General features: G+C 23.0%; 1 protein-coding gene across 3 annotated transcripts; it reads right to left on the bottom strand.

Moving 5' to 3' along the window:
• Positions 1-43,447: 43,447 nt before the first annotated feature.
• Positions 43,448-51,424, bottom strand: LOC111295803 (N-terminal acetyltransferase A complex auxiliary subunit NAA15-like). Of its 3 annotated transcripts, XM_089757636.1 has the most exons (9): positions 51,206-51,424; positions 50,091-50,169; positions 49,348-49,430; positions 49,112-49,258; positions 47,428-47,543; positions 46,592-46,697; positions 45,553-45,624; positions 45,336-45,451; positions 43,448-43,620 (listed from the first exon to the last, which is right to left on the bottom strand). In XM_089757636.1, the coding sequence occupies exons 1-6, from the start codon at positions 51,254-51,256 to the stop codon at positions 46,592-46,594; spliced, it is 582 nt and encodes a 193-aa protein (XP_089613762.1). In that variant the 5' UTR covers positions 51,257-51,424; the 3' UTR covers positions 43,448-43,620; positions 45,336-45,451; positions 45,553-45,624. The 3 variants fall into 3 exon arrangements, with proteins under 3 accessions (XP_089613762.1, XP_089613761.1, XP_089613763.1); XM_089757635.1 differs by having other exon boundaries at positions 43,448-45,451; XM_089757637.1 differs by lacking the exons at positions 43,448-43,620; positions 45,336-45,451; positions 45,553-45,624 and having other exon boundaries at positions 46,620-46,734.
• Positions 51,425-72,089: the final 20,665 nt, after the last annotated feature.

Genomic DNA, 72,089 nt, shown 5'->3' with positions numbered 1-72,089 from the left:
AGCACCAATAGTGATTTCACCAATGACATCCAAATATCAATAGTATCCCACAAATTCCCTAGAGCACCTACGAATTCTCATATAAATGCATCTAAAGCAAATATGAATAAAAAATTAAAACCGTGCAAATGGTTTTTATATCACAATTTGAAATTGCGCAGATGGTTTTTATGCCATAATTGTTCAGAAACGAAAATTTGATATTTTCACCTCCAAAATCCTTCATGACTATTTACACTGTCAAGAATTAAAAACAATGCAGTTATTATGTTTCTGTGTTTGAGCAAGTTTAAAACTATTCATTTCCACTTAAAAACTCGCCAAAACAACATTTCATACTTTTAAAGCTCAACTCAAGCAGAGATGGTTTTCAAAGCAAAACGTCGAGCTTTGAGTTTGTGCGTATTGTATAAAAACAAGTTAGCACACAGTTAATCGTATCAAGCGTCAATAACGATTTCACAAATGACATCCAAATATCAACAGCTTCCCACAAATTCTCTGGAGCCCCCATGAATTCTCCTAAAAATGCATCTAAAGAAAATAAGCATGAAAAATTAAAACCGTGCAAATTGTTTTTATATCACAATTTGAAATTGTGCAAATAATTTTTATGCCGATAATTGTTCAGAAATGAAATTTTGATATTTTCAGCACCAAAATCCTTCATGACATGCACCTAACACTGAAAAATTAAAACCAATGCAAGTTATCATTTTTCTGTGTTTGAGCAAGTTTAAAACTACTATTTCCATTTAAAAACTTGCTAAAACAACATTCCATACTTTTAAAGCTCGACTCCAACAGAAATGGTTTCCAAAGCAAAACATAAAAGCTTCAAAAGCGTTGAGCTTTGAGTTTGAGCGTAATGTATAAAAACATGTTGGCAGACAGTTAATCGCCTGGAACGCCAATAATGATTTCACAAATAATATCCAAATATCAACACTATCCCACAAAGTCCTTGGAGCACCCATGAATTCTCCTAAAAATGCATCTAAAGCAAAAAAGAATGAAAAATTAAAACTGTGCAAATGGTTTTTATATCAGAATTTGAAATTGTGCAGATGGTTTTTATGAACGTAATTGTTCAGAAACGAAATTTTGAAAAAGCTTCAAAAGTGTCGAGCTTTGAGTTTGTGCGTAATGTGTAAAATCAAGTTAGCACACAGTTAATCGCACCAAGTCACAAGAATGATTTCACAAATGACATCCAAATATCAACAGCATCCCACAAATACCCTGGAGAACCCATGACTTTCTGCAAAAATATGCATCTAAAGCAAAAAAGAATGAAAAATAAAAACCGTGCAAATGGTTTTTATATCATAATTCGAAATTATGTAGATGGTTTTTATGCCCATAATTCTTCAGAAACGAAATTTTGATATTTTCATCTACAAAATACTTCGTAACTTACACTAAACACCGTGAAAAATTAAAACCAATGCAGGTTATCATGTTTCTGTGATTGAGTGAGTTTAAAACTATTCATTTCCATTTAAAAACTTTCTAAAACAACATTTCATACTTTTAGAGCTCGACTACAGCACAAATGGTTTCCAAAACAAAACGTAAAAGCTTCAAAAGCGTCGAGCTTTGAGTTTGTGCGTAATGTATAAAAACAAGTTAGCACACAGTTAATCACAGCAAACTCCAATAACGATTTCACAAATGACATCCAAATATCAACAGCATCCCACAAATTCCCGGGAGCACCCATGAATTCTCCTAAAAAGGCAGCTCAAGCAAATAAGCGTGAAAAATTAAAACCATGCAAAAGGTTTTTATATCACAATTTGAAATTGTGCAGATGGTTTTTACGCCCATAATTGTTTAAAAATGAAATTTTGATATTTTGAGTTGGAAAAACCTTCATGACTTTGCACCTAACACTTCATTTTTTTGTGTTTGAGTGAGTTTGAAACTATTCATTTCAATTTAAAAACTTTCTAAAACAACATTTCATAATTTTTGAAGCTCAACTACAGCATAAATGGTTTGTGTGTAATGCACAAAAACAAGTTAGCACACAGTTAATTGACTTAAGCACCAATAACATCCAAATATCAACAGCATCCCACAAATTCCCTTGAGCACAAATTGAATTCTCCTAAAAATTCATCTAAAGCAAATAAGTATGAAAAATTAAAACCGTGCAAATTGTTTTCATATCACAATTTGAAATTGTGCTGATGCTTTTTATGCCCATAACTGCTCAGAAACGAAATTATGATATTTTTAGCTCCAAAATCCTTCATGACTTGCACTTAACACCGTGAAAAGTCAAAACCAATGCAGGTTATCATGTTTCTGTGTTTGAGCGAGTTTAAAACTATTCATTTCCGTTTAAAAACTTCCTAAAACAACATTTCATACTCTTAAAGGTCGACTCCAGCAGAAATAGTTTCCAAAACAAAGCATAAAAACTTCAATAGCATCGAGCTTTGAGTTTGTGGGTAATGTATGAACCAAAAGTTAGCACATAGTTAATTGCATCAAGCGCCAATAACGATTTCACAAATGGCACCCAAATATCAACAGCATTACACAAATTTCTTGGAGTGCCATGAATTCTCCTAAAAATGCATCTAAAGCAAATAAGCATGGAAAATTAAAACAGTGCAAATGGTTTTTATATCACAATTTGAAATTGTGCAGATGGTTCTTATGTCCATAATTGTTTAGAAACGAAATTTTGATATTTTCATCTCGAAAATCCTTCATGACTTACACTTAACACAATGAAACATTAAAAATAATGCAGGTTATCATGTTTCTGTGATTGAGCGGGTTTAAAACTATTCATTTCCATTTAAAAACTTGCTAAAACAACATTTCATACTTTTAAAGCCTGACTCCAGGAGAAATAGTTTTCAAAGCAAAACGTCAAGCTTGGAGCACCCATGAATTCTCCTAAAAAGGCAGTCGAAGCAAATAAGCATGAAATATTAAAACCGTGCAAATGGTTTTTATATCCCAATTTGAGATTGTGCAGATTGTTTTTATGCCCATAATTATTCGAAAATGAAATTCTGATATTTTTAACTTGGAAATCCATCATAACTTGCACCTAACACCGGTAAAAATTAAAACCAATGCAGGTTAAACCATAAAACTTGAAAAGTGTCAAGCTTTGACTTTGTGCGTAATTTATAAAAACAAGTTAGCACACAGTTAATCGCATCAAGCGCCAATAACGATTTCACAAATGACATCCAAATATCAACAGTATCCCACAAATTCCCTGGAGCACCAATGAATTCTCCTAAAAAAGCATGTAAAGCAAATAAGCATAAAAAATTAAAACCATGTGAATGGTTTTAATATCACAATTTGAAATTCTGCAGGTGGTTTTTATGCCCATAATTGTTAAGAAGTGAAATTTTGATATTTTCAACTCCAAAATCCTTCATGATATGCACCTAACACCATGAAAAATTAAAACCAATGCAGGTTATCATTTTTTTTTGTGTTTGAGCGAGTTTAAAACTATTCATTTCGATTTAAAAACTTACTAAAACAACGTTTCATACTTTTAAAGCCCAACTCCAGCAGATATGGCTTCCAAAGCAAAACCTAAAAGCTTTAAAAGTGTCGAGCTTTGAGTTTGTGTGTAATGAATAAAAACAAGAACACAGTTAATCACATCAAAGCGCCAATAACAATTTCACAAATGATATCTAAATATCAACAGCATCCAGCAAATTCCCTGAGGCACCCATGAATTCTCCTGAAAAAGCATCTAAAGCAAATAAGCATGAAAAATTAAAATCGTGCAAATGGTTTTTATATCACAATTTGAAATTGTGCAGATGGTTTTTATACCCATAATTGTTCAGAAATGAAAATTTGATTTTTTTTAACTCCGAAACACTCCATGACTTCCACCTAGCACTGTGAAAAATTAAAACCAACGCAGCTTATCACGTTTCTGTGATTCAATGAGTTTAAAATATTCATTTCCGTTTAAAAACTTTTTAAAACAACATTTCATACTTTTAAAGCTCGACTACAGCATAAATGGTTTCCAAAGCAAAACGTAAAAGCTGCAAAAGCGTCGAGCTATGAGTTTGTACGTAATGTATAAAACCAAGTTAGCACACAATTAATCGCATCAAGTGCCAATAATGATTTCACAAATGACATCCAAATATCAACAGCAACCCACAAATTCCTTGGAGCTCCAATGAATTCTCCTAAAAATTCGGCTGAAGCAAATAAGCGAGAAAAATTAAAACCGCACAAATGGTTTTTATATCACAATATATGATTGTGCAGATGGTTTTTATGCCCATAATTGTTCCAAAATGAATTTTTGATATTTTTAGCTCCAAAATCCTTCATGACATGCACCTAACACCGTGAAAAATTAAAACCAATGTAACTTATCATTTTTCTGTGATTGGGCGAGTTTAAAACTATTCATTTCCATTTAAAAACTCGCTAAAACGACATTTCATACCTTTAAAGCTTGACTCCAGCAGAGATGGTTTCCAAACCAAAACATAAAAGCTTCAAATGACATCCAAATATCAACAACATCCCACAAATTACCTGAAGCACCAATGAATTCTCCTAAAAATGCATCAAAAGCAAATAAGTATGAAAAATTAAAACCGTGTAAATGGTTTTTATATCGAAATTTAAAATTGTGCAGATGGTTTTTATGCCCATAATTGTTAAAAAAAACGAAATTTTGATATTTTTAGCTCCAAAATCTTTCATTACTTACACTTAACACAATGAAAAATTAAAACCAATGCAAGTTATCATGTTTCTATGGTTGAATGAGTTCAACGCGACCCATTTCCATTTAAAAACTTGCTAAAAAAACATGTCATACTTTTCAAGCTTCACTCTAGCAGAAATGGCTTTCAATGCAAAACTTCGAGTTTTGAGTCTGTGCGTAATGTATAAAAACAAGTTAGCACACAGTTAATCGCATCAAGTGCCAATAATGATTTCACAAATCATATCCAAATATCAACAGCATCCCACAAATTCCCTAGAGCACCCATGAATTCTCCTAAAAATGCATCTAAAGCAAATATGCATGACAAATTAAAACCTTGCAAACGACTTTTATATCACAATTCGAGATTGTGCAGATAGTTTTTACACCCATAATTGTTCAGAAATGAAAATTTGATTTTTTTGACTCCAAAATACTTCATGATTTGCACCTAACACCGAGAAAAATTATACCAACGCAGCTTATCATGTTGCTGTGATTCAGCAAGTTTAAAACTATTCATTTCCTTTTAAAAACTTTCTAAAACAACATTTCATACTTTTAAAGCTCAACTACAGTATAAATGGCTTCCAAAGCAAAACGTAAAAGCTTCAAAAGTATCGAGCTTTGACTTTGTGCGTAATGTATAAAAACAAGTTAGCACACAGTTAATCGCATCAAGCTCCAATAAGGATTTCACAAATGACATCCAAATATCAACAGCATCCCACAAATTCCCTGGAGCACCCACGAATTCTCCTAAAAATTCAGCTGAAGCAAATAAGCCTGAAAAATTAAAACCGTGCAGATTGTTTTTATATCACAATTTGAGATTGTCCATATGGTTTTTGTGCCCATAATTGTTCAGAGTAAAAAACTTGATAACTTTCAACTAACACTGTGAAAACTTAAAACCAAAGCAGGTTATCATTTTTCTGTGTTTGAGTGAGTTTAAAACTATTTATTTCCATTTAAAAACTTTCTAAAACAATATTTCATACTTTTAAAACTCGACCACATCATAAATGATTTCCAAAGCAAAACGTAAAAGCTTCAAAGGCGTTGAGCTTTTAGTTTGTGCGTAACATATAAAAAGAATTAGCACACAGTTAATCGCATCAAGCCCCAATAATGATTTCACAAATGACATCCAAATATCAACAGCATCCCACAAATTCCCTGGAGCACCAATGAATTGTCCTAAAATTGCATCTAAAGCAAATAAGCATGAAAAATTAAAACCATGCAAATGGATTTTATATCACAATTTGAGATTGTGCAGATGGTTTTTATGCCCATAATTGTTCATAAACGAAATTTTCATATTTTCAGCTACAAAATCCTTAATGACTTTCACTTAACACCATGAGAAATTAAAACCAATGCAGGTTATCATGTTTTTGTGATTGAGCGAGTTTAAACCTACTCATTTCCATTTAAAAACTTTCTAAAACAACATTTCATACTTTTAAAGCTTGACTACAGCATAAGTGGTTTCCAAAGCAAAACTTAAATGTTTCAAAAGAGTCGAGCTTTGAGTTTGTTCGTAATGTATAAGAACAAGTTAGCACACAGTTAATCCCATCAAAGCGCCAATAACGATTTCACAAATGACATCCAAATATCAACAGCATCCCACAAATTCCCTTGAGCACCCATGAATTGTCCTAAAAATGCATCTAAAGCAAATAACATGAAAAATTAAAACCGTTCAAATGGTTTTTATATCAGAATTTGAGATGGGGCAGATCGTTTTTAGGCTCATAATTGCTCAGAAATGAAATTTTGATATTTTTAGCTCCAAACTCCTTCATGACTTGCACCTAACACTGAAAAATTAAAACAACATTTCATATATTTAAAGCTCGACTCTAGCAGAAATAGTTTCCAAAGTAAAACATAAAAAGCTTCGAAAGCGTCACACTTTGAATTTGTGCATAATGTATAAAAACAAGTTAAGCACACATTTAATCACATCAAAGCGCGAATAACCATTTCACAAATGACATCCAAATATCAACCGCATCCCAAAAATTCCCTGGAGCACCCATGAATTCTCCTAAAAAGGCAGTTGAAGCAAATAAGTGTGAAAAATTATAACCGTGCAATTGGTTTTAATATCACAATTTTAGATTGTGCAGATGGTTTTTATATTTTTAGCTCCAAATAAAAACCGTTCAAATGGTTTTTATATCAGAATTTGAGATGGGGCAGATCGTTTTTAGGCTCATAATTGCTCAGAAATGAAATTTTGATATTTTTAGCTCCAAAATACTTTCATCACTTGCACCTAACACCGTGAAAAATTAAAACCAATGTAGGTTATCATTTTTCTGTGTTTGAGCGAGCTTCAAAGTATTCATTTCAATTTAAAAAGTTGCTAAAACAACATTTCATAATTTTTAAAGCTTGACTACAGCATAAATAGTTTCCAAAGCAAAACATAAAAGCTTCAAAACCGTCGAGCTTTGAGTTTGTGCGTAATATCAACAGCATCCCACAAATTCCCGGAGCACCCATAAATTCTCCTAAAAAATTCAGCTGAAGGAAACAAGCATGAAAAATAAAAATCATGCAAATGATTTTTATATCGCAATTTTAGATTATGCATATGGTTTTTATGCCCATAATTGTTCAGAAATGAAATTTTGATTTTTTTTAACTCCTAAGTACTTCATGACTTGCACCTAATACCATGAAAACTGAAAACTAACACCGGTTATCATTTTTCTGTGTTTGAGCGAGTTTAAAACTATTCATTTCTATTTAAAAACTTTCTAAAACAACATTTCATACTTTTAAAGCTCGACTACAGCATAAATGGTTTCCAAAACAAAACGAAAAAGCTTCAAAGGCATCGAGCTTTTAGTTTGTGCGTAACATATAAAAAAAAGTTAGTACACAGTTAATTGAATCAAGCTCCAATAACGATTTCACAAATGACATCCAAATATCAACAACATCCCACAAATTCCCTGGAGCACCCATGAATTCTCCTAAAAATGCATCCAAAGAAAATAAGCATGAAAAATTAAAATCGTGCCAACAGTTTTTATATCACAATTTGGAATTGTGCAAATGGTTTTTATGCCCATAATTGTTCAAAAACGAAATTTTCATCTTTTTCAGCTCCAAAATCCTTCATGACTTACACTTAGCACTGTGAGAAATTAAAACCAATGCAGGTTATCATGTTTCTGTGATTGAGCAAGTTTAAAACTACTCATTTCCATTTAAAAACTTTCTGAAAGTACATTTCATACTTTTAAAGCTTGACAACAGCATAAATGGTTTCCAATGCAAAACGTAAAAGCTTCAAAAGAGTCGAGCTTTGAGTTTGTATGTCAATAAGAATTTCACAAATGACTTCCAAATATCAACAGCTTCCCACAAATTCCCTGGAGCACCCATGAATTGTCCTAAAAAGGCAGCCGAAGCAAATAAGCAAGAAAAATTAAAAACCATGCAAATGCAGGTAATCATTTTCCTGTGATTGAGCTAGTTTAAAACTATTTATTTCAAATTAAAAACGTACTAAAATAACATTTCATACATTTAAAACTTGACTCCAGTAGAAATGGTTTCGAAAGCAAAACGTAAAACTTCAAAAGTGTCAAGCTTTGAGTTTGTGCCTAATGTATAAAAACAAGTTAGCATACAGTTAATCGCATCAAAGCGCCAATAACGATTTCACAAATGACATCCAAATATAAACAGCATCTCACAAAATCCCTGGAGCACCCATGAATTGTCCTAAAAATGCATCTAACGCATATAAGCATGAAAAATTAAAACTGTGCAAATGGCTTTTATATCACAATTTGAGATTGAGCAGATGGTTTTTCTGCCCATAATTGTTCAGAAGAGAAATTTTGATATTTTTAGCTCCAAAATCCTTCATCACTTGCACCTAACACCGTAAAAAATTAAAACCAATGCAAGTTATCATTTTTCTGTGTTTTAGCGAGTTTAAAACTATTCATTTCCCTTTAAAAACTTACTAAAACAACATTTTCGTAGTTTTAAAGCTCGACTCCAGCAGAAATGGTTTCCAAAGCAACACATAAAAAGCTTCAAAAGTGTTGAGCTTTGAGTTTGTGCGCATGTATAAAAACAAGTAAGCACACATTTAATCGCATCAAAGTGCCAATAACAATTTGACAAACGACATCCAAATATCAACAGCATCCAACAAATCGCATGGTGCACCCATGAATTCTCAAAATGCATCTAATGCAAATAAACATGAAAAATTAAAAACCATGCAAATTGTTTTTATATCACAATTTGAGATGTTGCATATGGTTTTTATGCCCATAAATTTTCAGAAATGAAATTTTGATTTTTTTAACTGCAAAATACTTCATGACTTGCACCTAACATTGTGAAAAATTAAAACCAACGCAGGTTATCATATTTTTGTGATTAAGCGAGTTTAAAATAATCATTTCCATTTAAAAACTTTCTAAAATAACATTTCATACTTTTAAAGCTCGACTACAGCATAAATGGTTTCCAAACCAAAACGTAAAAGCTTTAAAAGCGTCGAGCTATGAGTTTGTGCATAATGTATAAAAAGAAGTTAGCATCTTATCAAGCGCCAATAACGATTTCACAAATGATCCAAATATCAACAGCATTCCACAAATTCCATGCAGCTCCCAAGAATTCTACTAAAAATTCATCTAAAGCAAATAAGTATGAAAAATTAAAACCGTGCAAATGGTTTTTATATCACAGTTTGAAATTGGGCAGATGGTTTTTATGCTGATAATTGTTAAGAAATGAAATTTTGATATTTTCAGCTGCAAAATCCTTCATGACATGTGCCTAATACCATAAAAAAATTAAAACTAATGCAGGTTATCATTTTTCTGTGTTTGACAGTTTAAAACTATTCATTTCCATTTAAAAGGATGCTAAAACAACATTTCGTAGTTTTAAAGCTCGACTCCAGTAGAAACAGTTTTCAAAGCAAAACATAAAAGATTCAAAAGTGTCAAGCTTTGAGTTTGTGTGTAATGTATAAAAACAAGTTAGCACACAGTTAATCGCATTAAGCATCAATAACGATTTCACAAATGGCATCCAAATATCAACAGCATCCCACAAATTTCCTGGAGCACCCATGAATTCTCCTAAAAATGCATCTAAAGCAAATAAGCATGAAAAGCTAAAACCATGGAAATGGTTTTTATATCACAATTTGAAATTGTGCAGATGATTTTTACGCCCATAATTGTTCAGACACAAAACTTTGATATTTTCAGCCCCAAAATCCTTTGACTTGCACTTAACACAATGAAAAATTAAAACCAAAGCAGGTTATCATGTTTCTGTGTTTGAGGGAGTTTAAAACTATTAATTTCCATTTTTAGAAACTTGCTAAAACAGCATTTTATACTTTTAAAGCTCGACTCTAGCAGAAATGGTTTTCAAAGCAAAACATAAAAGATTCAAAAGCGTTAAGCTTTGAGTTTGTGTGTAATGTATAAAAACAAGTTAGCACATCGTTAATCGCATCAAACGCCAATAGTGATTTCAGAAATGACATCCAAATATCAACAGCATCTCACAAATTCCCCGGAGAAACTATGAATTCTCCTATAAATGCATCTAAAGCAAATATGAATGAAAAATTAAAACCGTGCAAATGGTTTTTATACCACAATTTGACATTGTGCAGATGGTTTTTATGCCCATAACTGTTCAGAAACGAAATTTTGATATTTTCAACTCCAAAATCCTTCATGCCTTACACTTAACACCCTGAAAAATTAAAACCAATGTGTGTTATCATATTTCTGTGTTTTAGCGCATTTAAAACTATTCATTCCCATTTAAAAACTTTTTAAAACAACATTTCATACTTTTAAAGCTCAACTCCAGCGGAAATGGTTTTCAAAGCAAAATGTCGAGCTTTGAGTCTGTGCGTATTGTATAAAAAAAAGTTAACACACAGTTAATCGCATTAAGCGCTGATAACAATTTCAAACATGAACCCATTCACATAAAGCATCGCTCAAATTCCATATAGCATCCATGACTTCTCCTAAAAATGCTAAAGCAAATAAGCATGAAAAATTAAAACCACGCAAATTGTTTTTATGCCTATAATTGTTCAGACAGGAAATTTTGATATTTTCAGCTCCAAAATCCTTCATCACATGCATCTAACACCGTCAAAAATTAAAACAAATGCAAGTTATCATTTTTCTGAGTTTGAGCGAGTTGAAAACTATTCATTTCCATTTAAAAACAAGCTAAAACAACATTCCATACTTTTAAAGCTCGACTCCAGTAGAAATGGTTTCCAAGGCAAAACATAAAAGCTTCAAAAGCGTCGAGCTTTGAGTTTGTGCATAATGTATAAAAACAAGTTAGCACACAGTTAATCACATCAACCTTCAATCACAATTTCACAAATGATATCCAAATACCAACGGCATCCCACAAATTCACTGGAGAACCCACGACTTTCTGCAAAAAAATGCATCTAAAGCAGAAAAGAATGAAAAACTAAAACCATGCAAATGGTTTTTATATCACAATTTGAAATTGTGTAGAAGGTTTTTATGCCCATAATTCTTCAGAAACGAAATTTTGATATTTTCATCTCCAAAATCCTCCATTACCTACACTAAACACCATGAAAAATTAAATCCAATGCAGGTTATCATGTTTCTATGATTGAGCGAGTTTAAAACTATTCATTTCAATTTTAAGACTTTCTAAAACAACATTTCATACTTTTAGAGCTCGACTACAGTATAATTGGTTTCCAAAGCAAAACGTAAAAGTTTCAAAAGCGTTGAGCTTTGAGTTTGTGCATAATGTATAAAAACAAGTTAGTACACAGTTAATTGCATCAAGCGCCAAAAACGATTTCACAAATGACATCAAAATATCAACAGCATCCCACAAATTCCCTAGAGCACCCATGAAGTCTCCTAAAAATGCATCCAAAGCAAATAAGTATGGAAAATTAAAACAGTGCAGATGGTTTTTATATCACAATTTGAAATTGTGCACATGGTTCTTATGTCCATAATTGTTGAGAAGCGAAATTTTGATATTTTCATCTCCAAAATCCTTCATGACTTACACTTAACACAACGAAGCATTAAAACTAATGCAAGTTATCATGTTTCTGTGATTGAGCGAGTTTAAAACTATTCATTTCTATTTAAAAACTTGCTAAAACAACATTTCATACTTTTAAAGCTTAACTATAGCAGAACTGGTTTCCAAAGCAAAACATAAAAGCTTCAAAAGCGTTGAGGTTTGAGTTTGTGCGTGATGTATAAAAAACATATTAGCGCACAGTTAATCGTGTCAAAGCGCCGACAACAATTTCACAAATGGCATCTAAATATCAATAGCATCCCACAAATTCCCTAAAGGCAGTCGAAGCAAAAAAGCAGGAAAAATTTAAACCGTGCAAATGGTTTTTATATCATAATTTGAGATTGTGCTAATGGTTTTTATGCCCATAACTATTTATAAATGAAATTTTGATATTTTGAACTTGAAAATCCTTCATGACTTGAACTTAACACCGGTAAAAATTAAAACCAATGCAGGTTATCATTATTCTGTTTGTAAGCGAGTTTAAAACTATTCATTTACATTTAAAAACGTACTAAAACAACATTTCTTACTTTTAAAGCTTGACTCCAGCAGAAATGGTTTTCAAAGCAAACCATGAAACTTGAAAAGCATCAAGCTTTGACTTTGTGCGTAATTTATAAAAACAAGTTGGCACGCAGTTAATCGTGTCAAGCGCCAATAATGATTTCACAAATGACATCCAAATATCAACAGCATCCCACAAATTCCCTAGAGCACCAATTAATTCTCCTAAAAATGCATGTAAAGCAAATAAACATGAAAAATTAAAACCATGCGAATGATTTTTATATCACAATTTGAAATTGTGCAGATGGTTTTTATGCCGATAATTGTTAAGAAATGAAAATTTGATATTTTCAGCTCTAAAATCCTTCATGACATGCACCTAACACCGTGGAAAATTAAAAACCAATGCAGGTTACATTTTTTGTGTTTGAGTGAGTTTAAAACTATTCATTTCCATTTAAAAACTTACTAAAACAACGTTCCATACTTTTAAAGCTCAACTCCAGCAGTTATGGTTTCCAAAGCGTTGAGCTTTGAGTTTGTGTGTAATGAATAAAAACAAGTAACAACACAGTTAATCGCATCAAAACGCCAATAACGATTTCTCAAATGACATTTAAATATCAACAGATCCAACAAATTCCTTGGAGCACCCATGAATTCCCCTGAAAATGCATCTAAAGCAAATGAGCATGAAAAATAAAAATCATGCAAATGGTTTTTATATCCCAATTTGAGATTCTGCAGATGGTTTTTATGCCCAGAATTGTTCAGAAATGAAGTTTTAATTTTTTTAACTCCAAAATACTTCATGACTTGCACCTAACACCAAGAAAAATTAATACCAACGCATCTTATCCTGTTTCTGTGAGTCAGCGAGTTTAAAACTATTCATTTCCATTAAAAAACTTTCTAAAACAACATTTCATACTTTTAAAGCTCGACTACAGCATAAATGGTTTCCAAAGCAAAACGTAAAAGCTTCAAAAGAGTCGAGCTTTGATTTTGGGCGTAATGTATAAAAACAAGTTAGCACACAGTTAATCGCATCAAGCTCCAATAATGATTTCGCAAATAACATCCAAATACCAACAGCATCCCACAAATTCCCTAAAGCACCCATGAATTACTCTAAAAATTCTGCAGAAGCAAATAAGCATGAAAAATAAAAACCATGCAAATGGTTTTTATATCACAATTTGAGATTGTGCATATGGGTTTTTTTGCCCATAATTGTTCAGAAATTAAAAATTTTGATTTTTTTAACTCTAAAATACTTCGTGACTTGCATCTAACACTGTGAAAAATAAAACCAACGCAGGTTATCATATTTCTAAGATTGAGCGAGTTTAAAACTATTCATTTCCATTTAAAAACTTTCTAAAACAAGATTTCATACTTTTAAAGCTTGACTACAGTATAAATGGATTCCAAAGCAAAACGTAAAAGCTTCAAAAGCATCGAACTTTGAGTTTGTGTGTAATGTATAAAAACAAGTTAGCACACATGTAATCACATGAAGCTCCAACAATGATTTCACAAATGACGTCCAATTATCAATAGCATCCTCCCCAGAGCACCCATGAATTCTCCAAAAATACATCTAATGCAAATAAGCATAAAAATTAAAACCGTACAAATGGTTTTTATATCACAATTTGAGATTGCAAATATGGGTTATATGCCCATAACTGGTCAGAAATGAAATTTTGATTTTTTTAACTCCAAAATACTTCATGACTTGCACCTAACACTGTGAAAAATTAAAATCACATAAAGCTCCAATAATGATTTCACAAATGTCATCCAAATATCAACAGCATCTCACAAATTCCCCGCACCACCCACGAATTCTCCTAAAATTACATCTAAAGAAAAATTAAAACCGTGCAAATGGTTTTTATATCGCAATTTGAAATTGTGGAGATGGTTCTTATGCTCATAATTGTTCAGAAATGAAATTTTCATATTTTCAGCGCCAAATTTATTCATGACTTACACTTAACACCGTGAGAAATTAAAACCTGTGTAGGTTATCATGTTTCTGTGATTGAGCGAGTTTAAAACTATTCATTTCCATTTAAAAACATTCTAAAACAACATTTTATACTTTTAAAGCTCGACTACAGCATAAATGGTTCCCAAAGTAAAATGTAAAAGCTTTAAAATCGTTGAACTTTGAGTTTGTGCATAATGTATAAAAACAAGTTAGCACACAGTTAATCACATCAAGCACCAACAACGATTTCACAAATGACATCCAAATATCAACAGCATCCCACAAATTCAAATTCCCTGAAGCACCCATGAATTCTCCAAAAATTTTTGTTGATGCAAATATGCATGAAAAATTCAAACCGTGCAAATGGTTTTTATATCACAATTTGAGATTGTGGATATGGTTTTTATGCCGATAATTGTTCAGAAACGAAATTTTGATATTTTAAACTCCAAAATCCTTCATGACTTACACATAACACCATGAAAAATTGAAAGCAATGTAGGTTATCATGTTTCTGTGCTTTGAGTGAGTTTAAAACTATTCATTTCAATTTAAAATCTCGCTAAAAAAACATTTCATACTTTTAACACTCGACTTCAACAGAAATGGTTGTCAAAACAAGGTATAAAAGCTTTAAAAATGTTGATCTTTCAGTTTGTGCATAACGTATAAAAACAAGTTAGCACACAGTTGCATCAAGCGACAATAACAATTTCACAAATGGCATCATAGTATCAACAGCATCCCACAATTTCCCTGGAGCATCAATGAATTCTCCAAAAAATGCATCTGCAGCGAATAAGTGGCTTTTATATCACAATTTGAAATTGTGTAATGTTTTTACGCACATAATTGTTCAGAAACGAAATTTTGATCTTTTGAGCTCCAAAATCCTTCATGACATACACTTAAAACCGTGAAAAACTAAAACCATTACTGGTTATCATGTTTCCGTGTTTGAGAGAGTTTAAAACTATTCATTTCCATTTAAAAGCATTGAGTTTGTGTGTAATTTATAAAAACAGGTTAGTACACAGTTAATCGCATCAAGTGCCAACAACAACCTCACAAATGACATCCAAATATCAACAGCATCCTACAAAATCCCCGGAGCACCCATGAATTCTGCAAAAACTTCAGCTGATGCAAATAAGCAGGAAAAATGGTTTTTATGTCACAATTTGAGATCGTGCAGATGGTTTTTATGCCCATTATTGCTTAGAAATGAAATTCTATTTTTTTTAACTCCAAAATACTTCATGAGTTGCACCTAACACCATGAAAAATGAAAACCAAAGCAGGTTATCATGTTTCTGTGACTGAGCGAGTTTAAAACTACGCAGTTCCATTTAAAAACTTTCTAAACCAACATTTCATACTTTTAAAGCTTGACTACAACATAAATGGTTTCCAAAGCAAAACGTAAAAGCTTCAAAAGCATCGAGCTTTGAGTTTGTGCATAATGTATAAAAACAAGTTAGCACACAGTTAATCACATCAAGCTCCAATAACGACTTCACAAATGACATCCAAATATCAACAGCATCCCACAAATTCCCTGGAGCAGCCGTGAATTCTCCTAAAAATTCAGCTGAAGCAAATAGGCGTAAAAATAAAAATCGTTTAAATGGTTTTTATATCACAATTTGAGAATGTGCATATGGTTTTTATGCCCATAATTGGTCAGAAATGAAATTTTGATTTTTTTTTAACTCCAAAATACTTCATGACTTGCACCTAACACCATGAAAAATGAAAACCAATGCAGGTTTTCATGTTTCTGTGATGGCCAAGTTTAAAACTATTCAATTCCATTTCAAAACTTTCTAAAACTTTCATAGTTTTAAAGCTCAACTACATCATAAATGGTTTCCAAACCAACACGTAAAAGCTTCAAAAGCGTTGAGCTTTGAGTTTGTGCGTAATGTATAAAAACAAGTTAGCAAACAGTTAATCGCATCAAGCTCTAATAACGATTTCGCAAATGACATCCAAATATCAACAGCATCAAACAAATTGCCTGGAGCTCCCATGAATTCTCTTAAAAATACATCTAAAGCAAATAAGCATGAAAAATTAAAACAGTGCAAACGGTTTTTATATCACAATTTGAAATTGTGCAGATTGTTCTTATGCCCATAATTGTTCAGAAATGAAATTTTCATATTTTCAGCCCCGAATTCCTTCATGACCTACACCTAACACCGTGAGAAATTAAAACCAGTGCTGGCTATCATGTTTCTGTGATTAAACAAGTTTAAAACTATTCATATCCATTTAAAAACTTCCTAAAACAACATTTCAAACTTTTAAAGCTCAACTCCAGTAGAAATGGATTCCAAAGCATCGAGCTTTGAGTTTGCGTGTAATGTATAAAAAACAAGTTAACACATAGTTAATTGCATCAAGCGCAAATAACGACTTCACAAATAACATCCAAATATCAACAGCATCCGACAAATTCCCTGGAGCAGCAATCAATTCTCCTAAAAATGCATCTAAAGCGAATAAGCATGAAAAATTAAAACCATGCAAATGGTTTTTGTATCACAATTTGAAAATGTGCAGATGGTTTGAATGCCCGTAATTGTTTAGAAACGAAATTTTGATATTTTCAGCTCCAAAATCCTTCATGACTTATATTTAACACTGTGACAAATTAAAACCAATGCAAGTTATCATATTTCCGTGTTTGAGCGAGTTTAAAACAATTAATTTCCATTTAAAAACTTGCTAAAACAATATTTTATACTTTTAACGCTCAACTCCAGCAGAAATGGTTTTCAAACCAAAACATAAAAGCTTCAAAAATGTCGAGTGTTGAGTTTGTGCGTCACGTATAAAAACAAGTTAGCGCATAGTTAATCGCATCAAGTGCAAATAACGATTTCACAAATGACATCAAAATACCAACAGCATTTCCCAAATTCCCTGGAACACCCATGAATTATCCTAAAAATGCATCTAAAGCAAATAAGAATGAAAAGTTAAAACCGTGCAAATGCTCTTTGTATCACAATTTCAAATTGTGCAAAAGGTTTTTTTGCCCATAATTGCCACAAACGAAATTTTGATATTTTGAGCTCAAAAATCCTTCATGACTTGCACTTAACACCGTGAAAAATAAAAACCAATGTGGGTTATAATGTTTTTGTGTTTGAGCGAGTTTAAAACTATTCATTTCCATTTAAAAACTTGCTAAAACAACATCTCATACTTTAAAGCTCGACTCCAGCAGAAATGGTTTTCAAAGAAAAATATAAAAGCTTCAAAAACGTCGAGCTTTTGAGTTTGTACGTAAGGTAAAAAAGCAAGTTAGTATAAAGTTAATCGCATTAAGCACCAATAACGATTTCACAAATGACATTCAAATATCAACATGATCCCACAAATGGTTTTTATATCACAATTTGAGATTGTGCAAATGGTTTTTATGCTCATAATTGTTCAGAAATGAAATTTTGATATTTTTAGCTCCAAAATCTTTCATGACTTGCACCTAACACCATGAGAAATTAAAACCAATGTAGGTTATCATGTTTATGTGATTGAGCGAGTTTAAAACTATTCATTTTTATTTAGAAACTTTCTAAAACAACATTTCACACTTTTAAAGCTCGACTACAGCATAAATGGTTTCCAAACCAAAACATAAAAGCTTCAAAATCGTCGACCTTTGAGTTTGTGCATAATATATAAAAATGAGTTAAATCAAGTGCCAATAACGATTTCCCAAATGACATCCAAATATCAACAGCATCCCATAAACTCCCTGGAGGACCCATGAATTCTCCTAAAAATACATCTAAAGCAAATAAACATGAAAAATTAAAACCATTCAAATGGTTTTTATATCACAATTTGAAATTGTGTAGATGGTTCTTATCCCAATAATTGTTTAGAAATCAAATTCTCATATTTTCAGCTCCATATTCCCTCATGACTTACACTTAACACCGTGAGAAATTAAAACCAATGCAGGTTATCATGTTTCTGTGATTGAGCGAGTTTAAAACAATTCATTTTCATTTAAAAACTTTCAAAAACAACACTTCATACTTTTAAAGCTTGGCTACAGCATAAATGGTTTCCAAAGCAAACTGTAAAAGCTTCAAATCGTCAAGGTTTGAGTTTGTGCGTTATCATGACTTACACTTAACACTGTTAATATTTAAAACCAATGCAGGTTATCATGTTTCTTTGTTTGAGTGAGTTTAAAACTATTAATTTCCATTTAAAAACTTGCTAAAACAACATTTCATACTTTTAATGCTCAACTCCAGCAGAAATGGTTTTCAAGGAAAAATATAAAAAACGTCGAGCTTTGAGTTTGTGCGTAACATAAAAAAAACAAGTTAACACACAATTAATCACATCAAGCACCAATAATGATTTCACAAATGACATCCAAATATCAACAACATCCCACAAATTCCTGGGAGCACCCATGAATTCTCCTAAAAATGCATCTAAAGCAAATAAGCATGAAAAATTAAAACTGTGCAAATGGTTTTTATATCACAATTTGAAATTGTGCAGATGGTTTTTATGCCCATAATTGTTCCGAAATTAAATTTTGGTTTTTTTGGCTGCAAAATACTTTATGACTTGCACCTAACACCGTGAACTATAAAAACCAATGCAGGTTATCATCTTTCTATGTTTGAGAGAGTTTAAGACCATTCATTTTCATTTAAAAACTTGCTAAAACAACATTCCATACTTTTAAAGCTCGACTCAAGCAAAAATGGTTTCCGAAGAAAAAAATAAAAGATTCAAAAGCGTTGAGCTTTGAGTTTGTGCGTAATGTATAAAAACAAGTTAGCATACAGTTAATTGCATCAAGCTCCAATAACGATTTCACAAATGACATCCAAATATCAACAGCATCCTACAAATTCCCTGGAGCACCCATGAATTCTCCTAAAAATTCAGCTGAAGCAAATAAGCATGAAGAATTAAAACCGTGCAGGTGGTTTTTGTGCCCATAATTGTTCAGAAATGAAATTTTGATATTTTTAGCTCCAAAATCGTTCATGACTTGCACCTAACACCGTGAAAAATTAAAACCAATGCAGGTTATCATTTTTCTGTGTTTGAGCGAGTTTAAAACTATTCATTTCCATTTAAAAACTTACTAAAACAACATTTCATACTTTTAAAGCTCGAATCCAGCAGAAAATTGCTTCCAAAGCAGAACATAAAAGCTTCAAAAGCGTTGAGCTTTGTGTTTGTGCGTAATGAATAAAAACAAGTAAGCACACAGTTAATTGTATCAAAGTGCCAATAACGATTTCACAAATGACATCCAAATATCAATAGCATTGCACAAATTCCCTGGAGCACCCATGTATTCTCCTAAAAATGCAACTAAAGCAAATAAGAATGAAAAATTAAAATCGTGCAAATGGTTTTTAAATCACAAGTTGAAATTGTACATGTGGTTTTTATGCCCATAATTGTTCAGAAATGAAATTTTGATTTTTTTAACTCCAAAATACTTCATGACTTGCACCTAACACCATGAAAAATGAAAACCAACGGAGGTTATCATGTTTCTGTGATTGAGCGAGTTTAAAACAATTCAGTTCCCTTTAAAAATTTTTTAAAACAACATTTCTTACTTTTAAAGCTTGACTACTGCATAAATGGTTTCCAAAGAAAAACAGAAAAGCTTTAAAAGCGTCGAGCTTTGAGTTTATGCATAATGTATAAAAACAAGTTAGCACACAGTTAATCACATCAAGCTCCAATAATGATTTCACAAACGATATCAAAATATCAACAGCATCCCACAAATTCCCTGGTGCACCCAGGAATTCTCCTAAAAATACTGCTGAAGTAAATAAGCATGAAAAATTAAAACCGTGCAAACAGTTTTTATATCACAATTTTGAGATTGTGCATATGGTTTTTATGCCCATATTTCGTCAGAAATGGAATTTTTGATTTTTTTTTAACTCCAAAATACTTCGTGACTTGCACCTAACACCGTGAAAATTTAAAATCAATGCAGGTTTTCATGTGTCTGTGATGACCAAGTTTAAAACTATTTATTTCCATTTAAAAAGTTTCTAAAACAACATTTCATACTTTTAAAGCTCGACTACAGCATAAATAGTTTCCAAACCAACACGTAAAACCTTAAAAAGTGTAGAGCTTTGAGTTTGTGTGTAATGTATAAAAACAAGTTAGCACACAGTTAATTGCATCAAATTCCAATAACGATTTCACAAATGACATCCAAATATCACCAGCATCCCACAAATTCCCTGGAGCACCCATGAATTCTCTTAAAAATACATCTAAAGCAAATAAGCAGGAAAAATTAAAACCGTGCAAATGGTTTTTTATATCAAAATTTGAAATTGTGCAGATGGTTCTTACGCCCATAACTGTTCTGAAATGAAATTTTCAAATTTTCAGCTCCAAATTCCTTCATGACTTACACTTAACATTGTGGGAAATTAAAACCAACGCAGTTTATCATGTTTCTGCGACTGAGCGAGTTTAAAACTATTCATTCTTATTTAAAAACTTTGTAAAACAAAATTTGATACTTTTAAAGCTCGAGTACAGCATAAATGGTTTCCAAAAAAAAACATAAAAGCTTCAAAATCGTCCAGCTTTTAGTTTGTGCGTAATGTATAAAAACAAGTTAGCACACAGTTAATCGCATCAAGCGCCAATAATGATTTCACAAATAACATCCAAATATCAACAGCATCCACAAATTCACTGGAACACCCATGAATTCTCCAAAAATTTGAGCTGATGCAAATAAGCAAGAAAATTTAAAACCGTACAAATGGTTTTTACATCACAATTTGAGATCGTGCGGATGGTTTTTATGCCCATAAATGTTTAGAAATGAAATTTTGATTTTTTTAACTCCAAAATACTTCATGACTTGCACCTAACCCATGGAAAATGAAAACCAATGCAAGTTATCATGTTTCTGTGATTGAGCGAGTTTAAAACTATTCAGTTCTATTTAAAAACTTCCCAAAACAACATTTCATACTTTTAAAGCTCGAATACAGCATAAATGGTTTCCAAACCAAAACGTGAAAGCTTCAAAAGTGTCGAGCTTTTAGTTTGTGCGTAATGTATAAAAACAAGTTAAAGCAAATAAGCATGAAAAATTAAAGCTGTGCAAATGGTTTTTATATCACAATTTGAGATTGTGCATATGGTTTTTATGCTCATAATTGGTCAGAAATGAAATACTTCATTACTTGCACCCAACCCATGGAAAATGAAAACCAATGCAAGTTATCATGTTTCTGTGATTGAACAAGTTTAAACTATTCAGTTCTATTTAAAAACTTTCCAAAACAACATTTCATACTTTTAAAGCTCGACTACAACATAAATGGTTTCCAAACCAAAAGGTAAAAGCTTCAAAAGTGTCGAGCTTTGAGTTTGTGCGTAATGTATAAAAACAAGTTAGTGCACAGTTAATCACATCAAGCACCAACAATGATTTCACAAATGACGTCCAAATATCAACAGCATCCCGCAAATTTCCTGGAGCACCCATGAATTCTCCTAAAAATTCTGCTGAAGCAAATAAGAATGAAAAATTAAAACCATGCAAATGGTTTTTATATCACAATTTGAGATTGTGCAGATAGTTTTTATGCCCATAATTGGTCAGAAATGAAAATTTCAAAGCAAAATAGAAAAGCTTTTAACTCCAAAATACTTCATGACTTGCACCTAAGACCGTGAAAAATTAAAATCAACGCAGGTTTTCATGTTTCTGTGATGACCGAGTTTAAAACTATTCATTTCCATTTAAAAACTTTCTAAAATAATATTTCATACTTTTAAAGCTCGACTACAGCATAAATGGTTTCCAAACCAACATGTAAAAGCTTCAAAAAAGTCGAGCTTTGAGTATGTGCGTAATGTATAAAAACAAGTTAGCGCATGGTTAATCACATCAAGCTCCAACAATGATTTCACAAATGACGTCCAAATATCAACAGCATCCCACAAATTCCCTGGAGCACCCATGAATTCTCCTAAAAATTTTGCTGACGCAAATAAGAATGAAAAATTAAAACCATGCAAATGGTTTTTATATCACAATTTGAGATTGTGCAGATAGTTTTTATGCCCATAATTGGTGAGAAATGAAAATTTCAAAGCTTTAAAGCACACAGTTAATCGCATCAAGCGCCAATAACGATTTCGCAAATGACATCTAAATATCAACAGCATCCCACAAATTCCCTGGAGCACCCATGAATTCCCCTAAAAATGCATCTAAAGCAAATAAGCATGAAATATTAAAAACGTTCAAATGGTTTTTATATCACAATTTGAAATTGTGCAGATGGTTTTTATGCCATAATTGTTCAGAAATGAAATTTTGATATTTTTAGCTCTAAAATCCTTCATGTCTTACCATTAACACCGTGAAAAATAAAAACCAATGTAGGTTAACATGTTTCAGTGTTTGAGCAAGTTTAAAACGTTGGGTTGAAGGTATTGATTTCCATTTAAAAGCCTGCTAAAACAACATTTCATACTTTTGGAGCTCGATTCCAGCAAATGGTTAATCACAACAAGCTCCAACAATGATTTCACAAATGACGTCCAAATATCAACAGCATCCCACAAATTCCCTGGAGCACCCATGAATTCTCCCAAAAATTCTGCTGACGCAAATAAGAATGAAAAATTAAAATCATGCAAATGATTTTTATATCACAATTTGAGATTATGCAGATAGTTTTTATGCCCATAATTGGTCAGAAATGAAAATTTCAAAGCAAAATAGAAAAGCTTTAAAGCACACAATTAATCGCATTAAGTGCCAATAATGATTTCACAAATGACATCCAAGTATCAACAGCATCCCACAATTTCCCTGGAGCACCCATGAATTCTCCTAAAAATGCATCTAAAGCAAATAAGCATAAAAAATTAAAACCTTACAAATGGTTTTATATCACAATTTGAAATTGTGCAGATGATTTTTATGCCCATAATTGTTCAGAAAGAAAATTTTGATATTTTGAGCGCCAAAATCCTTCATGACTTACACTTAATACCGGAAAAAACTAAAACCAATGCGAGTTATCATGTTCCTCTATTTGAGTGAGTTTAAAACATTGGATTCAATGTATTCATTTCCATTTAAAAACTTGCTAAAACAACATTTCATACTTTTAAAGCTCTACTCTAGCAGAAATGGTTTTCAAAGCAAAATATAAAAGCTTCAAAAACATTGAGCTTTGAGTTTGTGCATAAGGTACAGAAACAAGTTAGCACATAGTTAATCGCATCAAGCGCCAATAACGATTTCACAAATGACATCCAAGTATCAACAACCTCCAACAAATTCCCTTGAGCACCCATGAATTCTCCTAAAAATGCATCTAAAGCAAATATAATATTTATACTAATTATAATAACAATTAGATTATTATAAATAATAATCCTATAAACTATTTAGTTTATAAACTATTTTGTTATTATGATTATATTAATTTATTTATATTATTTAGAATATTATTTATTTAAATAATATTAAATTATTTATATAGGCTTATGTGAATTATTGATTTTTTGTAAGCAATTATTTATATTAATTATTATTCTAATTTATTTTATAAGGATTTTAATAAATATTAAATTATTTATTTAATTATATAATTTAGTATAATTATACATAAATTAAATTTTTACTAGTTAATAATTTATTATTAATAATAATACTAATTTATTACCTTTTGTTTAAAATTTAATATTATATTTAATCTATTTCTATCTTAAATTAAAATATTATTTAAGATAAATTAAATAATTTAAAGAATTAAATTTATATTTATATTTAAAGTAAATATTTAATTATCTATTAATATATTACTAATATATATTTAAATTTTTAAATTTTAATATATATCAATATCTATTAAATTAAAAATATTTAATTAATTATTTCTATTTGTTAAATATAAATAAAAGAGTCATTTTATTTATATTAATTAACGTTTAATATTTAATTAATATTAATTAATTAATTAATTATAATAATAAAATAGAAATTAATAATTAATATTTTTAACAATATTTAAAATAATTTGTTATTTTATTTATAAAGATATAAAGAAATAACTTTATATTAATTTATAAAGTTAAATATTAACAATCATTATAACATTATTATTTCATTATAATTAAATAAAATTAATAATATAATAAATAGATTAATTTAAACAAAATATTAATTAATATATGTTAAAATAATAAAAGATTTGTTAGCTTTATAGGTTAGATGGTGATCCAAGAGGGGGGGTGAATTGGATCTCTCCAAATTCTTCTCAAATAATGATTTCAATATAGTTGAATGAAAATTAAGACAATAAGCTCTTTTGATGAAAATATAATGAAGGCAATAACAATCAATGAACTTAAAATCAAATACGTCTAACAATAAATTATAAGGAAACAGGGATAGAGAAATCAAACACAATAATTTATAAAGGTTCGATCATTCTCCACAAGGCACATATGTCCTCTCTCTTGGTAGTTCACACCAAGGCATAAATCCACTATGTGTTGAAGATTACAAACAAGCTTCTCCAAGCTTTACAAACTCAACACAATACACTCTTAAGGGTTATCCTCCCCCTTAAGCTTACAATCACACAATACAAATTTTTAAGTGTTTGGCAAACTCTAAGAACCTCTCAAAGGTTGGGTGTTTGCTAATTTGAAGTACACAAAGGTATAGACAAGACAAAGATGAATGAATAACAAAAAGATAATTTGGATACAATGAATGCAAGGATATAGACTTTGAAGCTCTAAGAACTCTTGATTATTTGAGAAAAAGAAAATATTACTTATTAGCTCTTGTTCTCTTGATTCATCTTGATTCCTCTTATTTCTTCTTGCTTCTTGGTGTATTGGAGTGCCCAATTTATAGAGAAATTGAGAAACTATCCATTGGGGAAGCTTGGAGTGAAGAAATGCCCGTTGAAATGATGAAAAAGTAGCCATTGGAGGTCTTCACGCCTAGAACTGATCGATCCCTTCTTGAGGGGATCGATTGGTTCATGTTGGTTCAAGCATAATTTTGTCCTTGAAAAGCCTTACCCAATCAATCCCCTATGTGGGGGGATCGATCCCTTTTCCGGATTTTCAGCTTGGAAGGGGCATTCTGTTTGAGGAAGCAATTGATCCCTTCTAGAGGGGATCGATCCTGTCCAAGCTGGTGGTTGTTTCTTGTTCTATACTCTACTCACTAATTTGATCGTAACTTGAGTTATACAAATTCAAATCACAAAACTGTTTTAAGATTTAGAAAGTAGACTCAAAGAGCTTTCCAACCATATAAAATTCAAGTATTAAAGCCTTGTGAATTTATACAAAAAAATAAAATAAGTTCAATGTTGGAAAACTTTGTTCTTGTAAAAACAACTTTCCTAACTTAATCTATTTCCCAAAACCAATATTATTAAAATTGTATTAAGTCCAAAATGAATAAGTTCACTTTAAAAACAACAATTGGACTTTCATTTAAGCTCAAATAAATAATCTTTAAAAGTAGATTTGATTTAAGAAATATGACACCAAGAAAGGTTTGTTTAAACTTTGAAAATCATATTATTTATTTAGTACCAAAATATAAAACTTAAGAACAAGTACTAAATAAATCTTTTTCAAAATCTTGATCAAGTTTATATAGCTTTAATGTTTTATCATTTCAAAATAATGATCAATTCAAGGCTAACAAGATTTATTATCTTTTAAATCTTATCAAATAACATAATTTATTAATAGCATTCCAAAAAATAATTGTATAATTATTATATTTATTTGTATTTATTTAAGATATTTTAGTATTATTTTTATTTAAATAATACTTATATTAGAAAAATTAATATTTTGTTAAAATTCAAAATTTTAATTTATTTTAATAACCAAGATCATTCAGAATAAAAAATTAATAAGTTATTAAATATAATAATAATTGAATATTTTATTTCAATTGAATATATCTATTTATAGGATATATAATTAATTAATCATAATTCAAATATTATGAATAAGTTATTAATTTGGCTTATCCTTGTTTTTGATGATTTGCTTATTATAAGTTATATTATTATATTTTTATAAATATAAGATTAATTTAATTTATCATAATTAAATATAATATTATTTAATTATTTAATTATTAAATAATAATTAATTAAATTAGTATTAAGTTACTATATAATAAGAGATTTAAATATTTAAATTATAATAATTATATATAAATTTATTTAATTGTTTAGAAATAATTATTAAATTATTAATTAATTTATTAACAAGTTATTTAATAATTAATATTAATACTTAAATTATATTAATATTAATATAATTTTAATAATTCATAACAATTAATATTATAATTAAATATTAATATTATTTACTTATAAATTTATAATTATAATATTAATAATTTGTTAATAATAATTATAATACTATTAATAATATATTATAAAAAATAATATTATAATATAATAATTATATTAAAATAATTTAAAACCTATAATGTTTAGTTAATATTTATGAAATAATTACTAAATAATATAATTATTATTATTTTATAGTATTAAATTACATTATCAGTTATTTATTTAGTGTTAATATTAATATATTATAAATAATTTTAAATTAATTAAAAATATTAAATTATTTTTAATAATTTACTCAATTATTTTATTAATTTAATAAACTCAATTAAATATTAACTAATATTTTAGTAATAATAATTAACATAATTATTAATATATAAAGGTAATATTATATTTTATAACAATTAATATTTTAGTAATTTAATATCATAATATTTTTAATTAATTTTTTTAATAATGATAATTATTATGTTAATCATAATTAATATTAATATAATTTATTAATTTTAAATTTGTTTAATTAATAATAACTATTAGTTTACTGATAATAAATTAGAGAATAATATTTTAATAACATTTGAAATCTAAGATAATTAATAATATTAATTATAATAATAATTAAATAAATTATATTAATATAATTATTTATTGAATAGATTATAATTTGTATATTATTTTATTATCTAATTTATTATAAAATAGATATAATTTGACTTTTTGTTTAATTAAATTCTTATTATTATATTAATAATTTTAGTTATATTAAATAAAAAGTATAATATAATTAATTATTATTATTATTATTATATATAATAATTTATTATAAATTATAAATTTATATTAATAGTTTAATAATTATAACTTTATGTTTAAATATCATATATAATATTTTATTATTATTATATAATAATTATATAAATTGATTATTATATAAATTAATTATATTATTAATTTAAAATATACTAATTAAATAACTTAATTAATTGGTTATTATTATATATATCATTAAATAGTAAGTGATAATTGGTTATTATTCATAACAATTGTTCTTCTTCATGCAAAATTATTTAGAATAAAATAGTACTAAACAGATTTATAATATTGTAATTTGTTATTACTATTAATAATTAATAAATTAATTTGTTTTATCATAATAATTAATAACTATTTGATTATACTTATAAAAATAAAGTATAATTTTTAATAATAAATAGTATAGATAATTTATAAAATAATATTAAAATTTGATAAACTGATTTATTTTTTAAATCTCTAACTTCTTAATTTTTGAAATATTAATAAAGTAATATTATTTTGTTTTGGATAGGCTTTTATGAACTAAAACAATTGTTTTATGATAAAGCAAATAAACTCTATTAATTATAATAAAATAATTTTATTAAAAATATTGTAAATGATATTACAAAGGAATTATTAGATTAATTAGATTTAATAATTAATAATTAAATTATTGTTATTATTAATATTATATGAAATAATCTAATAATAATCTTGGATTAATAATAATCGTTAATTAATAATACTATAAACAATATTATAATATTTATAATAGTATATATTTTAAATAATATTAGATACTATTATGAACATTTAATAATTTAATAATTTAATTATAGTTAATATAATTTAACTTATTATATTAGTTTAATAATCTCTATTAACTTATTTAATATTTTAAATATTAAAATAATTTTTAATAATAATTAAATTTAAATGGGTTATACATTTAATAATAATCATTAATATATTCTAATACATATATATCTTAATATAGATATTATAAATAATTATAATAATTAATAAAACAAATTTTATATATTATTAGATTTATAATATATAATTAATCTAATTAGATAATCTAATTAGATAAGTTATTATTTTGTTAATAATAAAACTATTATTATCAACTATAATAGATTTAATTAGTGAATATTAATAAACTTGTATAATTATTAATAGTTTTATGATTAAGTAATGGAACTGATTATTATAATAACATATAAATAAATATAATACTATTTACTAGTGTTAATAAAATTATTAAATATTATGAATCCTATATAATAATTTTACATTAAAATTAATATAATCTAGTTAATTATATAATCAAAATAATTTTAAATAATTATTATTTATTTATAATTAATTATATATTAATATATTAAAAAATATTAAATTCTAAATATTAATAAGATTTAAATTTGTTATATATATTTATAATTAATATATAATTTATTTAAAATTAATAATTTTAAATATGAATATAATTAATAAATATTCCACAAATCTAAAAATAACTATATTTAATTTAATAAAATAATTAATATAATGTTAATTTATTTAAAACTAAAATTTTAAATTCATTATTATTTATTATGTTAGTTAATATAATATTTAAAATATTAATGAATATTTATAAAATTATGATAAATAATTAAGTATTGTTAATTATTTTAGATTAATATTTAAAATATTAATTATTATAATTACAATATATAAATTATAGCATTGTAATTATTTTAAATTAACAAGTATAATTAACTAATTATATTAATAATTACTACAAATAATATAACTAATTGTAAAACTATATAATAAATTAGTTTGTCTTTATATTATTTATTATATTATAATAATAATATAATAATTATAATATATTTGAATTAATATATAATTTAATAATATAGTTAATATTATATATAAAAATTTTAATATAATAATTATATTAATTATATTATTATATAATAAATATAATCTAAAATAATTAATAGAATATATAAAATTCTTTTTGTATATAATATAAAAAATTTTAAATAAATAATTAGTATAAAAAATTATTGCAAATATAATGATATTTTACAACTATATTTTTCATATTATAAATTGTATGAAAAATATCTTAAATTTTTATAATTTAAATTTTAAATTCCTTATTCTAAAAATTAGAATAATATTCCTTATCAAGATTTTTTTATTAGTTTAAAAAAATGCTTTTTCTAATTATTCATACAAGCTTAACAAAAGATCAGAATGATTTGAAATAGATAATTATTCTAATAGTCTTAACCATTTAAATTGATTTAGTAAACAAATTTTATTTTTTAAATCTCTTATTTTGTGATATTATTAAATTAGTATTATTTTAATCTGAATAAGCTTGTACTGATAAAACAATTGTTTTATAATAAAATTAGTAAGTAGAGTGCAAAACAAGAGACAACCACTTAGCCATTGATAAGATCAATCCCCTCACGGAAGGGATTGATCAAGTCGTGTTTTTTAAGCATGAATGGCATAAAACTTGAAGCAGTCAACCCCCTCAAGGAAAGGATCAATAGGGTCTAGGCATAATCACACCAATGGATATTTTTTCATTCTTTCAACGGCTATTTTCTTCTCCCAAGCATCCCCAATGGCTACTCCTTCAATTTCTCTATAAATTGGGCACTCCAACACACCAAGAAGATTGATGAATCAATAGAGGAAGAGTCAATAAGCCATATTTTCATTCTCTTAAAGAATCAAGAGTTTTTAGAGCTTTAAAGTCCATATCTTTGTATTTATTGTATCCAAATTATATTTGTTGTTCATTCATCATTTTCTTGTACTTAAACTTAGCAAACACTTAGCCTTAGAGAGGTTGTTTAATTGTTTGCAAAATTACCTTTGATATACAAAGGTGGAAGACAACAAGAGGTGAGGTATCCTCTTGATATTGTAAGGGTAGATGTTGCTATCTAAGCTTTGAGAAAAAAATGAAGATTTAGTACAAGATAGGCTTGTATCTTGTAAGAATTTTTCTTCAATTAGTGGATTGAAGCTTTTGTGTGGACAACCAAGAGAGAAGATGTAAGTACCTTGTGAAGAAGGACAGAACCTCTATAAATCATTGTGTTTGATTTCTCTATCCCTATCTCTTTACAATTTATTATTACTTATATTTGATTTTAGACTCATTAATTGTTATTGTCAGTATTATATTTTCATCAAAAGAGCTTATTATTTTAATTTTCATTCAATTATATTGAAATCATTTATTTGGAAAGAATTTGAAGAAATCCAATTCACCCCCCTCTTAGATCACCATCTCACCTAAAAAGCTAACAATATTACTTAAACTAATAAAATATTTATAATAATTATTTAATATTAATTATTTATAAATTTATTGTGTCTTAACAATAAATTAATTTGAACATTTAAATATAATCAATAAGAGATTTAAAAAGTAAATCTGCTTACCAAATCATTTCAAATAGTTTTGACTATTTGAATAATTATCTATTTTAAATCATTATAACCTTTGTATTTTGTCATCAAATAATTTGTTCTATTTATACTATTTTATTCGAAATAAAATAATGCAAATTTAAAATATTTAAAAACTTAATAACCAAATTTTTTTTTTAAAAAAAAATCTAAACCAATTCAAATAGTTAAAACTATATAAATGATTATCTATTTCAAATTGTTATGTGCTTTTCTTTTGGCATAAAACAATTCTTTTGTTTGTACAAGCTTATTCATATTAACATAATACTAATTTCATAATATTTAAAAAATAAATTTATCTATCGAATCATTTCAAATGGTTAAGACTATTATAATAATTATATACTTCAAATCGTTTTAACCATTTTTTAGTCATAAAACAATTGTTTCAATTCATACGAGCTTATTCAAAATAAATTAATACTAATTTATTAACATTTAAAAAATTAATAAGAAAAGATTCAAAAAATAAATCTGATTGTCGAACAAGTTCAAATTGTTATTATTATTTGAACAATTGTCTATTTAAAAATCTTATAACCTTTTAATTTGTCATAAAACAATTGTTTTAATTAATATAAGCTTAGATGGAATAAAATAATACTAATTTATTAATATTTCCTAAATTAATAAGAAATTTAAAAAATAATTACGACCATTTGAATAATTATCTATTTCAAATCACTATGACCTTTTTATTTTGTCATAATACAATTGTTTTTTATCATACAAGCTTATTTGAAATAAAATAATACTAATTGATTAATATTTCAAAAATAATAGGTAACAGATTTAAACAATAAATTTGTTTACCAAACCAGTTCAAATAGTTATGACTATTTGAACAATTATCAATCTCAACATAAAACAATTGTTTCTAATCATAGAAGCCTATTCGGTTAAAAATAATATTAATTTAATAATATTTCAAAAATTAATAAGGGATTTAAAAATTAAATATATTTGCTAAACCGGTTCAAATAGTAAAAACAATTAGAATAATTATCTATTTCAAATGGTTCAAACCTTTTGTTTAGTCATAAAATATTTGTTTCATGTCTTATAAGCTGATTTGGAATAAAATAATCTAAATTTATGAACATTTGGAGAATTAATAAGCAAAAGATTTGAAAAAATAAATTTGTTTACCAAACAAGTTTAAAAAGTTATGACTATTTGATCAATTATTTTTATAAAATTGTTATGACCTTTTGTTTTGACATAAAACAACAATTGTTTCAATTCATAAAAGCTTATCCAAAATAAAAAGAATTTAATAAGCAAGAGTTTAAAAAAATAAATTTGTTTATCGAGCAAATTCAGATAGTTATAGCTATTTGAATAATTATTTATTTCAAATCGTTATGATCTTTTGTTTTGTCATAAAATAATTTTTTTTATTTGAGATAGTAAATAAATTAATTTAGATAATAATTAACAATAAATTATTATTGAATTGAAACAATTATTTTATGATAAAACAAAAAGTGATAATGATTTTAAATAGATAATTGTTCAAATAATTTAAGCTTATTCAATAAACATTTATTTTTTAAAATTTCTTGCTTATTAATTTTTTGAATGTTAATAAAATTATATTATATTATTTCAAATTAGCTTGTATATACTAAAAAAATTTTAAGAATCATTAATTAATAATTGTATTAATAATATTATATTAATATTAATAATATATTTAATAATCCAATTAAAATTTAACATATATTAATTTTCTATTATAATTATATAAATATTAATAATTAATTATAATTAATAAGGGTTATAATTAATACAAATAAATCTTTTATTAATACACAATTATTTGAATTATCATACAATTAACAAATATTAAAAAATAAATATTTTTATCGATTAAGTTTAAATAATTGTGACCATTTGAACATTTAAATATTAGTTACTTAAATGTATAAATTATTATTTAATAAAGATTAAAATATTAATTATAATTATTAAATGAATTATAATAGATTAAAATTAGTATTGTAATAATAATTAAAATTATCCTAAAAATTTCAAAAATGAAGAAAAAATGACAAAATCAATCTTTAATTTATGATTTAAAACTTAATTTGAATTTGAAAGTTTAGATGCAACATATTTTAATTTGAATTGAAAATTTAATTTTTAAATCGTTAAAAATGTAAAAATAAATATACATGAGTAAATAGTGATAGATATAACAATTCCAAACTAGTGTTATTATATGTAAGCCAATAAAATTCAAAAAAAAAATAACAAAGATAATTATTATCTCTTAACAAATTGTATTAAATAAAAGATAAATATTATACAATCCAAAAATTGCAAATAAAATAATAAGTAATAAATAAAATAATTCAAATTGTATTAAATATTATACAAGATAATTTTGTTAATTAGATAAACTACACGATAAATAAAAATAATTTTCAAGATAAAATACAAGATGATGTTAATTAGATATCAAATTAGTATACATGCACATAACACCTTCCATTTCTAATGACTAATAAAAATTTCAACAATGAAGAAAAAATGACAAAATAGAAAAAATTTAGTTTATAAAATACAACCAAAAAATAAAAAATATAACAAATAATAAGATATAAATATATAAAAAATCAAAGATCAAAAATTAAAAGAAGATCAAAAATGAAAAGGGATGACAAAGTAGAAAAAAAAATTAATTTAAAAAATACAAGCAAAAAAATGTAAAAAGAAAAAAATAAAAATATCAAAGATAGAAAAATTAACAGAAAGAAAAAGTTAATACAAAATAAAAATTTAAAAAAAAAAAACAAGTGTTAAAAAAAAAGGAAACAAGAAACAAAAATAATTTTGTGAAAAAAATTAGAAAAACAAGAAAAAATAAAAACTAAAGAAGCAAAAATATGAAAAAGTTTTATAGAAAATTTTAAAACAAAGAAAAAAGTGAAAACAAAAAAAAATTTTAAAGGAAAAAAGTTAATAAAAAATTATAAAAATACAATAGAAAATAACTAACAACGATAAATAAAAAAAAAGAAAAAAACGACAAAAAATAAAAAAATTCAAAACATTATAAAAATTTATAAAAATATAAATAATGAAAGAAATAAAAAATAAAAATAAAATAAGAAAAAAATATTAAAGCAAAACAAAAAAGATAAATAAAGTACAAAAAAAAATTGAATAAAAATTTCAAAAATGAAATGGAATGACAAAATAGAAAAAAATATTTTAAAAAGTATAAAAATTTGAAAAACATATAAAAAATAATAATAAAACAATATAAAAAATCAAAGACAAAAAATTAAGAAAGAGAAAAGCTAATGCAAAATAAAAATGAAAACCAAAGACAAAAATGCAAAAAAAAAGTATAAGAATTTAAAAACGCAAATAAGAAATAAAAAAAAATTTGTGAAAAAATTAAGAAAAGAATAAAAATGAAAAGACAAAAGATTTGAAATAAAAAAAGAAAAGAAGAATATAAAAAATTTTAAAACAACAAAATTTAAAACAAATAAAAATGAAAGCATATGAAAAAAAAAGTAAAAAGAAAAAAATTTTGAAGAAAAAAAGTTATTGAAAAATTATAAAATAAAGAAAAAATACTAAAAAAAAAGACAAAATAAGAAAGAATCAAAAAATAAGAATAAAAAAATTTTGAACTTTATAAAATTTTTTTAAATATAAATAAAAAATAAAAGAAAAATAAAATAAAATAAAATACTAAAAAAATAAAAAAGTAAGAAACTAAAAATTAGAGAATAAAAAATTAATAAAAAGACAACTAATGAAAATTTAAAATATAAAATAAAAAAATATTTTAGTTTAGAATATACAAAGAAAAACAAAAAAAATGAAGAGGCAAAAATATGAAATAAAACAAAAAGAAAAAAAAAGTTTATAGAAAAGAATATACAAAGAAAAAGTGCAAACAAAAAAATTATGAAAGCACATGAAAAAATATGTAAAGAAAACGAAAAAAATTAAAAGTAAAAAAAGTTAATGAAAAATTAAAAAATGTAATAGAAAATAACCAACAATAATAATTAAAAATAATAAAAAATCCAAAACATTATAAAAATTTTTGAAAATATAAATGAAAAAGAAATAAATTAAACCGAAATAAAAATAAAATAAGAAAAAATATTAAAGCAAAAGAAAAAAGATAAATAAAGTACAAAAATATAATAAAAATAAAAAAAGTAAGAAAATAAAAAATAATGAATCAAAAATAAAAAATAAAAGAAGACAAAAATTGAATAAAAATGTGAAAATTGAAAAGGAATTACAAAATGAAAAAAAAATAGTTCAAAAAATACAAAAAAATTGAACAACATATAAGACATAATAAGAAAACAATATAAAAAATCAAAGAAAAAAAACCGAAAAAGAGAAAAGTTAATTCAAAATAAAAATGAAAACCAAAGAAGAAAATGCAAAAAAAAAAAAAGAAATACAAGAAAAAAGAATAAAAATAAAAAGACAAAACAAGATTTGAAATAAAAACAGAATATAAAAAAATTTAAAACAATGAAAAAATTAAAACAAACAAAAAATGAAAGCATATGAAAAAAATAAGCAAGAAAAAAATTTTTGAAGGAAAAAAGTTACTGAAAAATTATAAAATAGAACAAAAAATAGGAAAAAAAAAGACAATAAGAAAATAAAATAAAAAAGATTCACAATAAAAATAAAAAAATTTTGAAGTTTATACAAATTTTTTAAAATATAAATAAAAAATAAAATAAACACTAAAAAAATAACAATTAAGAATAAACAAAAACAAAAAATAAAAAAGTACAAAAATAAAAAATTAAAGAATAAAAAAGATATAAAAAGACAAAATGAATAAAAATTTGAAATATAAAATATAAAAAACTTTTAGTTTAGAATATACAAAGAAAAACAAAAAAACAAGAAAACATTGCAAAGTCAAAGCCAAAAATTAAAAAAGAAAAAGGTTATTGCAAAATAAAAATAAAAATCAAAGGAGAAAATGAAAAAAAAAGAATGAGAATTTAAAAATGCAAATAAAAAAAAAATAGAAATTTGTGAAAAAAATAAGAAAAGCAAGAATAGAATAACAATGAAAAGACAAGATTTGAAATAAAAAAGAAAAAAAAAAGTAAAAAATATTAAAAGAATGAAATAATGAAAACATATAAAAATGTAAGCATGTGAAAAAAAAAAGCAAAAAGAAAGAAAATTTTGAAGGAAAAAAGTTGTTGAAAAATTATAAAATAGAACAAAAAATACAAAAAAAAAAAGACAATAAGAAAATGAAAAAATTAAAATGATTCAAAAAATTAAAAAAAAATTTTAACTTTATAAATTTTTTAAAATATAAATAAAAAATGAACGAAAAAATAAATTAAGTAAAAATAAAATAAAATAGTAAAAAAAGAAAAAAAAAAGGAAGAATATAAAAATTTAGCTAATAAAAAAAGATAAAAAGACAAAATGAAGAAAATTTTCAAATATAAAATAGAAAAAAGTTTTATTTTAGAATATACAAAGAAAAACAAAAAAAAATATAACAAATATAAAAAAGACAAAAAAACAAAGATAAAAAATAAAATAAAAAGTCAATATAAAATATAAATAAAAACAAAAAAAAGTACACAAAAAAAGAAGTCTTGAGATTTTGTAATTGTAAAGAACAAATAAAAAAATGTGAACAAAAAAATATAAGAAAAAGCAAGAAAAAAATAAAAAAAATGAAAATACAAAATATATAAAAAAAATTAAAACAAAAAAAAATGAAAGCAAATGAACAAATAAGCTAAAAGAAAAAAAGAATTACTAAAGAATTATAAAAATAGTATAGAAAGTACCAAAAAAATAAAAAAAATGACAACAAAAATGAGACAGACCAAAAGAAAAAAAGATTAAAAAATAAAGTAAATATCCATAACATTATAAATTTTTTGTAAAAAATAACAAAAATTAACAATAAAAAATAAAAGAAAAAAAATAAGAGAAAGTATTAAAGCAAAAGAAAAAAGATAAAAATAAATAAATAAAACACAAACTAAAAAAATAAAGAAGGAAATGAAAAAAAAATGTCAAAAATTTTTTTTAAAAAATACAAAAACTAATAAAAATGAGAAAAATGACAAAATAGAAAAAACTTTAGTTTATAAAATACAAACAAAAAATAAGATATAAAGATATAAAAAAATTAAAAGAAGAAAAAGTTAAAACAACAAAAAATAAAAATAAAAGAAGGAAGTGTGGGAAAAAAAAAACACAAACTAGAAAAAAATGCAAAAAAAAAACCAAAAAAAAATAAAGAAAAACCTTAAGAAAAAATAAAAAATAAAAAAAATTAAGATAGAAAGTAAAAGTACAAAAAAGAATTAATAAAAAATAATGTAAATGACCAATTAGATTGAAGTAACGAAAAAAATCAAAGTAAAAAAAAAAATATGTAGTGAAAGAGTAATAGAATGAAAACAAGAAAGAAAATATTTTGTAAAAAAAAAAAGAACGAAAATAAAAAAAAGAAAAATATACTAAATAACAAATATATAATAAATGAAAAATTAAGAAAATGCGTAGAAAGTAAAAAAAAAAAAGAACAAAAAGAAAAAGAAAGTAAATAAAGAAATAAAAAAAACTATACAAAGTTCAATTTTTAATTTATGTTTTAAAACTTAATTTGAATTTGAAAATTTAGATGCAAAATATTTTGATTTGAATTTATTGATTTAAATTTAGAATTTTTAATTTTTTAATTGTTAAAAAATTAAAAATATAGATATATGAAGTAAATAGTGATAGATATAACAATTCCAAACAATGTTATTATATATATATAAGCCAATTAAATTCCAAAAGAAAATAACAAAGATAATTATTATCTCTTAACAAATTGTATTAAATAAAATATAAATCTTATACAATCCAAAATAATAAATAAAATAATCCAAATTGTATTAAATAAAAGATAATATTATACAATATAATTTTGTTAATTAGATAAATTACACGATAAATAAAAATAAATTTCAAGATAAAATACAAGATCTTAATTAAATATCTAATTAGTATAAATGTACATAACACCTTCCATTTCTAATGAAGTCAAAGTCTCATTCAACAATGTTTTAATGCCCATAACATTATAAAATTTTTATAAAAAAACAAAAATAACAAAAATAAAAAATAAAAGGAAAAAAAAGAGAAAATATTAAAGCAAAAGGAAAAAGATAAAATAAGCACTAAAAAAGAGAAAAAAATTAAAAAGGAAACGAAAAAATAATGAGTCAAAAGAAAAAATTAGAAAAGTATAAAAACGAATAAAAAATTTCAAAAATGAAGAAAAAATGACAAAATAGAAAAAATTTTAGTTTATTAAATACAAACAAATAATAACAAATATAACAAATAATAAGATAAAAAGATATAAAAAATTGAAGATAAAAAATGAAAAGGGATGACAAAGTAGAAAAAAATTTAATTTAAAAAATACAAGCAAAAAAAATGTAATACGAAAAAAATAAAAAAATTAAAAAATTAAAAATAGAAAAATGAACAAAGGGAAAAAGTTAATACAAAATAAAAATAAAAACAAAACAAGTGTAAAAAAATGTAAACAAGAAATAAAAAGAATTTTGTGAAAAAAATTAGAAGAACAAGAAAAAATAAAAACAATTTAAAAGGAAAAAAAAGCTAATGAACAATTATAAAAATACAATAGAAAATAACCAACATCGATAAATAAAAAAAAAAAAGATAAAAAAATAAAAAAATCCAAAACATTATAAAAATTTATGAAAATATAAATAAAGAAACAAAAAATAAACCAAAATAAAAAATAAAAATAAAATAAGAAAAAATATTAAAGCAAAACAAAAAAGATAAATAAAGTAAAAAAAATCAGTATCAATAAGAAAAGAAAAAATAAACAAAAATACAATAAATAATATAAAAAGTAAGAAAATAAAAAACGAATCAAAAAAAAAAAAACAAATTGAATAAAAATTTCAAAAATGAAAGGGAATGACAAAATAGAAAAAAATATTTTAAAAATACAAAAAATTGAAAACATATAAGAAATAATAAGAAAATATATGAAATCAAAGACAAAAAATTAAAAAAAAGAAAAGTTAATGCAAAATAAAAATGAAAACCAAAGAAGAAAATGCAACAAAAAAAGTATAAGAATTTAAAAACACAAATAAGAAATAAAAAAATTTGTGAAAAAATTAAGAAAAGAATAAAAATGAAAAGCCAATATTTGAAATAAAAAAGAAAAAAAGAATATAAAAAATTTTAAAACAAATAAAAAATGAAGTCATATGAAAAAAATAAGCAAAAAGAAAGAAAATTTTGAAGGAAAAAAGTTGTTGAAAAATTATAAAATAAAACAAAAAATAGCAAAAAATAAGACAAAAAATAAGAAAATGAAAAAATAAAAAAATTTTGAACTTTATAAAAAAATTTTAAAATATAAATAAAAGAAAAAAGAAAAAATAAATTAATAGACAATATTAATATAATAGAAAAATAAAACATAAATACTAAAAAAATAAAAATAAACAAAAACAAAAAATAAAAGTAAGAAAATAAAAAATATATAAAAAGACAAAATGAATAAAAATTTCAAATAGAAAATAGAAAAAACTTTTAGTTTAGAATATACAAAGAAAAACAAAAAAATATAACAAAGGTAGAAAATAAGAAATAAAAAATCAAAGAAAAAATAAAATAAAAGTCAATACAAAATATAAATAAAAACAAAAGAAAGCGCACAAAAAAAGAAAAATGAGATTTTCAAATTGTAAAGAAGAAATAAAAAAAAGCAAGAAAAAAATGAAAAATACAAATACAAAAAATATAAAAAAAATGAAAGCAAATGAGCAAATAAGTTAAAAGAAAAAGAAAAAAAGAATTAATGAAAAATTATAAAAATAACATAGATAATAGCAAAAAAAAAAAATGAGACAAATCAAAAGAAGAAAAGATTAAAAAAGAAAGTAAATATCAATAACATTATAAAATTTTTATAAAAAATAACAATAATTAACACTAAAAAATAAAAAGAAAAATAAAATAAGAGTATTAAAGCAAAAGGAAAAAGATAAAACAAGTATTAAAAAAAGAGAAAAATTAAAAATAAACAAAAACACAAAACAAAAAAATAAAAAAGTAAATGAAAAAATGAGTAAAACAAAATAAAAAAAATACAAAAACTAATAAAAATGAAAAAAATGACAATAGAAAAAATTTTAGTTTATAAAATACAAACAAATAATAAAAAATATAACAAATAATAAGATATAAAGATATAAAAAATCAAAGATAAAAAAATTTTAAAAAAAGTTAATACAAAATAAAAAATAAAAACAAAAGAAGGAAGTGTGAAAAAAAAAACACAAATTAAAAGGAAATGCCAAGAAAAAAAAAGAAAAACCTTAAAAAAAAATAAAAAAAGATAAAAAGTACAAAAATACAAAAAGTACAAAAAAAAGAAAAAATTAATAAAAAATAATATAAATGACCAATTAGATTGAAGCAACAAAAAAATCAAAGTAAAAAAGAAAAATATGTAGTGAAAGAATAATATAATGAAAACAAGAAAGAAAGTATTTTGTAAAAAAAAAAGAAAAATATACTGAATAACAAAATAATAATAAATGAAAAATTAAGAAAATGTATAAAATGTAAAAAAACAAAAAGCTAAAAAAAGGAAATAAATAAAGAAATTAAAAATTTCTACAAAATTCAATCTTTAATTTATGTTTTAAAACTTAATTTGAATTTGAAAGTTTAGATGCAAAATATTTTGATTTGAATTTATTGATTTAAATTTAAAATTTTTAAATCGTTAAAAATGTAAAAATATAGATACATGAAGTAAATACTAATAGATATAACAATTCCAAACTAGTGTTATTATATATAAGCCAATAAAATTTCAAAAGAAAATAACAAAGATAATTATTATCTCTTAATAAATTGTATTAAATAAAAGATAAATATTATACAATCCAATATAATAAATAAAATAATAAGCAATAAACAAAATAATTCAAATGGTATTAAATATTATACAAGATAATTTTGTTAATTAGATAAATTACATAATAAATAAAAACAATTTTCAAGATAAAATACAAGATGTTAATTAAATATCTAATTAGTATACGTACACATAACACCTTCCATTTCTAATGAAGTTACAGTCTTATCAACAATATTTTAATATCCATAAAATTATAAAATTTTTATAAAATAACAAAAATAAAAAATAAAAGGAAAATAAAATTAAAAAATATTAAGACAAAAGGAAAAAGATAAAATAAGTACTAAAAAAGGAAAAAAAATTAAAAATAAACAAAAGCACAAAATAGAAAAAAAATAAGAAAGTAAAAAAATGAAAAACTAACGAGTCAAAAAAAATACAAAAAATAAAAAAATTTTCAAAAATGAAGAAAAAATGACAAAATAGAAAAAAATTTAGTTTATAGAACAAAAAGAAAAAAAAAGTTCATAGAAAATTTTAAAACAAAGAAAAAAGCGCAAACAAAAAAAATATGTAAAGAAAAAGAAAAAAAATAAAAAGAAAAAAAGTTAATGAAAAATTAAAAAAATGCAATAGAAAATAACCAACAATTATAAATTAAAAAAAAGAAAAAAAATCCGAAATATTATAAAAATTTATGAAAATATAAATAAAAAATAAAAAATAAACCAAAATAAAAATAAAATAAGAAAAAATATTAAAGCAAAAGAAAAAAGATAAATAGAGTACAAAAAAAAAGAAAAAAATCAATACCAATAAGAAAAGAAAAAATAAACAAAAATATAATAAAAAATATAAAAAGTAAGAAAATAAAAAAGATAAAAATTGAATAAAAATTTGAAAAATGAAAAGAAATGACAAAATGAAAAAAAAATAGTTTAAAAAATACAAAAGAAATTGAAAAACATATAAGAAATAATAAGAAAACAATATAAAAAATCAAAGATAGAAAACTAAAAAAGAGAAAAGTTAATGCAAAATAAAAATGAAAACCAAAGAAAATGCAAAAAAAAAAAAGTATGAGAATTTAAAAACACAAATAAGAAATAAAAAGAAATTTGCAAAAAAAATTAGAAAAGCAAGAAAAAGAATAAAAATGAAAAGACAAAAGATTTGAAATAAAAAAAAATAAAAAATTTTAAAATAATGAAAAAATTAAAACAAATAAAAAATAAAAGCATATGAAAAAGATAAGAAAAAAGAAAAAAAATTTAAACGAAAAAAGTTATTGAAAAATTATAAAATAGAACAAAAAATAGCAAAAAAAAAGACAAAATAAGAAAATAAAATAAAAAAATTCACAAAATAAAAATAAAATTTTTTTGAAGTTTATACAAATTTTTTAAAATATAAATAAAAAATAAAAGAAAAAATAAATTAAGAGAAAATATTAATATAAAAGAATAAAATAAAATAAAATACTAAAAAAATAACAATTAAAAATAAACAAAAACAAAAAATAAAAAGTAAGAAAATAAAAAATATATAAAAAGACAAAATGAATAAAAATTTCAAATATAAAATAGAAAAAACTTTTAGTTTAGAATATACAAAAAAATATATAATAAATATAGAAAAAAAAAGATATAAAAAAATCAAAGATAAAAAATAAAATAAAAGTCAATAGTAAATATAAATAAAAATGAAAGGAAATGCAAAAAAAAAAAAAAATCTGAGATTTTAAAATTGTAAAGAAGAAATAAAAAAAAAGTGTGAACAAAAAGATATAAGAAAAAGCAAGAAAAAAATAAAAAATGAAAAAAAGTTAATGAAAATTTATAAAAATGCAACAGATAATAACCAACAATGATAAAATAAAAAAAAAAAGAAAAAAAGATAGAAAAATAATAAATAATAAATAAAATAAATAATAAGTAATAAATAAAATAATCCAAATTGTATTAAATAAAAGATAAATATTATACAATATAATTTTGTTAATTAAATAAAATACACGATAAATAAAAACAAATTTCAAAATAAAATACAAGATCTTAATTAGATATCTAATTAATATACATGCACATAACACCTTCTATTTTTAATGAAGTCAAAGTCTCATTCAACAATGTTTAATAATAGGGTGATCTGCATTTAAGTTAAAACACAAGCAACATGCCACATATATAGAGAACAATGCTATTTTAGAAATAAAGAATCAAACTTGAACTTCATGATTTAAGACCATAATGAACTAATCCTAAAGCAAAAAGATTCAAGGCAAAGACTGCCTGCAAAATAAACCTAATCACATCCATTGTTCACAAATCAAACATTATAAATGTTTTAACTCGAAACCCAAAAGATACGAAAGTAGAAGGCCTTTAAGAACCTAAAGAGAAATTAAAACCAAAGCAACAAAAACTTAACAAGAAAAGACTATAATGAAAGGCCAAAGATAAGAGGTAGTTTGCATCTCAACATAAATATACAACAATTATATACCAACGTTAAAAAACAACAGCCACCAACCACATCATAAGTCAGGGTGCTTCCAATAATAACAGTGTTCCTTAAGAAAAGAAAGTCTATATTATAATCAGAAACATAGAATTTTAGCAACTTTAATCAAACTCTTCATGATCTGAAATGTACTAGAACAAGTACAGTTATCATCGAAAGTTACCATACAATACAACAAAAATTCTATGCAAGATCATAGATTTTCAAAGAATCCAATAAGAAAGAGGCAATCTTCCATCTCAGTGCTTAACTAGATTTAAGTTTATGAAATTAATCTTAAGAAAGTAATCCCTCATGCAACAAAATAAAGTGAAATCAGCAAAACAAGAAGAATCAAAACACAACACAAGAAGAAAGAGGTACTCTTCATTGTAAGCACTCATCTTCAGTGCTAGGCTGGATTAAGTTTTTGAAATTAAACCTAAGATTACAATTTGTCATGCAACAGAGTTGAACAAGCAAAATAAAAAAATAAAAAACTCAACCATACAAATTTGGAGTACACTGCTATACAATCTCTAATTCCTCTCTCTAGCAAATCGTGTTCGGAGTACACGATCAACTAATTTCCATATAGACTACTAAATGCAACCACAATTAAGAAAAGTTTACAAAACTACAATCTGTACACAAAAGATAAAACTAAAATTTAAATGGAATGTTAAAGCATAAGAGATTAAATATTAATTGAAGTTCAGATTAAACTCCAGCAAGTCAAAAGCACTACAACAAAAAATTAGACATTAACCAGAAGCTATGGGAATGAAATCTAGAAGCCAACTTGCAGAATAAAACCAACAAACACACAGACATAGAAATTTTGAAACTTTAATTCCTTCTATCCTGCAAGGTATGCTTGGAGCACATAGCCCATATAGCTTCAAAGAGACAAACAGATGACAACTAGGCACACTCATGAATGAAGAAACCACAACCCAGGAATTTCTTTTGTAGTACATTCTCCTAATGCATTCTCAAACAACTTCATCAATAGCAATAAATTGCACCGATATATAAGCATATACGGAGTGAAGAGACATAATTTAACAGTTCTGTAAAAGAATTTTCCTCATTTCCCAATCTGAGAAAGCACCCAAGAGACTGTTGACACATATAGGAGTATAGAATTACAGTTCTGCTCATAGTTGCTTTGCTATTTTTAATTATATTTATATATGAGGTGGTGCATAATGCTTCTTTTTACTAAAAGAGCTAAGCAAAGGGCTTGACAGGACAGAGAGATATAAAACAATCCCAAGAATGAAAAAAAAAAAAATAACCTCATTTTATGTAAAGATACCATGATGTAAATGTAACATGCACAAGTATAAGCAAAAGCTTAAAGAAACAAAATTTAAAACTAAAAAACGATTGAATTTGTGACATAAGGGATACACACTGATTAGTTTCAAGCTTAAAGCACCAACGAAAATAGAACATAAAAAATAATGACTATTTCTACCATTCTTTTAACCCTTCATAAAGTTCTAACATAGGTAAAGGAATTTGGGTGTTACTACAAGAAGAATTGAAAAACCTATTAGCCCAAAAAAAATATATTTAAACACACAAACTATTCAGAATATTAATTATTCTTCATTTCCTACAATAATAATACACCACGGCATTGAGAAAAAGAAGTCAATTATAACTTCAAGAAGTGCTATATAAAAGGAAAGAGTTGACTAATATTCTTTGCTATGAAAGATTTATTAATGAGCTTAACTAGGTGTTTCAAAAGAGTACCAAATGCATAAGACTCACCTGTAATTGTCAGGGTTCATGGTAAGTAAAGCCTTGTAAATATTGGCACCTTCTTCTAGGCATCCAAGTTTCACCAGGAGAGAAACCTCTTGTTCTTTATAAGTCAATTTATCAACCTAGAATAATAGAATTGGTTAGAATTTTAATGTCCAAAAATTCAAAACTTACAAAATTTTTAGTGTTAAAAGTATTCAGGCATTATACATTTGACACTTACTATTTTTGGTTCTTTCTTATACAATTCCTCAAGTGCTCTCTCAAGAAACTCAGATTCCTCTAGCAAAGAGATCTGGAGAAAAATACCATACCCTCATAAACATCAGAAAAGCAGCAGGGGGCACCACTAGTCTAGATGTACAGCATCCATTATGCATAATGAATGTAGTTATGCATATTTCTATGCCAATATATTATTAAAGAAATAAATGCTACTGCAAGGGCTAAGGCTTGTAGGTACTTGTCCAATTGGTTAAGCTGTTTTCAAATCATGTTAATGGTGTTAAACCAAAAAAGAGTAGTCAAAAAGAAAGATAGACTAATTTATTAAGATGTCAGAAACAAAAATTCCGAAATGGTTCCACAGAACATAAAATTGGAGATTAGCAATTATTAAGATTCAGAGCTGCTAAGTACAAACACCACAGATATGATTACTTGTAGAAGGCCCAACAATTAGTGAACAAGCCATATTTCTCTCTAACATGAATACATCAAGAATTAAATATCTTATAGATGCCAAATACCACTATAGGCCACTAGTTAGTCCTCCATCTCAGATTAAAGTAAACTTGGAGATGATTTAATTTAACTTATCAGCCATACACAGAATCATGAAAAGCCATACTTCACAAGTAGAAAGAATGGGTGTAACATGTACATGAAAGTAGACGGAGATTTTGGCAATAAAATAAGCAGAAGGAAAAAAGAAGTTAAGAAGAAATGGGTAGGTTTTCTAATTGCATGTGAAAAAAATTAGAATTAATTCAAAAATGGGACCACATTTATAAAGAAGGTAAAGGCATTAAAAATCTTTAATTTTCGTATATTTAATTACTTTATTTGATTTATGGATAATTTCACTAACTGTGTTGGCATCTGGTTAACAAGTGACACCAAATCAGTCACTCCCATTATACTTTAGTATAAATTCTAAAATTTTGAATGTCTGTATAATGAAGTCAACTCATGTGAAATTACAGCCACATCCCACATACATATGCATGCAAAAAAAAAGAGTTGAAGTACATAACCAATACCTAATATAAAAGCATTTCACCATGCTCACAACGTTCATTATCTGGTGGATAATCATCTTCTAATGTCCCTTCAAATGCTTCCAAAATTTCAACTGCTTTTGCACCACTAATATCAACCAAAAAAAGGAATACAGCATAAATACCTAAAGGATGAATGAAATTAATAAGACTTCATTCACTTAGAACTACTTGGCTAAGACAGGGACAGAAAAGGAAAAACCCTCATAACTGTTGTGCCAACAACTTCAATTCATTCATATATAAAGCCAAATGAAAATATGGCATCATCATTGTCTCCATATAAAACTATAGCAAAAACAACAGAACTCTGCAGTTAACTAGGCATTGTTTGTAAAAGGCTAATTGGCAACCAAATTTCATAAATGCAAGTGCAACCAGCTTAGAATAGTAGGGTACCTATCTATCGACCCACCTATCTGTACATATTAGTAACATCTTTAACACATTCTACACCCACCATATATTGTCATAAAAGAAGTTTGATATCTTATTGGATGTTTAGTTGAAGTCATACAAACAATATTAACCACGTGTTAAAAATCAACAGTAATTTCATCCATGTTAGCACCCATTTGATCATATAATTAGAAACATTAAGTCCTGATTAAGCATTTAATTTAAAGAAAGGCTTTCATTATATCAACAAATATTTCAACTTTCAATACCAAAAGGCCCTTCAATTTGGACCTTCAAGTATACATAACAATAACAACACTCTAAAACATGTTTCACAAAATAAAAGTCAACAGAAATTGGTGAAAGTTAACATAAGAATTGGAACAAATTTTTTTAAGAAAAAAATAAAGGACAAGTACTTTGAGTTTAAATGGTGGGCTACAGCAAAGCCAATCCAGTTCATGCAATGATTTGGTTTCAAATGCAAAAGTTGTTGTCTTGTATCAACAAATCCTGTCAAATCTCGCATTTGTGCCTGCAATGCAAAAGATAAAATATAAATGTAATAATTTCTGAAATAACCTGAAACATGACAATGAGAAAATACAAAACCATGATCAAATCCAAAAAATTTCTCTCAAACTTCATATCTTAGTAGAAAGACAAATGCTCATCATCTTCATACTTTTTCCTTTAACTTTTCAAGGCATATAAACCATAAATAAAAAGGGGGGGGGGGGGGGGGCACAAATAAGTTAATGCCAACAAATGACTTAATCATCTGAAATCATGAGTTAAGAATCCATAATATGGCAAGCGCTAAAGCATCAAGGGAGTAATAGAAATGAAAATCATCAATTTCAGTATCAAAGACGCCGACTTTTGTTACTATTCTGGAGCAGTAAGGCACATGTGCAGATGAAGTTAAGAGAAGAACTGAACCAGATCTGATCCAGAAAGTATAAACACTTTCTAATTGCAAAGGTCATTCATGTTAAAACCTTCAACCATTAAGCAACTAGTAGAATGAGAGAGAAAAAGGTTCTGTGGCAGTAGACCAGAAAGTATCAATTCAAGGTGGTTGATTCTTACAGGATAATGAGAATGAAAGGATCAAATCAGACTGTTTGATTCTGATTATATTACTTGTCATTCTATAAACACTTTCAACCATTAAGGAACTAGTAGAATGAGAGAGAAAAAGGATCTGTGGCAGTAGACCAGAAACTATCAATTCAAGGTGGTTGCTTGTTACAGTATAATGAGAACGAAAGGATCAAATCAGACTGGTTGCTTCTGATTATATTACTTATGTTTTATTTTTGCGTATGCCTCAAAACAAAACCTTCAATTAAGATACTAAATCTGAACCATCTCTCATATTAATCTGCTGCCAGAATATCAGATGATGTCTGTTTTATCCTTTTCCTTCCCCTAAAGCCATAAATTGTTTCTACCAAAACTATGATCTAAATTTTCAAAGTTATAAAACTAGCTGACTCATCTACTTTCTAAGTGTTTAAGAAGATGTTTTTTTCATGGTCTCATACAGCCTCTCCCTTTTAGTTGAGTTATCTCCATATTCCATTCCTCTGTTTTAAGCCATATATCTTCGTCTCTTTTGTTACTATCTTAATATAATTATGCCTTTTCTATCCATCTACTAGTAGATTCCGTCAAGCAACTAAACAGCTTCAAATTTCATAAATTTCATTTTCACTTCACTACTAACTATGTAGCTGATCTTGGTGTTTTCATCCAGTTATATTAAGTTACCACAATGAACTTGCCCCTACCAACTACCACGAAACTTACAGTTGCACAAAAGTTGGCACCAAACTATTTTAGTTGCAATATTGACTTGCCTATAAGTACCCTAATACTTAAGATTCTCAAATTCTACAATGGAATCTGAAAAATCTTTTAGGCAAACCACAAAGCTTACAAGAAATCTTATACAGAGAAACTCCTTTAAATGTTAGAAAAATACCATGACAAGTAAGTGTTCTTACTTAACATTAAGCATACAACAGATAAACATCTTAGATTTAACACTGAGTCTAGATGTACAAATCATAGAGAAGGAAGGTAAATAAGGTATACCTGCAAGAGTGACAAGTCCCGTAGTATTTCAATGTTGTCTGGATCTATTTTCAATGCGTTGCAATAGCATTTGATAGCCTCCCTGTATTCTCTATCTGACCGATAGAGACCATAAACGTGCCAGCAAACATGACTTTTTACATCATTCTACATTAAGACACAAACATGAAAACAATGTTGGAAAAAGTGACACTGCTTTGACATTATAGCAACCAAAAGAAAATAAATAAGATAACCTTTACACCTAGCCGAACAAGCTCATAAGCTTCAGTTTTCCAATCCATGCAATTTAAGGTTAACCCCTTCATTGACAATGTTTCTGACAATAATGAATAAAAGCCCATATGACAACATACAAACACAACAAACAAACAGTTACCAGATAGCATAAAATATTACTTGGAAACTGCATATTAAAAGGATGGATATATTAAACAAAACGCTACTACACTCTACCAATACCGCACACTAATGAATATTCACAAAACCCAACCAAGATGAAGAAGGTATTCAAATATTGCAGATTTCAAACTGTATAGGTTAAAAATGTAGTTGTATACCCGAAATTAATGCAATATATTCAGTTGATAGAGAATATCTCCACATTGATACTGCTAGAATGTTCCACTTATCTCTAGAACCATCATAAATCATGGACTAGTCACTATACAGCTAGTGCTTTCAAAAATGCAAATGACATCAATCATAAGACATGAGAAAGGAACATACAGTCTACAGAAACAATCATGTCAACTTAGAGGCATTCTTGTAAGGATTATTGAAACCAATAACCTTGATAACAACATAAACTATCTAGTGACAGCCCCTTTTTCCTCTAAAGTGTAAAGTTCTTTTTGTTTCAGAGTTCTTGCATCTTTATATAGGTACATTTACAAGAACCATGCAAACATAAACACTAAACAATAAGTGCCTCTCAGCCAAAAACAAATAAATAAATAAGTGCTTAAAATTAAACTACCTCCATGGTCAGGAAACTTTTTCAGTATTGCATCTGCAGCCTTCAGTCCTTTCTTGTACTGTTTAGTTTCATATGATTTCTGCAATGATAAAATATACAAGAGCTTTAGCAATAGCACATGGACCTCCAAAGCAATAAAAATTCAGTTATGAGAATTAGCTAGAGTATAATAACAGATAAAAATTAGTTACATAAAAATCAGGCAAAAAAACTGTGTCAAGAGTCCATTACTATAGAAGTTAAAATAGAGTAAGAATTCACCCGTCAAAACTCTAGTTTTCACTATAAATTAGGAGAAATAAGAGGGAAGGGGGGAAAACTCTCAATAGCGTGTGGAAAACATCCAAATGTTGCTATTCTATATCTAATACGAACAAGTTCTTAAAATATATAAATATTCAAGTTTAACCTGCAAAGCCTACAATTACATTAAAAATTGTCCCAGTCAATTTATCAAATTCTTAAATAGATTGTTTCACAAAGTTTGTTATTGTCTTGAATGCTTATGTGCATCAAAGCCAAAATGCCACAATTGTTTCCCATTAGGAACCAACAAAATTCCCATTTTAAAAAGTTGGCAACATGCAAGAGAAATTACTAAAGTAGGAAGAGTCACCAAACCCTTTTATTTTCATTTCTCTAATTTTCTCCGTGATGATACAAATGAATTATCAGCAAAAGGAAAGCACAACGAGCATCCTTACTTTAAAAAAAAAAAGGTCAAAGCAAAATTCAATTTTTTAAAGTTGCTTTTCAACAAAATCGAATTCATTGACCTAAATTAAGCAAAGCAATAAACTTAATTAAGCTTCAATCGCTAAACAGAACAAAGAAAATGAACTTAATTTATACGAAAAATTGCCCAAAAGCAAAAACCTAATTGACAAACAAGCTTATCTAGTCCAAATTTCCATTTATAATTGATATCCACCGATTTTCTCAGCAAGCAAACAGACCAGTATCCAGCTAGGGTTTTGCAAGCAAAGAACAAAAAGAAAAAAGAAGTGCGATCGAATAAACAAAAAATAAGAAAGCAAAATACAAGTATAAATACCAACTAGAAATACGTAGATACGAACTGAAAAATGAGAGAGAAAAGAGAATCGAAGCCTTACGACAATGAGTTTGAAGAGATTAGCTTCCTTTGGAGGCAACGAAGCTCCCATTGTTGAAGAAAATTAGAAAATTTTAGAAGAAAAACAAGAATCGTAAGAGAAAAAAAATGAGAAGATTGAGACATGATGAAGTGAGAGTTAGGGGCTTGCAAGAGAGAGAATAGAGTGGTGGCGTTATCTGCTGCTTCAACCCTACGGTCAACAAGAAGCTTGAACAAAAGTAAAATTAAAAGGAATAAATAAATAACTTTTTGATTAATATATATGGGCCGTTGGTTCATTTGTTTGACAGAAAATTTACTAAAAGGTGATCTCACAAATTTTTATTAATTGATATCATAATTTAACATATAAAATTAATAAAAATATAATTTATTTTTATCACTTTAATGTTTAATAGGTGTTAATTTAAAATTTAAATGATTATTTTATGTTACATATACATTTAATCAAAATATATGTACATTTAAATATTGAGATGTAATTTTAACTTTTTATTAATTTTACTTATAAATATTTTTATTAATTATTTTATTATAAAATCAAATAATAAATATTTTTATGAAGTACTTAATTTTATAATTCTCTCCTTGTCTTTTTTCGTAGGCCCAATCATTTTCTAATCATCTATGTTAGTATCAGATATCAATTAAAAAGGTCACTTTGGCTTGTTTTTGAATTCGACATACTAAAAGACAACCTCAATCACTAATAAAATATGTTTGATGTTTTGATATCATGCAAGTAAGCTGTTTCAAAGTACAAACTAATCGGAAACAATTGGAGAAAACTTTCACTTCAAATAATAGCTAAACAAAAATAGAGTGAATACCAAAATTTGCCATTTTAAATAATCATATTATCTTTGCATTACATGTTAAATCAAAGATCACAAAAATATTTTAATTCTTATGATGATTCTAGAGGAAGAAATAGAACATGTTTTTCTTCGGTTTGAAACTAGCAGGGAAGCTTGCTTTATAAATTGTGTTACGAATCTTATGAATGACAATAGATAGGATATATGTTAATTTTAAGTATTCAAATTTTTTTATTTATTAAAATATTTGAATTCAATAAATACTCAAATAATTTTTAATTTTATTATCTAAATCTAACTCACATAATATATAAAAAAAACCCATTATTATTCAAACTCATTAAATATTCATTTATTAAGTTAAAATTTAAAATTTAAATTCAAATTTAAAATTGAGTTTAAAAAATATTATTAAAAGAAATTAAATTAATAAATGAAAATAATCCATATAAAATAAATAAAAGCTAAAATTATAAATTAGAACACTTAATGAATTAATTTAAGTATTGCCTTCATAATAAATAATTTTTAAATAAATCTGTAATATTAAAATATTATTATTTATAATCAAGTTCGGATAATTAGTACCCTTAAAACACTATCCGAACTTTATGGCAACCTACAACGAATTATAATATTTTACTATCGGAATACCGTCCAAGCCATACTACCCAAACCGACTTTTAGGATGTCCTAATCTTACCATCCAAATACATACTACCTAAACCAGCTTAGAGGATGCCCTAATCCAACCTGTTGTTATCCCTAATAATTTGATAACAAGATCAAAGTAAGAGCTGGGGCAAGTATGTTCATTATAAAGATTATTTTTTCTACTATCATATATGATGAAAGAAGAAATTTTCATTGTCAAGTACGGCAAAGCCACCAAATATTCCAACTTTAGTTTGAAAATTTTCGATTTACAACATGGTGAAGAGCAGATGGAGTACTCAAAAACAGTAACGATCAAAACAATTTCGTGGCAAGGAAAGAGCAAAATATAAACAGTGGAGGAAAAAAAGAACGAGAGGTAGCCTGAAGAAATAATCTCTCAATAGCCATACCCACAGAATCATGAAAAGCCATACTTCACAAGTAGAAAGAATGGGTGTAACATGTACATGAAAGTAGATGAGATTTTGGCAATAAAATAACCAAAAGGAAAAAAGAAGTTAAGAAGAAATGGGTAGGTTTTCTAATTTTTATTTTTTTTCTTGTTTTTTTCATTTTTTCACAAATTTCTTTTTATTTCTTGTTTCCATTTTTTTTTTTTTGCACTTCCTTGTTTTGTTTTAACTTTTTTCCTTTGTTAAGTTTTCTTATTACTTCTTATATATATATTTTTTTGCTTGTATTTTCTAAACTAAATTTTTTTCTATTTTGTCATCCCTTTTCATTTTTGAAAATTTTTTTATTTTGATTTTATTTTATATATTTAGTATTTTCATTTTTTTTATAACTTTTTTTATATCTTTTTTCTCATTTCATTTTGTTTTTATTATATTTTGTATTAACTTTTCTTTCGTTTTTTATATCTTTTTTTCTATATTTATTTTTTTTGTTTTTCTTTGTATTTTCTAAACTAAAAGTTTTTTCTATTTTGACATTCCTATTTATTTTTGAAAATTTTAATCATTTTATCTTTTTTTATTATTTTGTTGATTTGTTAATTTTTTATTTTTTTTGTTTATTTCTAATTACTTTTATTATTTTATTGCTTTTTTATCTGTATTTTATTTTATTTTTCCTTTTTTATTTATATTTTAAAAAATTTTTATAAAGTTTTAAATTTTTTTATTTTTTGGTTTTTTATCTTTTTATTTTTTTATTTACTCATTTCTTGTCCTATTTTATTATTTTTCAATAACTTTTTTTCCTACAAAATTTTCTTTCCTTTTACTTATTTTTTCATATGCTTTCATTTTTTTTTATTTTTATTCTTCTCTTGCTTTTCTTATTTTTTTTTATTTCTTATTTGCGTTTTTAAATTCTTATACTTTTTTTTGGCACTTCCTTCTTTGGTTTTCATTTTTATTTTATGTTAACTTTTCTCTTTTTTAAATTTTTTTGTCTTTGATTTTTTATATTGTTTTCTCATTATTTTTTTTCATTTTGTCATTCCTTTTCATTTTTGAAATTGTTATTCATTTTTTATTTTTATTTTTGAGTCGTTATTTTTTCATTTCTCATTTTTTTTTATTTTTATTATATTTTTGTATATTTTTAATTTTTTTCTTTTCCTATTGGTATTGGTTTTTTTTCTTTTTTTTGTACTTTATTTATCTTTTTTCTTTTGCTTTAATATTTTTTCTTATTTTTATTTTTATTTTTATTTTTTTGGTTTATTTTTTATTTCTTTTTTATTTATATTTTCATAAATTTTTATAAGGTTTTGGATTTTTTATTTTATCATTTGTTGGCTATTTTCTATTGCATTTTTATAATTTTTCGTTAACTTTTTTTCCTTTTAAATTTTTCTTCTATTTTTTTACTTATTTTTTTATGTACTTTCATATTTTTTTGTTTTCACCTTTTACTTTGTTTTAAAATTTTCTATATACCTTTTTTTTCTTTTTGTTTTATTTCATATTTGTCTTTTCATATTTTTATTTTTCATATTTTTCGCTTTTTTTCACAAATTTCTTTTTATTTCTTGTTTTCATTTTTTTTTTTTGCACTTTTTTGTTTTGTTTTTATTTTTATTTTGTATTAACTTTTTTCTTTTGTTAAGTTTTCTTATTACTTCTTATATATATATATATATATATTTTTTTTTTTTTGCTTGCTATTTTGTCATCCCATTTCATTTTTGAAAATTTTATTTTGTTTTTTTATTTTGATTTTATTTTATATATTTAGTATTTTCATTTTTTTTATTTTTTTACTTTTTCTTATATCTTTTTTCACACTTCATTTTTTTTTATATTTTGTGTTAACTTTTCTTTGATTTTTTATATTTTTTTCATATTTGTTTTTTTTTTTTGTTTTTCTTTGTATTTTCTAAACTAAAAGTTTTTTTCTATTTTGACATTCTTGTTTATTTTTTAAATTTTTATTCATTTTTTTATTATTTTGTTGATTTGTTAATTTTTATTTTTTTTTGTTTATTTCTAATTGTTTTCTTATTTTTATTGCTTTTTCATTAGTATTTTATTTTATTTTTTCCTTTTTTATTTCTATTTTTAAAATAAAATTATAAAGTTTTGAATTTTTTTATTTTTTATTTTTTGAACCTTTTTTTTATTTTTTTATTTTCTCATTTCTTGTTCTATTTTATTATTTTTCAATAACTTTTTTTCTTATAACATTTTCTTTCTTTTTACTTATTTTTTCATATGCTTTCATTTTTTCTTTGTTTTTATTTTTATTCTTTTCTTTCTTTTTTAATTTTTTTTCACAAATTTCTTTTTATTGTTATTTTTTTGCACTTCCTTCTTTGGTTTTCACTTTTATTTTATATTAACTTTTCTCTTTTTTAATTTTTTTGTCTTTGATTTTTATACTATTTTCTTTTTTTTTCAACTTTTTTGTATTTTTCACACTAATTTATTTCATTTTGTCATTCCTTTTCCTTTTCCTTTTTTTATTTTTATTTTTGAGTCATTATTTTTTTCATTTCTCACTTTTTTTATTTTTATTGTATTTTTGTATATTTTAAAATTTTTTCTTATTGTTATTATTTTTTTCTTTGTTTGTACTTTATTTATCTTTTTTTCTTTTACTTTAATATTTTTTCTTTTTTTATTTTTTTATTTATATTTTCATAAATTTTTTATAATGTTTTAGATTTTTTTTCATCTCTTTATCTTTGCTTTTGCTTTTTTTTTTTTTTAATTTTATCATTTGTTGGCTATTTTCTATTGCATTTTTATAATTTTTCGTTAACTTTTTTCCTTTTAAATTTTTCTTTTTTTCTTGTACTTATTTTTCATGTGCTTTCATATATTTTTTTTGTTTTTACCTTTTTCTTTGTTTTAAAATTTTCTATATACTTTTTTTCTTTTTTCTTGATTTTCTCTTTTTTTCACAAATTTCTTTTTATTTCTTGTTTCCATTTTTTTTGCACTTTCTTCTTTTGTTTTTATTTTTATTTTATATTAACTTTTTTCCTTTGTTAATTTTTCTTATTACTTCTTATATATATATTTTCTTGTATTTTCTAAACTAATTTTTTTTTATTTTGTCATCCCTTTTCATTTTTGAAATTTTTATTTGTTTTTTTTTTTTATTTTGATTTGTTATTTTTTCATTTTCTTACCTTTTTGTTCATTCTTAATTTCTTTTTCCTTTTATTTATTTATTTATTTCTTGTTTTAGAACTTTACTTTATCTTTTTTCTTTCATTTTAATATTTTTCTTATTTTATTTTACCTTTTATTTTTATTTTTAATTGGGTTATCTTTTATTTTATTTTTATTTTTAATTGTTGTATATTTATGTTGAGATGCAAAACTACTTCTTATCTTTGGCCTTTCATTCTAATCTTTTCTTGTTAAGTTTTTGTTGCTTTAGTTTTAATTTCTCTTTAGGTTCTTAAAAGTCTTATACTTTCATATCTTTGGGTTTTGAGTTAAACATTTCTAATGTTTGATTTGTGAGCTTGAGGTTCAATTGATATATGGATGGCAATGGATGTGATTAGATTTATCTTGTGGGCAGTCTTTGCCTTAAATCTTTTTATTTTAGGATTTGTAGTTCATTATGGTCTTAAATGATGAAGTTCAAGTTTGATTGTCTTTATTTCTAAAATAGCATTGTTCTCTATATATGTGGCATGTTGCTTGTGTTTAACTTAAAAGTATATCACCTTATTATTAAACATTGTTGAATGAGACTTTGACTTCATTAGAAATGGAAGATGTTATGTTTATTTATACTAATTAGATATCTAATTAAAATTATCTTGTAATTTTTCTTGGAATTTGTTTTTATTAATAATGTATTTTATCTAATTAACAAATTATCTTGTTTTTACTTATTATTTTATTTATTATTTTGGATTGTATATAATTTATCATTTATTTAATACAATTTGTTAAGAGATAATAATTATCTTTCTTATTTTCTTTTGGAATTTTATTGGCTTATATATAATAACACTAGTTTGAAATTGTTATCTCCATCATTATTTACTTCATGTATCTGTATTTTTACATTGTTCAAATTTTATTGGCTTTTATTATAATTATCACTTTTGTTAATCATATGGCATGGCCTAGAGCTTATTAGATGATTCATTTTTAAATAAAGCTTTTGAATATTTAAATTTTCAAGCATGTTTTAGATTGTAATATTGTTTATGCTATCTTTGTTTCTTAGAATACTAATTTTGTTTACAAAGAAAAAAAAAAACCTTTCAAGAAATTTTTTTTATTTAGTATTTTAGGAGCACTTTTAAAGTTTATTTTGAATTTGAAACTTACAAAAAAATTTAGAAGGCTCAAATTTAAATTACTTCTTCAATAGGTACTGTGCTAAGTTAAACTCAATTATAACTTTTAACAAATTCAAAATACTAATTTGGTTTAAATATACAACTTTCAAATTAATAATTACAAATAAAAATATTTTACATCTAAAAGCTTAAAAATTCAAATTTAGTTTTAAAAGAAAAAAAATTAAAAGATTCAAATTTAAATTACTCATTCAATTAAATATTTCTTAAATTAAATTCAATTATAACTTTTAATTTTAAAAATTAAAAATTCTAAATTTAAAGCAATAAAGTCAAATCAAATTATTTTGCATTTAAACTTTAAAATTCAAATTAAGTTTTAAAACATAAATTAAAATTTGAGCATTCTAGAATTTTTTTATTTTTTTATTTCCTTTTTCTTTTTGGTTTTTTTAGCTTTTTGTTTTTGTTTTTTTTTTTTTTACTTTTTATGGATTTTCTTAATTTTTCACTTTTTATTTTTCTTTTTTTAGTTTATATATTTTTTCTTATTTTCATTCTTTTTTTTTTTTGCTGAATACTATCATTTTGTTTTCATTCTATTCCTCTTTTACTAAATATTTTCTTTATACTTTGATTTTTTATGTTACTTCCATTTAATTTGTCATTTATTTTATTTTCTATTAATTTTTTCTTTCTTTTCGTACTCTTTACTTTTTATCTTTATTTTTCTTAAGGTTTTTCTTCTTTATTTTTTTAGGTTTTTTTTAGCATTTCTATTTAATTTTTGTGTTTTATTTTGCACTTATTTCTTTTATTTTTATTTTTATTTTGTATTACCTTTTTTTAATTTTTATCTTCGGTTTTTTATATATGTTTTCTTATTACTTGTTATATTTTTTAGTTTTTTTTGTATTTTTATAAACTAATTTTTTTTCTATTTTATCATTCCTTTTCATCTTTGAAATTTTTAATCATTTTTTGTCTTTTTTACTTTTTTCTTTTGATTCGTTATTTTTTCATGTTCATTTTAATTTTTTAATTTTGTATTTTTGTTTTTATTTTTATTTATTTATTTTTCTTTTTTTAATACTTTCTTTTATCTTTTTTATATTTTTCCTTAATATTTTATTTTATTTTATTTTTTCCTATTATTTTTTATTTTAATTATTTATTTATATTTTATAAATTTTTATGTTTTCTGGATACTTTATTTTTTAATCTTTCTTTTCTTTTGGTTTTCTTTATTTTCTCATTTTCTCACTTTTTTGCTATTTTCATAATTTTTAGTTAACTCTTTTTTCCTTGTTAATTTTTTTTTACTTATTTGTTCCGATGCATTCATAAGCTTTTTTTTTTTGTTTTAATTTTTATTCTTTGTTTTTAAAATTCTCTGTTTATTTTATTTTATCTCATATCTCATATCTTTTGTATTTTTATTTTTGTATTTTTTCTTGTTTTTCTTTTTTTTTCACTTTTTTTATTTCTTTATATTTTTAAAATCTCTTCCACACTTCCTTCTTTAATTTTTTTATTTTGTATTAACTTTTTTCTTTTTTTAATTTTTTATCTTTATTTCTTATTTTTTCTTATATTTTTTATTTTTTGTTTGTATTTTATAAATTAATAATTTTCTATTTTGTCATTTTTTTCATTTTTATTAGTTTTTGTATTTGTTTTGTATTTTCTTGATTTTTTATATATTTTTTTGTTTTTCTTTGTATATTCTAAACTAAAAGTTTTTTCTATTTTCTATTTGAAATTTTTATTCAATTTGTCTTTTATATTTTTTGATTCACTAATTTTTTATTTTCTTACTTTTTATTTTTTTACTATTTATGTTATTTTTTCTTTTATATTAATATTTTCTCTTAATTTATTTTTTATTTATATTTTAAAATTTTTTTTTAAAGTCCAAAAAAAAGTTTTTTGAAACTTTTTTATTTTTTTATTTTCTTATTGTCTTATTTTGCTTTTTTTTTTGTTCTGTTTTATAATTTTTCAATAACTTTTTTCCTTCAAATTTTTTTTTTCTTTTTGCTTTCTTTTTTTCATATGCTTTCATTTTTTATTTGTTTTAATTTTTTCATTGTTTTAAAATTTTTTATATTCTTTTTTTCATGTATCTATATTTTAAATCTTTTATCTTTTCCTCTTTATTCTTTTCTTGCTTTTCTTATTTTTTTCACAAATTCCTTTTTATTTCTTATTTGTGTTTTTAAATTCTTATACTTTTTTTTTTTTTGCATTTCTTCTTTGGTTTTCATTTTTATTTTGCATTAACTTTTATCTTTTTTTATTTTTTGTCTTTGATTTTTTATATTGTTTTCCTATTATTTCTTCTTGTTTTTCAATTTTTTGTATTTTTTAAACTAATTTTTTTTCTTTTTGTCATTCCTTTTCATTTTTGAAAATTTTATTCAATTTTTATCTTTTTTTATTTTTGATTCATTATTTTTCTTTTCTTATTGGTATTAATTTTTTTCTTTTTTCGTACTTTATTTATCTTTTTTCTTTTGCTTTAATATTTTTTTCATATATTATTTTTTTTATTTTTGTTTATTTTTTATTTCTTTCTTTATTTATATTTTCATAAAATTTTATAATGTTTTGGATTTTTTTATTTTTTTATTTTTCTATCTTTTTTCTTTTCTTTTTTTATTTATGATTGTTGGTTATTTTCTATTGCATTTTTATAAATTTTCATTAACTTTTTTTCCTTTTAAAATTTTCTTCTTTTTTTTTTGCTTATTTTTTCATGTGCTTTCATATTTTTTTTGTTTGCGCTTTTTTCTTTTTTTAAAAATTTTCTATAAACTTTTTTTTGTTTTATTTCATATTTTTGCCTCTTCATTTTTTTTTTCTTGTTTTTCTAATTTTTTCACAAATTTCTTTTTATTTCTTGTTTCCATTTTTTTTTTTGCACTTCCTTGTTTTGTTTTTATTTTTATTTTGTATGAACTTTTTCCCTTTATTAATTTTTTATCTTTGATTTTTTTATTTTTTTGTCTTTTTACTTTTTTTGGCTTGTATTTTCTAAACTAAATTTTTTTCTACTTTGTCATTCCTTTTCATTTTTTATTTTCTTTTATTTTTGATCTTTGATTTTTTATATCTTTATTTCTTATTATTTGTTATATTTTTTATTTTGTCCTTTTTTCTTCATTTTTGAAAATTTTATTAGTTTTTGTATTTTAGAAATTTTTTCTTTTGACTCGTTATTTTTTCATTTCCTTACTTTTTTATTTTTTTTGCTTTGTACTTTTGTTTTTTTTTTAATTTTTTCTCTTTTTAGTACTTATTTTTTCTTTTTCCTTTTGCTTTAATATTTTCTCTTATTTTATTTTTCCTTTTATTTTTGTTATTTTTATAAAAATTTTATAATGTTATGGATATTAAAACATTGTTGAATGAGACTTTGACTTCATTAGAAATGGAAGGTGTTATGTGCATGTATACTAATTAGATATCTAATTAAGATCTTTTTGTATTTTATCTTGAAAATTGTTTTTATTTATCGTGTAATTTATCTAATTAACAAATTTATCTTGTATAAATTTATCTTTTATTTAATACGATTGGATTATTTTATTTATTACTTATTATTATTTTATTTATTTTATTTATTTATTACTTATTATTTTGGATTGTGTAATATTTATCTTTTATTTAATACAATTTGTTAGGAGATAATAATTATCTTTGCTATTTTCTTTTGGAATTTTATTGGCTTATATATAATAACATTAGTTTGGAATTGTTATATCTATCACTATTTGCTTCATGTATCTATATTTTTACATTTTTAATGATTTAAAAATTAAAAATTAAAAATTTAAATCAATAAATTCAAATCAAAATATTTTGCATCTAAACTTTCGAATTCAAATTAAGTTTTAAAACATAAGTTAAAGAATGAACTTTGTAGAATTTTTTATTTTTTTATTTACTTCTTTTTTCTTTTCCTTTTTTTAGCTTTTTGTTTTTTTACTTTTTATGCATTTTCTTAATTTTTTATTTATTATTTTTCTGTTGTTTAGTATATTTTTCTTTTTTCTTATTTTCATTCCTTTTTTTTACAGAATATTTCTTTCTTATTTTTATTCTATTACTCTTTCACAACATATTTTCCTTTTTACTTTGATTTTTTTTTGTCACTTCAATCTAATTGGTCATTTACGTTATTTTCTATTATTTTTTTTCTTTTTGTACTCTCTTTAGTTTCTATCTTCATATTTCTCTTTTTTTTTAATCTTTTCTTAAGGTTTTTCTTCTTTATTTTTTTGGGTTATGTTTGGCATTTCTTTCTAATTTGTGCTTTTTTTTTGCACTTCCTTCTTTTGTTTTTATTTTTTATTTTGTATTAACTTTTTTCTTCTTTTAATTTTTTATTTCATTATTTCTTATTATTTGTTATATTTTTTATTTTTTTGTATTTTATAAACTAATTATTTTTTCCATTTTGTCATTGTTTTTTCATTTTTCATTTTTATTAGTTTTTATATTTTTTAATTTTTTCTTTTAACTCATTATTTTTTCATTTCCTTACTTTTTATTTTTTTATTGTGTTTTTGTTTATTTTTAATTTTTTTTCTCTTTTTTAGTACTTATTTTATCTTTTTCCTTTTGCTTTAATATTTTCTTTTCTTTTATTTTTTCCTTTTATTTTTTTATAAAAATTTTATAATGTTATGCATATTTACTTTATTTTTTAATCTTTTATTCTTTTGGTTTGTCTCATTTTTTATTTTTTGCTATTTTTATTCTATTTTTATAATTTTTCTTTTTCTTTTAATTTATTTGTTTATTTGCTTTCATTTTTTTGTTTTAATTCTTTTATATATTTTGTATTTTGTATTTTTGTATTTTTTTCTTGCTTTTTTTTTTTTATCTTTTTGTTCACACTTTTTTTTTATTTCTTCTTTACAATTTTAAAATCTCATACTTCCTTTTTTTTGTTTGTTTATATTTATATTTTGTATTGAATTTTATTTTATTTTTTATCTTTGATTTTTTATATATCTTTTTCTATATTTGTTATATTTTTTTGATTTTCTTTGTGTATTCTAAACTAAAAGTTTTTTCTATTTTATATTCTAAATTTTTATTCATTTTGTCTTTTTATATTTTTTTGATTAGCTAATTTTTTATTTTCATAGTTTTTATTTTTTGTTTTTATTTATTTTTATTTATTTTCAGTATTTTATTTTATTTTGTCTTTTATATTAATATTTTCTCTTAATTTATTTTTTCATTTATTTTTTATTTATATTTTAAAAATTTTATAAAGTTGAAAATATTTTTATTTTTTTGAATCTTTTTCATTTTTCATTTTCTTATTTTTGCTATATTTTTGCTATTTTATAAAATTTCAATAACTTTTTTCCTTCAAAATTTTCTTTTTTTCTGCTTATTTTTCTCATATGCTTTCATTTTTTATTTGTTTTAAATTTTTCATTGTTTTAAAATTTTTTTTCTTTTTTTTTCTTCTTTTTTATTTCAAATATATTGTCTTTTCATTTTTATTCTTTTCTTGCTTTTCTTTTATGAATTTCTTTATTTTTTCATTTTCTTATTTTTTGTCATTTTTTTGCTATTTTTGTTCTATTTTATAATTTTTCAATAACTTTTTTCCTTGAAATTTTTTTTTCTTTTTGCTTATTTTTTTCATATGCTTTCATTTTTTATTTGTTTTAGTTTTTTGATTGTTTTTTAATTTTTTAAATTCTTTTTTCTTTTTTTATTTCAAATCTTTTTGTTTTTTTTCTTGCTTTTTTTTATTTTTTCGTAAATTTTTTATTTCTTATTTACATTTTTTTTTTTGGTTCTTATTTTTATTTTGCCTTAACTTTTCTCTTTTTTAATTTTTTGTCTTCGATTTTTTATATTGTTTTCTTATTATTTCTTATATATTTTTTAATTTTTTGTATTTTTTAAACTTATATTTTTTCATTTTGTCATTCCTTTTAATTTTTTAAATTTTTATTCAATTTTTGTCTTTTTAAAATTTTTATTCATTATTTTTTATTTTTTTCTTATATTTTATTGTATTTTTGTTTTTCTTACTTTATTTATCTTTTTTCTTTTGCTTTAATATTTTTTTCTTATTGTATTTTTATTTTCTTTTATTTTTTATTTCTTTCTTTATTTATATTTTCATAAATTTTTATAATTTTTTGGATTTTTTTTATTTTTTTATTTTTCTATCTTTTTTATTTTTTTTATTATTTTATCATTATTGGTTATTTTGTATTACATTTTTATAATTTTTTATTAACTTTTTTTCCTTTTAAATTTTTTTTTACTTATTTTTTCATGTGCTTTCATATTTTTTTTATTTTCACTTTTTTCTTTGTTTTAAAATTTTCTATAAACATTTTTCCTTTTTCTTTTATTTCATATTTTTGCCTCTTCATTTTCTCATTTTTTCACCAATTTGTTTTTATTTCTTGTTTTTTTTTTTTGCACTTCCTTATTTTGTTTTTATTTTTATTTTGTATAACTTTTTCCTTTTGTTACTTTTTTTGTTTTTGATTTTTTGATTTTTTTTTCTTATTACTTTTTTTTCTTGTATTTTCTAAACTAAATTTTTTTCTACTTTGTCATCCCTTTTCAATTTTGATCTTCTTTTAATTTTTATATGTTTATTTCTTATTATTTGTTATATTTTTTATTTTTTGTTTGTATTTTATAAACAAAATTTTTTTCTATTTTGTAATTTTTTCTTCATTTTTAAAATTTTTATTAGTTTTTATTTTTTAAAATTTTTTCTTTTAACTTATTTTTCATTTCCTCACTTTTTTATTTTTCTATTTTGTGCCTTTGTTTATTTTTAATTATTTTTCTTTTTTAGTATTTATTTTATCTTTCTCCTTTTGCTTTAATATTTTTTCTTATTTTATTTTTTTATTATTTTTGTTTTTTTATAAAAATTTTTTAATGTTATGGATATTAAAACATTGTTGAATGAGACTTTGACTACATTAGAAATGGAATGTGTTATATAAATGTATACTAATTAGATGTCTAACTAAGATCGTCTTGTATTTTGTCTTGAAATTTGTTTTTATTTATCTTGCATTTTGTCTAATTAACAAAATTATCTTGTATAATATTTATCTTTTATTTAATACAATTTGGATTATTTTACATATTACTTATTATTTTATTTATTATTTTGGATTGTGTAATATTTATCTTTTATTTTATACAATTTGTTAAGAGATAATAATTATCGTTGTTATTTTCTTTTGGAATTATTATATCTATCACTATTTACTTCATGTATCTATATTTTTACAATTTTAACAATTTAAAAATTAAAAATTCTAAATTTAAATCAATAAATTCAAATTAAGTTTTAAAACATAAATTAAAGATTGAACTTTGTAGAATTTTTTTTATTTCTTTATTTACTTCCTTTTTCTTTTCCTTTTTTTTTTTTAGCTTTTTATACATTTTCTTAATTTTTCATTTATTATTTTTCTTTTTTTATTTTAATTCCTTTTTTTTTTACAGAATACTTTCTTTCTTGTTTTCATTTTGTTACTCTTTAACTACATATTTTCCTTTTTACTTTGACTTTTTTTTAGTTACTTCAATCCAATTGGTCATTTACATTATTTTCCATTAATTTTTTTCTTTTTGTACTATCTTTACTTTCTATCTTTATTTTATTCATTTTTTATTTTTTCTTAAGGTTTTTCTTCTTTATTTTTTAAGGTTTTTTTTGGCATTTCTTTGTAATTTTTATTTTTTTTCACGCTTTTTTTTGTTTTTATTTTTTATTTTGTATTAATTTTTTCTTCTTATAATTTTTTTATATCTTTATTTCTTATTATTTGTTATATTTTTTATTTTTTGCTTGCATTTTATAAACTAAATATTTTTCTATTTTGTCATTTTTGTCATTTTTTTCATTTTTATTAGTTTTTGTATTTTTTTCTTTTGACTCATTTTTTCATTTCCTTAATTTTTTTTATTTTGTGTTTTTGTTTATTTTTAATTTTTTTTCTCTTTTTTAGTACTTATTTTATCTTTTTTCTTTTGCTTTAATATTTTTTCATTTTTTATTTTTCCTTTTATTTTTGTTATTTTTTATAAAAATTTTATAATGTTATGGATATTTACGTTATTTTTTAATCTTTTATTCTTTTGGTTTGTCTCATTTTTGTTGTCATTTTTTTATTTTTTATTTTTTTGCTATTTTCTATTCTATTTTTATAAATTTTCATTAATTTTTCTTTTTGCTTTAATTTATTTGTTCATTTGCTTTCATTTTTTTTGTTTTAAAATTCTCTATTTTTTTTCCTTTTATTTTTTATATATTTTTATTTTTATCTTGCTTTTTCTTATACATTTTTATTCACACTTTTTTTTTTTACTTATTTACTATTTTAAAATCTCATACTTTTTTTTGTGCACTTACTTTTTTTTGCATTTCTATTTTATGTTGACTTTTATTTTATTTTTTTATCTTTGATTCTTTATATCTTTTTTTTTCTATATTTGTTATATTTTTATTGTTTTTCTTTGTATATTTTATACTAAAAGTTTTTTCTATTTTATATTTGAAATTTTTATTCATTTGTCTTTTTATTATTTTTTTAATTGGATAATTTTTTATTTTTTAGTATTTTGTTTCATTTTTTTATATTAATATTTTCTCTTAATTTATTTTTATTTATATTTTAAAATTTTTTTATAAAGTTCAAAATAATTTTATTTTTATTTTGTGAATCTATATTATTTTTTATTTTCTTATTTTTGTACTATTTTAAAAAAATTTCAATTACTTTTTCCTTCAAAATTTTCTTTCTTTTTGCTTATTTTTTCATATGCTTTAATTTTTTATTTGTTTCAATTTTTTCATTGTTTTAAAATTTTTATATTCTTTTTTCTTTTTTATTTTAGATCTTTTGTCTTTTCCTTTTTATTCTCTTCTTGCTTTTATTTTATTTCTTTATCTTCATTTGTTTATATCTTTTTTTCTATATTTGTTATATGTTTTTTGTTTTTCTTTGTATATTCTTAACTAAATGTTTTTTCTATTTTATATTTGAAATTTTTATTCATTTTGTCTTTTTATATTTTTTTCATTTGCTAATTTTTTATTGTTTTACTTTTTACTTTTTTGTTTTTATTTATTTTTATTTTTTAGTATTTTAGTTTATTTTTACATTAATATTTTCTCTTAATTTATTTTTTATTTATATTTTAAAAAACTTTTGTAAAGATCAAAATCTTTTTTATTTTTTCATTTTCTTATTTTGTCTTTTTTTTTTGCTATTTTTGTTCTATTGTGTAATTTTTCAATAACTTTTTTCCTTCATAATTTTCTTTCTTTTTGCCTTTTTTTTTTTTCATATTCTTTCGTTTTTCTTATTTGTTTTAAATTTTCATTGTTTTAAAATTTTTATATTCTTTGATTCTTTTCTTTTTGTTTTTCTTATTTTCTCTTTTCCTCATTTTTTATTTCTTTGCTATTTTTATTGTATTTTTATATTTTTTTCATTAACTTTTTTTGTTTTAAAATTTTCTATTTCTATTTTTTTATCTGTTGTAAAATTTTATGTATTTTGTTTTTTCTCTTTGTTTTATTTCATATCTTTTGTATTTTCATTTTTGAATTTTTTTCTTGTTTTTCTTATATCTTCTTTTTCATAAATTTCCTTTTATTTGTTGTTTGCGTTTCTATTTTTTTATCTCATATCTTTGATTTTTCATTTTTATTATTTCTAATTAGTTCTTTTTTTTGTATTTTCTAAACTAATTTTTTTCTATTTTGTCATTCCTTTTCATTTTTTAAAATTTGTTTTTGTTTATTTTTAATTGCTTTTTCTTTTTTTTTAATATTTTATTTTACTTTAATATTTTCTCTTATATTATTTTTTTCATTTATTTTTTATTTTAAATTTTGGTTATTTTTAATCTCATTCTTTATTTATAATTTATAAAATTTTCTATTTAAATTTTCTTTATTCTTTTATTCTTTTTAATTTTTTATATATTTAATATTTTCATTTTTTTTATTTTTTCTTGCTTTTTCTTATATCTTTTTTCACACTTCGTTTTGTTTTTATTTATATTTTGTATTAACTTTTCTTTATTATTATTATTTTGTAAGCTTTTTTTCTTTTTGTTTTATTTCATATCTTATGAATTTTCATTTTTTTATTTTTTTTCTTGATTTTCTTCTTTTTGACAAATTTCTTTTTATTTCTTGTTTGTATTTTTACAATCTCATGCTATTTTTTTGCACTTCCCTTGTTTTTATTTTATTTTGTATTAACTATTTTCTTTTTAAATTTTTAAATTTTTAAATTTTTTCTTATTATATGTTATATTATTTGTTATTGTTATTGTTTCTATTTTATTAACAAAAATGTTTTCTATTTTGTCTTTCACTTTCATTTTGAAATTTTTGTTCATTTTTTTTGAATTGTTTTCTTTTGATTCATTATTTTTTTCACATTTTCTTACTTTTTCTATTTTCTATTTTGTTTTTTGTTTACTTTTAATTTCTTTTTGTTTTTTGTATTTTATTTTATTTTTTATCTTTTGCTTCTATATTTTTTCTTATTGTATTTGCCATTTATTTTTTGAAATTTTGGTTTTTTTTTACTTTTTTTCCTTTTAATTTTTTATTCTTTTTAAATATTTTTTCATGTGCTTTGATATTTTTTTGTTTTCATTTTTTTCTTTGTTTTAAAATTTTCTATGAACTTTTTTCTTTTTGTTTTATTTCATGTTTTTGTCGTTCATTTTTTATTTTTTCTTGTTTTTCTCATTTCTTTTTATTTCTTGTTTCTTTTTTTTTCCACTTCCTTGTTTTTTTTACTTATTTTGTATTAACTTTTTTTTGCTTGTATTTTCTAAACTAATTTTTTTTTTCTATTTTGTCATCCCTATTCATTTTTGAAAATTTTATTCTTTTTTTTACTATGTTTTTGTTCATTCTTAATTTCATTTCATTACTTATTTTTATTTTTTCTTTCATTTTAATATTTTTCTTATTTTATTTTACCTTTTATTTTTATTTTTAATTGTGGTTATCTTTTATTTTCTTTTGTATTTATTTTTTATAAATTTGTTTTCTTTTATTTTTGTTTTTCTCTTTTGTTATTTGTTTGCTATTTTTATATTTTTCTCATTACCTTTTTTTTGTTTGTTCTATGTATTTTGTTTTTTTTTACTTTTTGTTTTTGTTTATTTTTAATTACTTTTTTTAATACTTTATTTTACTTTAACATTTTCTCTTATTTTATTTTTTCATTTATTTTTATTTTAAATTTAGGTTTTTTTTAATTTATATTTTATAAAATTTTCTTCTTCTTTTTACTTGTTTATTCATATGCTTTTTTTGTTTTAATTTTTTCTTTTTTCTTAAGATTCTTTATTCTTTATTTCATTTTATTTATTTTACATATTTAGTATTTTTATTTTTTTCTTGATTTTTCTTATATCTTTTTTCACACGTCGTTTTCTTTTTATTTGTATTTCGTATTAACTTTTCTTTGATTTTTGTATCCTTTTTTCTATATATTTTTTTGTTTTTGTTTGTATTTTCTAAACTAAAAGTTTTTTCTATATTGACATTCCTATTTATTTTTGAATTTTTTATTCATTTTGTCTTTTTTTATTATTTTGTTGATTCGTTAAATTTTGATTTTCTAACTTTTTCTATTTTTTGTTTTTGTTTATTTTTAATTGCTTTTCTTATTTTTATTGCTTTTTTGTCAGTAATTTATTTTAGTTTTTCCTTTATATTTATTTATATTCTAAAAAATTTTTACAAAGTTTTGGATTTTTTTAATTTTTAATTTTTTAGTCTTTTTTCTTTTCTTTTGTTTTTTTTTTATTTCTAATTTTCTCATTTCTTGTTCTTTTTTTTATTATTTTTTAATAACTTTTCTCCTACTAATTTTTCTTTCTTTATGCTTTCATTTTTTTGTTTTAATTTTTATTCTTTTCTTGCTTTTCTTATTTTTTTCACAAATTTTTTTCAATACCGTGTATTTTATCTATTTAAGAAATTATCTTGTCTTTACTTATTATTTTGGATTGTATACTATTTATCTTTTATTTAATACAATTTGTTAAGAGATAATAATTATCTTTGTTATTTTCTTTTGAAATTTTATTGGCTTGTATATACTAACACTAGTTTGGAATTGTTATATCCATCATTGTTTACTTCATGTATCTATATTTTTCAATTGTTCAAATTTTATTGGCTCTTATTATAATTATTAGTTTCGTTAATCATACGGCATGGCCTAGAGCTTGTTAGATGATTCATTTTAAAATAAAGCTTTTGAATATTTTAATTTTCAAGCATGTCTTAGATTGTAATATTGTTTATGCTATCTTTGTTTCTTAGAATAATTTGTTTGCAAAAAAAGAAAAAACTTAAGAGAAATTTTTTTTTTTAGTTTTTTAGGAGTACTTTTAAAGTTTTATTTTGAATTTGAATGAAATTTACAAAAAAATTTAGAAGGCTCAAAATTTAAATTACTTCTTCAATAGGTGTTGTTATAAGTTAAACTCAATTATAACATTTAATTTTAAAAATTAAATTTAGTTTTAAAACATATAAAAAATTAAAAGATTCAAATTTAAATTACTTTTTCAATTAGATATTTTTTAAATTAAAAATCATAAATTTAAAGCAATAAAGTCAAATCAAAATATTTTGCATTTAAGCTTTAAAATTCAAATTAAGTTTTAAAACATAAATTAAATTTTTAGCATTCTAGAATTTTTTTATTTTCTTTTTTCTTATTGGTTTTTTTAGCTTTTTTTTCTTTTATTTAGTATTTATAGTTTTTCTTATTTTTATTCTTTTTTTTTCATTCTATTCCTCTATTCCTAAATATTCTCCTTTTTGCTACTTCCATTTAATTTGTCATTTATTTTATTGTCTATTAATTTTTTCTTCATTTTCTTATTAAGGCTTTTCTTCTTTATTTTTGTAAGTTTTTTTTGGCATTTCTATCTAGTTTTTGTGTTTTATTTTGCCCTTATTTCTTTTGTTTTTATTTTTATTTTGTATTAACTTTTTTTAATTTTTTATCTTTGGTTATTTTATATATTTTTTCTTATTATTTGTTATATTTTTTAGTTTTTGTTTGTATTTATAAACTAAATTTTTTCTATTTTATCATTCCTTTTCATTTTTGAAAATTTTAATCATTTTTTGTCTTTTTTACTTTTTTTCTTTTGATTCGTTATATTTTTGTGGTGATTTTATTTTTTTTAATTTGTAATTATTTTATTCTTTTTTAATATCTTTTATCTTTTGCTTTAATATTTTCTTTTCGATTATTTTTCCTATTATTTTTTATTTTTAATTTTAGTTATTTTATAATTTTTTATATTGTTTTGGATACTTTATTTTTTAATCTTTCTTTTCTTTTGGTTTTCATTATTTTCTCATTTTCTCACTTTTTTGCTATATTTTATCTTTTGCTTTAATATTTTCTATTATTTTTTTATTTATATTTTACAAATTTTTTATATTATTCTGGATACTTTATTTTTTAATCTTTATTTTTTTTTAGTTTTCATTATTTTCTCATTTTCTCACTTTTTTGTTATTTTCATAATTTTTGGTTAACTCTTTTTTTCTTTTTACTTTATGCATTTGTAAGTTTTTTTTTTGTTGTTTTAAAATTCTTTGCTTATTTTATTTTATTTCATATCTTTTGTATTTTTATTTTTTTCTTGCTTTTTTTATATATTTTTTTCACAATTTTTTATTTATTCTTTATATTTTTAAAATATCATATTTTTGGCATTTTTTTCGTTTGTTTCTATTTTTTTTGCATAAATTTTTTAAATTTTTAATTTTTATATCTATATTTTTTAGTATTTGTTATATTTTTTCGTTTTTGTTTGTATTTTCTAAACTAAATTTTTGTCTATTTTATCATTCCTTATCATTTTTGAAAATTTTATTCATTTTTATTTTTTTATTTGTTATTTATTTATTTTTTGTTTTGGTTTATTTTTAGTTGCTTTTTTTGTTTTGTACTTTATTTTGTTTTTTCTTTCACTTCAATATTTTTTCTTTTTCTATTTTTTATTTGCTATTCAAATTTTGTAATTTTCCAATAATTTTTTTCCATTATTTTTCTTGCCTATTACTTAAATTTTTGTATGCTTTCATATATTCTATTTTAATTTTTTTTGTTTTAAAATTATTTATATTCTTGTTTTTTTCTTTTATTTCTTATCTTTAAAATTTTCATTTATTATTTTTTTCGTGCTTTTCCTATTTTTTCTCATAAATTTATTTTTATTTCTTATTTCCGTTTTTAAAGCTCATACTTTTTTTTTTGCACTTCTTAGATTTTTATTTTTATTTTATTTTTTAATTTTGTTGGCTTTGATTTTTTAATTTTTTTCTTATTATTTCTCATAGTTTTTGGCTTTTGTTTGTTTTTAAACTAAATTTTTGTGATTTTGTCATTCTTTTTCATTTTTGAAAATTTTTTTATTCATTGTAATTTTTTATTTTTTACTTTTGATTGGTTAATTTTTCGTTTTCTTACTTTTTCTTCTTATTTTGTTTTCCACTTTGGTTTTTTTATTTTATCAATTTTTGTAATTCTTTTGTTATTATTGCATTCTCAATGTCTTTTTTGACTTTTTTATTGTATTTT

This window comes from Durio zibethinus, unplaced genomic scaffold (genome assembly GCF_047325235.1).
Source record: "Durio zibethinus cultivar Kanyao isolate XHJ-2024 unplaced genomic scaffold, ASM4732523v1 HiC_scaffold_93, whole genome shotgun sequence".
Classification (NCBI taxonomy): Eukaryota; Viridiplantae; Streptophyta; class Magnoliopsida; order Malvales; family Malvaceae; genus Durio; species Durio zibethinus.
This window is presented reverse-complemented; position numbering and strand designations above follow the sequence as displayed.

Coding starts and splice junctions, on each gene's coding strand:
- LOC111295803 (XM_089757635.1), bottom strand. CDS start 51,256: ATGGGAGCTTCGTTGCCTCCAAAGGAAGCTAATCTCTTCAAACTCATT. Junction 49,431..50,090: donor AAAGTTTCCTGACCATGGAG/GTAGTTTAATTT, acceptor CATTATTGTCAG/AAACATTGTCAATGAAGGGG. Junction 47,544..49,111: donor GGGACTTGTCACTCTTGCAG/GTATACCTTATT, acceptor TTTGCATTGCAG/GCACAAATGCGAGATTTGAC.